At 43.4% G+C, this 72,089-nt stretch overlaps 2 protein-coding genes, 1 long non-coding RNA gene and 2 pseudogenes across 5 annotated transcripts; 2 read left to right on the forward strand and 3 right to left on the reverse strand.

The window, feature by feature from the left end:
• Window positions 1-19,990: 19,990 nt before the first annotated feature.
• LOC131264445 (DNA repair protein RAD50-like) lies at window positions 19,991-22,760 on the forward strand (annotated as a pseudogene).
• Window positions 22,761-23,573: 813 nt separating this feature from the next.
• Window positions 23,574-26,287, reverse strand: LOC131264446 (DNA repair protein RAD50-like; annotated as a pseudogene).
• A 6,774-nt stretch (window positions 26,288-33,061) lies between these two features.
• On the reverse strand, window positions 33,062-33,881 carry LOC131265881 (uncharacterized). Its single transcript, XR_009178306.1, has 3 exons — window positions 33,661-33,881; window positions 33,414-33,528; window positions 33,062-33,347 (listed from the first exon to the last, which is right to left on the reverse strand). It is a non-coding gene; the product is annotated as an uncharacterized LOC131265881 (long non-coding RNA).
• A 3,283-nt stretch (window positions 33,882-37,164) lies between these two features.
• LOC131263514 (F-box/LRR-repeat protein 14) lies at window positions 37,165-41,330 on the forward strand. Its single transcript, XM_058265723.1, has one exon. It carries the CDS (start codon window positions 38,517-38,519, stop codon window positions 39,999-40,001), a length of 1,485 nt encoding a protein of 494 aa, XP_058121706.1. The 5' UTR covers window positions 37,165-38,516; the 3' UTR covers window positions 40,002-41,330.
• A 14,657-nt stretch (window positions 41,331-55,987) lies between these two features.
• On the reverse strand, window positions 55,988-58,159 carry LOC131262801 (YY1-associated factor 2). Of its 3 annotated transcripts, XR_009178236.1 has the most exons (3): window positions 57,698-58,159; window positions 56,162-57,415; window positions 55,988-56,066 (listed from the first exon to the last, which is right to left on the reverse strand). XR_009178236.1 is itself a non-coding variant. In XM_058264877.1 (2 exons), the coding sequence occupies exons 1-2, from the start codon at window positions 57,834-57,836 to the stop codon at window positions 57,084-57,086; spliced, it is 471 nt and encodes a 156-aa protein (XP_058120860.1). In that variant the 5' UTR covers window positions 57,837-58,159; the 3' UTR covers window positions 56,006-57,083. The 3 variants fall into 3 exon arrangements, 2 of the variants coding, with proteins under 2 accessions (XP_058120860.1, XP_058120861.1); XM_058264877.1 differs by having other exon boundaries at window positions 56,006-57,415; XM_058264878.1 differs by having other exon boundaries at window positions 56,009-57,400.
• Between the last annotated feature and the right edge of the window lie 13,930 nt (window positions 58,160-72,089).

Consider the following 72,089-nt stretch of genomic DNA (forward strand, 5'->3'; position numbering starts at 1 on the left):
CGCATACAGTCGGCAGCAAAATTGAACATACATATAAAGGAGAATTAGTTTGTCTATCATCACTCAAGAAAATATTGACAAAATACAGTATGTCTCATACAAAAATGCAAAAATCGATACCCAAGACTCAAATATTTTTTTTTATAGAAAATCGAAAAAAAATATATATATATATATATATATATATATATATAGTTTTAGTTAGGGAATCGTTTTTAAGCCTTAAATGCTTTAAATACATTACTCAATAGGTCTACCATTTTGCTCGATCGCCTTCTCCAAACGCAGACGGAATCGAGAGCATACCTTCTCAATGTATGAGTCAGTTTTCGAGATCCATGCATTGGTAATTGAACCGGTCAGCGTTCCAACAATGGTGCTAGAACGTTCACAGGCTTTAACCTGAACATGTGCTCATGTTGTTTAATCCAAAGGATTCAAGTGCGGGCTGGTCGGAGGTCAAATGTAATTGTCCAAAATTCCATATTTTTCTTCAGCGACGGTTGAGCCCTTTCTGAGGTACGTCACGGGCTCCGTCCTGCTGAAACATTACGGCTTTTGTGCTCCAAAGTTGGCTTTCATTCATGGCAGAACGTGGTCCTTCAAAATGGTCATATTAACCTCGGTATTAAATTTAATTCAACTTTGATAAATGGTGGAGGCATTTTAAAGCTATTGGGAGCAACTGCTTCAAAATCTATGACTTCGAACGAATGTTTGGTTGAAAACACAATTTTCAGGTGCTTTGGAACATGCTCAATATTTTCAGCTATATAAACCTGTCTGTCTGTGTATTAGATACAGGATCGACGATGAACAGTTTTCATCAGAGAATACGATGATGGTATTCTTTTATTTAATGTTGACACCAAACGTTTCAAGAACTCCAGCCGTAGTTGTTTGATTCGGTCTAGTGCAAGGTGACGGTTTACTCTGACTCTGGACGAACATTTCAAGTCATGGGCCAATGGGCCTCTCTTAAATTTAATTTGTTTTTAACAAATTTATATCAAACTCCCTTTTTCGGTACACCTAGCGCAGTCAGCTCGCTGCGCTCGTTGCGGGTGCGTCGCCATTTCATACTCATTTCTCCAGTCCAACTTATTGATTTATGCTGTCCATCTTGCCTAGTTTCACTGATTCGTTCAAACCATAGCTTATAGCTTCTAGCGGAAATTCTGCGGTTCAAATAATCAAAGATAGCTAAGCATTCCCAATAGCAGAGATTGCTGGGGATAGGACAGCGATATGAAATCATGTATTGCAATGTCGCTGGTTTATCGTCTAGCTATGTTCTGTTACGCGACTCGGTAGCAAGGATGCAACCCGCGTTGGTCCTTCTACCTGAGACGCATATAACGGAGTGTGAAGCATTTTATCAGTTTAGTATACCAAGGTACAGGGCCGTGTCCTGTTTGTCCCACTCACGACACACAGGAGGGTTTGCAGTTTATGCTGGGAACTCGGTTGCCTTCAAGGTAATTCTAAACGAGTCACTGGAAGGCAACTGGTTTTTGGGGTTTACTGTGATTCGAGGCATGGCGGCTGCAACCTATGGTGTTCTGTATGCCTCACCTAGTTCAAGTGACTCACGATTTGTCGAAATTCTGGAGGACTGGTTAGACAGATTCCTAGATTTTGGCAAACGTAATGTCTTAGTTGGGGACTTCAACATTGATTGGTTCAATGATGCTAAGTCCGAAAAATTGACGAAACTTATGGACTCGGTGTGCCTGAAGCAAAAGGTTAGTGCAGCGAATAATAGCAGGACATTAAATGACCATGTGTACTGCAATACAGACTACATTAGCGTGGCAACAGATACTTGTGCAAAAATATCTGATCATGAAACTTTGCTTTTAAACTTGAACGATGAACGTTTTAGGACAGTTCAAAAACAAGTTAAATGCTGGAATAGGTTCTCTAAAGAGGGTCTTTGTCACTTTGGGTCTACAGAGAGAAACTACAAATTTTCATAAAGCTGCTATGTATCTATTGAAAGATACATACCCCCGTCGCCGCATCGTCGTCATTTTTTCCACGTTTGCGCCTGAAAGTTATGCAATAGGTGGCACATCAACTCAGTTTGAATATTTGAATCGTTGAATTTCCGTTAGAAACTGTAATGATTTGAACTAATCGGTTAAACTTAGCAAGATGGACATCATAAACCAATGAGTTGGACTGGAGAAATGAGTTTGAAAATGCGGCGCGCCCGCAGCGAGCGAGCAGCGAGAGACGGCCCATGGGCCCCTCTCATACCGCACCCCTAGGTTGATTGCGTAGCCGAATTTTCATAAACTCATGCAAGTAATGCATGAGGGAGTTCATTTTGTACATCCTGTCCAGTATAACCATAATATTTAAATTAATGAGACATTCAATTCAAACGGTTCACACAACGGCATTTGTTTCACCCATTGCATACCTTTTAGGTACTGGGGGGGGTTCATTTGGGAATTTACCGTATGCGTTATGGCTAGTGTTGTGCGAATCAGATTCAGATTCATGAATCTTCATGAATCTTTGAAAAGAATCAATGAATCTGAATCTCCATGTTAAAGATTCATGAATCTCCAAGATTCCACGAGTCGCGAATCTCCACGATTCATGAATCTCAATGATTCTCGAATCTCCACGATTCATGGATCTCCACGATTCACGAATCTCCACGATTTACGATTCTCCACGATTGTATTACTACAGCTAACTTCCACTTTTGTTATTTTATTTAAAATGCTCTTGTAGCACATAACTTTTATTTTCTATGAACACTATTTATTCGCTTGTCTATAAAAATCTGTGTAAAACTTATGCTCTTGTAAAACGCCATTTATTGGCGTGATGTGGATCAAAGTTATATTTCACTTTCTTATAGAAATTGTTTAAATAGACGATCGTTAAGTTCTTTTGGAATTCGCATTTCGTGAAACCATTCGCAAAAAACATTTTGCTATTCAAACGAAAACCAATATTCAACGATCCAAACGGTCGATGTATTGTTTCAAAGCGACCGCGGGCCGTATGTTGAAACATATGTCCGTACGTCAATTGACATGGCTGCACTAGAGAGTGCTATGAATAGTTTAGTTTATGAAAGGATCGTGGAGACTAGATACTCTGGCATATGGTATACGTTGGCTCTAGAACGTTTAAAGCGGAAAAGAGACGGTATAAAAAATGTGTTCGGACTAATCTAGCTTCACGTTGGTGTGAGTACACTAAACTAAGAAACGAGTACAGTAGGTCTTTAAAAACTACTCGTGAGGTATACTTCAGTAGGGAAATTAGCAAGCATCAAGGCAATAGTAAGGAACTTTGGAAGCTTCGGAAGTGAAATTCGTTATCTGTTTCGAATCCGATGAGCCGGTGATCACCGGAAGGTTCAACAACTTTTTTGCGAATAGCGTCATTCCGACGATAGACGAACCAGTCGAGCTGAGGCAAGTTGATGCTCCCAGGCATAGATTTTCTTTTCAGCCAATAGACATGAGCAAGCTTAGGCAGATATGTTTTCACCTGACCAAAACGGCAGGAATAGGGAATGCACAAACTTTGCAGGATTGCTTTCATGTAGTAGGGCAGACGCTCCTGGATTTGATTAACCAATCGATGGAGAGGGGTATTTTTCCGGAGACATAGAAGGAGTCACCACCAATGACTCCTATTCCAAAGCTGACTGGAGCTATCAAAGCGGAAGAGTTCCGTCCCATCAACATGCTTCACACTGTCGAGAAGGTCCAGGAGGTTGTGATCAAAAAACAATTGGTATAATACCTGGATACCTGGAACGGCCTGCTCGCCCGAGAGCAGTCAGGGTATCAGGAAGGACATTCCTGTCAAACCGCACTGAACCTGGTGCTTGCAAAGTGGCAGGGGTTGATGGACAGTGGGCAACCGGTGCTTGCAGTTTTTTTGGATCTAAAACGGGCATTTGAAACAATATCAAGACCCTTGTTGCTCACACCGATTATCTAACAGGTAGAACCCAGAAGTCAATTTTCAAAAAATATGTTTCAGATCCTATTGAAAACACCATTGGGGTTCCACAAGGAAGTGTTCTTGGACCAATTTTGTTTATCATGTACATAAATGACATGAAGCAGGTCTTACGTTCCTGCGAGATAAATATTTTTGCTGATGCCACAGTAATATTTATATCGCGAAAGGACGTGAAACAGGCAGAGTCCCTTTGAAAATGCAGACTTGGTGGCTCAGGATGGCTGGTTGATACAAGAAACTCGCATTAAACGTTAGTAAAACACACTATGTATATGGTTATGTCGAGGAGGGAGTGGATCGGCCAGCTTTCGATTGTCATGAACACGGAACCAATTGACCGAGTCTCCCAGGTTAAATATCTGGGAGTCACTCCGGACGACGGGCTTACATTTAGTGCACACATTGATGGGGTCATCGCTAAGGTGGCAAAGAAGTGTGGGGTGTGATAGAATCACCTCACCTATACACATTATTGCATAAATAACAGGCGCTAACCAATTGGTTAGCATACGAAGGGTTTACCAAAAAGCTAGCTGGTAAACAAGAGGTAAACGCACTCAAAGTGCAGCGTAGGCCATGTACTAGCTCGCACCGGAAAGCCACCCTTTACCACTTTGACCAATTATAACACAAGTTGACATCATCTAGACGAGTCAGCTATTACGGCAACCGTCACAAACACTTTCCCAAAAACCGTGTAAAATCGTTCAAAAAGTTGGTATAAAAAAGAGCCGATAGTTGGACAAGAGAGCCAGTTCATCGGAGATAATGATAAATTTAACTTCGTGTCTATTTATTGATTTCTCCCGCAACGTCGATGTCCCCCTACCCGAGTGTAGGGATCGAGTATAGGGTAAAAGAAAGATAACGAATAGATCAAGTAAAATGAAAGAAGAGCGTAACGGAATGATAGTATGGTCAACGGCATGCATATCGGGCAGAATCGCAAACGAGTTTAAATTCAAATCAGGCGAAAAGCAGGATGACAGAAAATTCGAATAGGGGAATTAGGGAGAGAAGTGAGAAAGGAAGAGAGGGATTAGGAACACGCGAGCCCCACATGGGCTCGTCAGTCTTGTGGTATGTGTCGCAAAGAGAAGTAAGCGATGGAGGATCGCTTAAATAAAGATACCAAAAAAAACTGTAATAATTGTAGAGGGTGCAGCAATCGTTTTGGAAAGAAAACAGAAAACGTCGCCCAACAGTCACGACAATGGCGTATGTCGGTAAGCGAACTATTTTGTTTCAATTTCGTGAAATATAAAATTCCGGCTGCGGTTCAGGACTCTCTAGCGAAGCAGCGGCGGCGATTAAGCGACTCGCGCGCGCGTGCTCTAGTGCCATATTCAGCCTTCCTTATTCACTCAAGCGCATGAGCGCCAGTAAGGACCCGAAATCAATAGTGTTTAGTTTCGAAACAAAGATATTTAGGCTAAGAAAAGGCGCGTTTCGTTCAACTAAGCCACAGCGAGATTTTGAATGATTATTCCGTACTAATCGGCCTGATGATGTAAATGTAATACCCGAAAAGGGTATAGAGACACCCCTGTGAGGGTACTATTGGCCTTATAACGTAAATGTAATACTCGAAAGGGTATGGAGACACCCCTGCGAGGGTAATATGGGACTGATCATGTAAATGTAATACCCGTAAGGGTATGGAGACACCCCTGTGAGGGTACTGCTGGTTTTATAACGTAAATGTAATACTCGAAAGGGTATGGAGACACCCCTGTGAGGGTAAGATTGGCCTGATCTGGAAAATTTAATACCCGAAAGGGTATGAAGACACCCCTGTGAGGGTACGGTTGGCCTTATAACGTAACTGTAATACTCGAAAGGGTATGGAGACACCCCTGTGAGGGTACTATTGGCCTTGTAACGTAAATGTAATACTCGAAAGGGTATGGAGACACCCCTGCGAGGGTAAGATGGGACTGATCAGGTAAATGTAATACCGTAAAGGTATGGAGACACCTCTGTGAGGGTACCGCTGACCTCATGACGTGAACGAAATGCTCTAAAAAAAAAAAAAAAAAATCCAACGGCGATATAATTCGTTGGTGTGTAGCGGTATCACTACTGTTAGAAGGAACAGAATGGAAGAGAGTAATCGGGCACCTGCCAGCGTGTTGATAGATACTTAGCGTTGACAAAAGAATAAATTTTGTTTCGGATACGCCACAAGCAGAGTTGAACAGGGAGAAAAGCGCAGGAAAGAACGGGAATGGAATAACACGGCATGAAAACTGCGCACCCGCCGGATGGACCTACGAACGTCGAAACGGCAGCACACTATGGCTACCGAAAATTTGCGATGGCCTATGGATTACTGCACAATTGTTGGCATTGATACTCTCAAACAACAGCCTCGCTGTTGTCCCCTACTCTACTCCATGACAATGGAATGGAAAAACGTAGCATGGTAGAAGTGAACACCTGCTCTTGGGCTACTAGCAACTCTGCACCGATTACGGCAGCGTCGATGGTATTGTTTAAAAAGACCCACCAAACTGAAGCGTACAGTGCCGAAATCGGTAAGGCCCCTAAAAACGGTTAACGAGGGTAGGGAAAGCAAGGGGTGACTAGTTGTGGCACGAAATAACCGATACCGCGGTCGCTGCCTGTCGCCAGTAGCAAAGCGAAGTCGATCGAGTGAGGATGTCCAAATCACTACGAACCCTTTGTAAAAGAAAAAGTGTAAAAATGAGCCGGGAGTGGACTGTTGAGAATACGGACGAACCACAGAGTGCCGGAAGAAAAGTGGAAAATGGGGAACTGCATGCTCGAAAGGGAGATTTCCTTGCCGGAGCTTGGCCCTTAAAACCATTTTCGGAGGACTTACCGAGTAATCAGCGCATGGCCGAGTGGATACGGTTCCGTAACCAGTATGAACGCATAGCGGCCTGCAAAGGGGAAACAGACGCTGCATTGAAACTTCTAGGGTTGAAGGTGTTTGCCGGTAGCTATCTACTTAACGTCATTGAAGTGCAGGAAAACCGCGCACAACAAAGCGGGAAGGACGTTTACCAAGCCGTAATAGAAAGTGTGGGTGAATTTTTCGGTAGTGTGTGCGACGAGAAAAAGGAACGGTTGAGACTGAGAGAAATGAAGATGACGGAGAAGGAGTCTTTCGCGGACTGGTTCATGAGATTAGAGGCGCAAGCCAGATTGTGCGGACTTTCTGAAGAGCAGAAAGCGGAAGAACTTGTGCAAGCGATGATCAGACGCTCGGTTCCGGAAATAGCGGGAAGACTGTTCGAAATGGCGGATCTGCTTGGGAATGATATGGAAAAAATCGTAAGACAAGGAAAACATCTAGATTTTGTGCGTATGGAGACGGTAGACAATAAAAAGGAGGAAGTATCAGGAAATTATATAGCGGCGGTGTCGTATGCTCATAGACCAGCGAGCACTTCACGGACGGGAGGATGGCAACGTGGGAACCCATCCTACCGCCCCAACTATTGGACCAGGCAAGGGGGTGGCAACCAATACAAAGAGGGATCGTCACGACCATCAATGGACAATCGCCAAAGAAATCACCGAGAACCGTGTTGGAGGTGTAACGGCAAGTTTCATTCGCCGCAGAATTGTCACGCGAAGGATAAGAAGTGCCGAAATTGCCAAGTTATGGGACACCTTGAGCGTGCGTGCCGTACCAACTTACGCATCACGACAAAACGGCATGTGGAAGAGGGAGAAGAATTTCCCGTGCCCATAAAGGCGCAGAAGATCGCAGCATTAGCAGCCGACGGTACGGTGGAGGAAATGAAACGCGAGGACGTATCTGTGAGTGCCAACGCTCTGCGCGAACTCGACTACACCACGGTTTAGTTACATTTAAGTTGAAAATGCTTTGCGTAGCAGCTCGGTTCTGTTATATTCATTTTGCTCTTTTCCTAAAAGAAAAGCATTATTTTTTCCTTCTCCATTTTACCGATACATACATTCTTTAAACAAATGAAAAAAAAAAAATTGTAATAATTATAATAAAAACAAAAAAAAAAAAAATTTAAATTAAAATAAAATTAAAAAAAAAAAGAACTTAACCACCCATCTTGGTGCAGGATAAATATCGACTCTGGATATTTTTCATTTTTAAGTTCAGTTATGAGATCAGTTCAACGGTCTTGGTGATTTCCTCAATTAATCAAACATGCTTGAAAAACGACAAAGATAGTTATTATTGCTCCCATTTTAGGAATCATCACACACTTCAACCGATAAGGAGCCCCTCGGACCATACAGCGGTCTCAAACATGAGAAGGAGGGGGATCTTTTGTATGCGGTTCAAAGGAATTTACATAATGAAGGCAATATTGTTGGCTACGTGGCCGGTGTACCGGTCAACTTCCTGATTGATTCGGGGGCAGACATAGGCCACTAAAAGCGTACGGTGTACAAAGTGAAATACTAGTTTTAGGATCCTTCGTAGCCGAACTGTATATTTCCGAGGACCGTCCGCACCTGATGGAAAAATTCTACGTCGTCCCGAAGGCAAAAGCACTACTAAGCAGAAGCACGGCGATAAGATATAGTGTGCTTCAGCTAGGCACTGGCGTCACTGTACAAGCGTTTGAAGAAGACTTTTCGACGCGGCTGTTTCCAGGAGAGATCCTTGCGGTGCTTAAAGACTTCCCCAAGTTCAATGTGGCTCCGGTAATGTTAACATATGACAAAGAGTTACCTCCGTCACGGAACGTCTTCACGAGCATCCCACCATCATTCAGAGATGAGACAGAAAAACGACTTAATGATCTATTATCCGCCGGGATTATAGAACGCGTAACCGGTGAAATGGATCGGTCGTTTTGTTCATCACTCTTGGTTGTCCCGAAAGGGAAAACAGACATTCGGCTCGTCGTAGACCTGAGAGGCCCTAATAAGAGCATTATAAGAACACCGTTTAAGATGCCTACACTGGAAGCTATCCTAGCAAAGCTCAACGGAACATCATGGTATTCGACTATCGACCTGACTAGCGCGTTCTTTCACGTGGAGCTACACGAAGATTGCCGACACTTAACTAATTTCTTCGCCGGGAATGGAACTTTCAGATTCAAAAGACTGCCATTTGGACTCTGCAACTCACCAGACATATTCCAAGAGATTCTGCAAACAATAATCTTAGAGGGCTGCTCAGGTACTCTAAACTACTTAGACGACATACTGGTTTATGGAAGTACAAAGGATGACCACGATAACAACCTCAGAGTAGTACTCAAGCGGCTGCGCGAGCACAACGTGCATCTCAATAATACGAAGTGCACATTCGGGGCAAAGTCAGTAAAATTTCTCGGGTTCTACCTCTCCGAGGACGGTTGGAGGGTTGAAGATGACAAACGGAAAGCGATCGAGAGCGCCCGTAGACCGGAGACGCTGTCAGAAGTAAAAAGTTTCCTGGGTCTGATGAACTTTACGGAGCGGTTTATTCCCAACAGAGCCGAGAAGACAGTAAGACTAAGAACACTAGCAAATTCAGAGTGCTTCTACTGGACGGAGGAGGAGGAAGATGAATTTGATTATTTGAAAAACGAGGCACTGAAGGCTATCACGAGACTAGGCTACTTCGATTATAAGGACGAAACGGAATTGTACGCAGACGCGTCCCCGATAGGACTTGGAGCAGTTCTAGTTCAATTCGACAGCAGCGGAAGACCACGCATAATAGCATGTGCATCTAAGGCACTCACGCCAACCGAGCAACGGTACCCACACACTCAAAAAGAAGCGCTGGCAATCGTGTGGAGTGTGGAGAGGTTCTCGTTTTATTTAATTAACAATGCTTTTACTATCAGGACTGATTCCGAAGCTAATGAATTTATTTTCGGAGGAACGCATCGAATGAACAGAAGAGCTACGACCCGAGCAGAAGCTTGGGCACTGCGCCTGCTCCCATATCAGTTTAACGTAAAACGAGTTCCCGGCCACCTTAATATCGCTGATGCGCTGTCAAGACTGATACAAAATTCTCAGATAGATGACCCGTTCGACGAAGAAAACGAGAAACACTTGTTGTACTCGCTAGACGCAGGAGACATGAGTATCTCCTGGGCGGAAATAGAGTCTGCCTCTGAACTGGACGAGGAAGTTAGCAGCGTTAGAGCAGCAATTAGAGATGGGAAATGGACCAAGGACATTCGCCGATACGAAGCGGAATCAAAAAACCTGCGAACTCTGGGGCCTCTTGTATTCAAGGAGGATCGGGTAGTTCTACCCAATACCCTCCGTAGAACAGCGCTGGAGGCTGCGCATCGTGGACACATCGGTTGCGGGGCAACCAAGCGCATCCTGCGTGAATTTTTCTGGTGGCCCAACATGGCTAAGGAAGCAGTTGATTTCGTGGGTTCATGCGAGACATGTATTGCTATTTCTAGAAGAAACCCACCAATACCACTGTCCAGCCGCGAACTACCAGAAGGGCCTTGGGAAATCCTACAGATTGATTTCCTCGCGTTACAAGGCTGCGGAACAGGCGATTTTCTGCTGAGTGTGGATACGTATTCACGATATCTCCAGATCGTCGAAATGCGACAAACAGATGCTAAAAGTACTAATTCGGCCCTTTGCAAAATTTTTTCAGTTTGGGGGCTACCTCTCATCTTACAAAGTGACAACGGACCACCGTTCCAAAGCACAGAATTTGTGGAACATTGGGAGGCAAAAGGAGTGAAGGTAAGAAAATCCATTCCCCTGAGTCCGCAGTCGAACGGTGCTATAGAACGCCAGAACCAGGGCGTCATAAAGGCTGTAGCAGCAGCAAAACGTGAGGGAAGAGGCTGGAGAGAAGCTATGGATGAGTACGTCCACGTCCACAACACGCGTAAGCATCATTCTCGGCTAGGTGTTACACCCTTTGAGCTACTCGTGGGATGGCGTTATCGTGGAACGTTTCCGAGCTTGTGGAACGACAACACAGCTCTAGACCGCACCGCCGTACGCGAGGACGACACAGCAGCAAAACTACAATCAAAAAAGTTCGCCGATAAACATCGTGGAGCGAAAGAAAGCGACATTACAGTCGGAGATAGAGTGGTGGTAGCTATCCCTCGGAAAAGCAAGACCGACCCAGGATTTTCTAGGGACGAGTATAAAAGTTCTTGCACACATTGCCAATGTTGGCGCCAACTTTCACTGCCAATATGCAGATTCTATGGTATCGCCATCTGTCGGAAAAGTTTGCAACCAAATCTTGCTCAACCAAAAAATTTTGGTTGCAACCTCGCCAATGTTTGACAATTCAATATTACCTAGTACAGAAATGGTAAACAAACTAGTATACCAAGCGTAAACAACCATTCGCATTCAAACACAACTGGTGTTGTTTATTTTTAATGTAAAAACGAGTATAGAATGAAATTTAAAACAATGTTGTCGTCGCCAACTTGTCGACAACTTCACACATGAGCAATGCCAAGGTAAGCTATTCTGACAGAAAAACAGAGGTTGTCAAGTATTGCTTTGGTATTACCTTGGCAGGCATTGCTCAGGTGTGCAAGAGTTTTAAGGTTCTAACAAGAGAGGGTGCGAAGGTTGTGATCGTAAATGAGGCGGGCAATAGGCTAACTAGGAGCATAAACGACGTAAAACGTAAAGTTTGCCGAGAATACATCGCAGTATCGGAAGACGAGGCGGAACATACAGAGGTAGAATCAAGATCAGATCGTGCTACACATGATAAACCCCAAAGAAACGTACGCGTCCCAGAAAGGTTCAAGGATTCAATATTGTACTAACTAAAACAGATCAGAACTTTAAATAACATATGTGATGGACGTTAGAGACACCTCATTGTCTCAGTAAGGAGAGTAGAAAAGGGGAAAGATGTAGGGATCGAGTATAGGGTAAAAGAAAGATAACGAATAGATCAAGTAAAATGAAAGAAGAGCGTAACGGAATGATAGTATGGTCAACGGCATGCATATCGGGCAGAATCGCAAACGAGTTTAAATTCAAATCAGGCGAAAAGCAGGATGACAGAAAATTCGAATAGGGGAATTAGGGAGAGAAGTGAGAAAGGAAGAGAGGGATTAGGAACACGCGAGCCCCACATGGGCTCGTCAGTCTTGTGGTATGTGTCGCAAAGAGAAGTAAGCGATCGAGGATCGCTTAAATAAAGATACCAAAAAAAACTGTAATAATTGTAGAGGGTGCAGCAATCGTTTTGGAAAGAAAACAGAAAACGTCGCCCAACAGTCACGACACCGAGCTAAGGCCCGACGCTTCCCAACGTTCCGTACCGTGTATTTGGGAAAACACCTTAAGTGTTTCCATGCTGTCCGGTCAGCAGGGTCCGCCCGCGACTCATGTGCGCGAAAAAGTCCTAAACGTCCGCGACGCAGCAAGTCCACCACCTCCACCATCTACCACAGGGGTGATGAGTAGACTGGGGAACAACCTAAACTTTTTTGGGAAAGTTCACATCTACAAATCAGTTATCTCACCGCATTTTGATTTTTGTCCATCAATATTATTCCTCGGCAATCGGACACAGCTCAAAAGGTTGCAAAAAGTGCAAAATAGGGTAATGAGGTTAGTGTTGTGTTGAAGTCGGTACAGGCCGTCTGCTATTATGCTGGATGTTCTGCAATGGATGCCGGTAGAGCAGCGGATAGTGTACCAGACCATGATACTGATATTTAAACCCCTGAGGGGCTTGTTGTCGGGGTATCTTGGAGAAAGAGTAGTTAAGGGTTCTGACGGTCACCGGTACAACACTGATGATCCTAGAACGTCGAATTTATCGACAGTATTTGCTAGAAATTCCTTGTTTTGTGAAGGTATACAATGGTACAACAGCATGCATAGAGAGATTGCCGAGGCTGCAAACGTTCGCGAGTTCAAGCGCCTGTGTGCCGTGCACGTTAAGGTTGTAAAGTAGAACCCAGTAGAATATGTAATGTCTCTTAGTTGTATATTGTGAAAATTTAATGTCTGTAAGCATCGCACTTGTCATCACGATCTCACAGATGATGATGATGAGATTTTTGTTTTGTAAATTTAAATGTAAATAAAAAAATGGAACAACATTTCTTTCAGACACGTGCGCGTAAAAGTGGAAATTTGAAATTGATCTTTCTGTAGGAACTGCACCAGTCGCTCTTGTGCAATCACGTGACAGGCGCCTCGAATTCATCCATTGATGATGTTTTCGACGCGACCAATTGTCTCACGGATAAGGTTTGCTTAATTTGCCAATCCTAGAAAGTGGTAACTCCCCTCCATATGTTGGACAAGGAAGATACCGGCTACACGAATAGGAGAGAGCATTTTTTGGCCGCGCACTCCGGAGAGTGGTTCTACGATTTCTGGCTTTTGGAAGTTGACTGGTCTTTTTCGTAAAGGGTCACATTGATGCCACTACTTCGTGATTTGCTCTGAAGTTTGTAACAAATATCTTAAGATAACTCCGCCAACCTAAAACCTGTGTTGGGGTAAGAGGTGGGACTCATCATCATCATCATCATATGTCAACGGCAAATAAAAAGCCGTTGCGGTCGTCTAATTTCAAATCAAAACACATGGTGATTTACAGTTTTTTTGACCTTGGTCGTAGAACTCCGGTCGTCGAACCGGTTGAACCGGGAATCCGAATCCTCCGAATTCATCTAGGGATCGAATCTTCAAATTTTCCGAATCCGGTGATATTAACCCTTTCACGACCAAGGGAAATATTTTTCCCATCTATTAACCGTCACCCGTTCAACCGCCTACCCGGGTAGTTTTTGGAGTTTTGTTTTATTCTAACTTTTGATTGGATTGACGTATCGGCATGAAATTTTTAGAATGCCTAGAAAAACTCATTTTCTATCGTTTTGCTAAAGAAAAAAATGTTTCCAAGGAATTTAAATAATTTTCATTTGCTTTTTTCGGTTGATACCCCTCAAACGTTCAACCGGACTACCCGGGTAGTCCATACATTTTTTATGGGAGATTCCGTTTTCCTGTACTTAAGATTTAATAACTTTTTATTGAAATGTCGGATCGATTTGAAATTTTCAGTGAAGATACTTGAGAGTGTTTCCAAAAATATTGTATAAATTTTATAATTTTAAAAATTCATTAAGTATGTTAATTTGAGGTTCCAAAAAAATTCACCATTCGCATTTACAACCATTTATCTGTGTAGTTCATATATTTTACATAGAAGTTTGCTTTTTCTGTATTTTAGTACTGATATATTTGCTCGTAGATACTTAACTACTTGAATTTTTTTGGAAAATTGCATAAAATATTGTAAAAATTAATAAACTCTCAGTCGTTTCATGCTATCGTCACGCTTATACTGGGAACAGAGTTTTGTTCGTTATTTACTTCTTTTTTCGTCAGAAATGGTGTTCCTAGTAATTCTTCTATAAGTCTGTTCGGTTTTATCTATTCTAAGGATTGAGTTTTTCCATAACGCTCACTTTGACCTAGCTTTTGTTGTACTTTGAATCACACACATAGTCGACTAGAAGCGGATTAATAAACGTGTTTGTGGCGCACATTTTCTAAACAAAATGATGTGTAGCTGTACTTGTATTTAATATCAGATTAAGATTTTAGGCTAAACCTCAAACGGTGGTCGCAGTGGTGAGCGTGAGCCAGCGCCGGGCAGCTGTGAGCGAGCCCGGGTCGTCTCGCTCATGCTCATTTCTCACTCAACCAACGTTCTGCTCGACTGGTTTGAACTGCATGACTATTTAAACTCCCGCTGTGGAGCTTTCTCCCGTCCACCCGTCATACCCTCTCTCTCCCTTCCGTCGCGCCACTCTGGCACATATACACACCAGCCAAACCGGCTCTGACAGCCGCGTGCGCAGCGTTCTCGTGCATGTTACTATTTCAATTTTTATTGAAAAGTCTGCGCAGTATGTTTCTGTGTTTTGCCATCGATCATTTTTAGATACAATATACGGTGTTTCAACAACTTTACACGTGGTATGCTATCCAAATTATTGCAGATATATTGTATCGTAGTGGCGGTATACGTTTCATTGCTTACCTATTTTTCAGCACAGCAACTCAATATTTACAGCTACATATTGCCAATTTCATACTTCCCATGTAGGGTGCACTGCCGAACATAAATTAAGAAGGTAGGTGACTATTTGTTTGATTTGCCGCCGAAGATTTAATATTTCACATGCATTATATCCAATATTGGTGATATATCCATATTTGTCTATGTTGTCATAGAACAGGGATGTCAAACATGCGGCCCGCGGGCCACATGCGGCCCGCAAGAACATTGGGTGCGGCCCGCGACGCCTTTGAAACATTACATCGAAAGTTTGGATCCTTGAGTATTGGCTTATAGCAAATACCAAAATATTTAATGTAAATTTTTTCACGAACTGCGAATTGCAAGAGAACTGAACGAATGTCAATTTAAACAATTTCAATAAGGGCTAAACCTCAAACGGTGGTCGCAGTGGTGAGCGTGAGCCAGCGCCGGACAGCTGTGAGCGAGCCCGGGTCGTCTCGCTCATGCTCATTTCTCACTCAACCAACGTTCTGCTCGACTGGTTTGAACTGCATGACTATTTAAACTCCCGCTGTGGAGCTTTCTCCCGTCCACCCGTCATACCCTCTCTCTCCCTTTTTTGGGGTAAAAGAATTCTCTTGAGAACTGATCGCTCTTCTTTTCAGAAGTGTTTTACCCCTTCTTTTGCAGCAGATTTCCTATGCAATTTTGGATGTAAAACACTTCTAAAAAGAAGGGTAAAACAATTCTCTTGATACTTGCGGGACACCGCAAAAGAGAACTGTTTTGACAACGTGACTGTGCAACGTGTTTATAACACCTATTTCTGGCTATACGCGTAAAAAACGTATACCCATTCGTAGTACATTATATGAGCTGGGTCCAGGATATCTTTTCTTTCCCAAAATAATTATTTTCATGCAGGAAAATATTTTTGATTGTTTTATTATTTTGATACAACGATAATATTATATACAGTCTGACAAGAAAGTATCCGTACAGTCACCAATTTTAACTTCAAGCCTAGTTATCTCAGCGACTACGTGACCTAGGACAATCATTTAAACGACATCTCGTAGATAAACTTCTATTCTATCCAATGAGGTCTTAACATTTCGAAAAAGTTACTTGTAGGTCACATTGTTCTAAAGAAACCCAAAAAAAGGCTCAAAATCGATGACAAAAAACTATCCGTACACCCACCTTTCTTGAAGAAAAACACCGGTTTGGTGAGGTTCTAGTAGGCAAAATATCAACCTAGTCATTATTTAGACTTATCAAGTGTCTAAAAGTATGGCGGCTACAATGTTATATCATCATTTAACGTTAAATGGCCGGTGAAATAGGCAAACAGCTGCAACCGATAGAGAACAATCTTTTTCATGTGATGTAAAGGGAACCTAACTTGGCAAGTTGATGAACCCTGTGAAAAATCTCATGCTAAGTCTTAGGAACTTATAATTTGTCGAATTAACCAGGGTACAACTAGACTAAACCCTGCAAACAGACATCTTTCGTGGTTACTCAATCGCTATGGGAGGGTGATTGCTCGAAAAGCTATGAAGTCCTCCATACTTAAAGTTGTCAAACATGACGAACGAAGTGTCTAGATCACCAATAATATGATTTGGATTACAACTCTTAAGAAGGTTTTTTGGAAATAACAATTACATTGCATAATTGTACGTTGCAAACTTTTCGTTTCTTAGGAAAGAATAAAGAAGACTGGGGATTTGCAAATCCCTGTAATTTGATGCCATTGGCGTGTCGGCACAGTGTTCATACACTATTTGCAGACGTTATACAGACAAAATTAAGCAATTTTGGCCAAAAAAACTAACAACAATAGAGACTGGACGTCAAACTCAATCATCAATACGAGCAACGTTGTTCCAACTATAAAACACAGTAGTTGAGAGTATGTGTTATGGTATTCGGAGGCCATTCATCGAACTGGAAACATTGAACTAATTATAAATCATCTGTGGGACATGGTCTACTTCGCCCATTTTATTCCTTGGACCCTAGACCCTAGGTAAAAGTTTAGATGTCTACAATATTCTCTGTGAGTAAAATAACGATGCCAAAAATGGGTCATGTATTGTCCAAGAATGACCACTTTATGAGATCGTACAAGTGTTGACGATACTCAAAAAGTGTCCGTAATCGATCTCTATACAACATTTGTCGAAAGATGCCTAGAATTACCATCAACGGAACATTATCCTGATCTTAGTAGACATCTTTAGAACTATTATTGAATCGGGTCAAATTTCCAGCATCTTTCGAAAAAAAAACTTGTAGTAATGAGGCCTTGGAACTTGCAGGCTATTATAGAGGCAAGTGGCATTGATTGCAACATATTGGCACATCATGTACGGATGGCACACCATCAATACTCATCATGTACGGATACTTTTTTGTCATCGATTTTGAGCCTTTTTTTGGGTTTCTTTAGAACAAAGTGACCTACAAGTAACTTTTTCGAAATGTTAAGACCTCATTGGATAGAATAGAAGTTTATCTACGAGATGTCGTTTAAATGATTGGCCTAGGTCACGTAGTCGCTGAGATAACTAGGCTTAAAGTTGAAATTGATGACTGTACGGATACTTTCTTGTCAGACTGTACATATCGTCCGGTTCGGAAGGCAATCAGGGGAAATGTTCAGAAATCGTCCGACGCCTCCTCTGGTTCGTGCTGGCAAACAGCGACCACGGATCGTAGCAGGCTCCTTCGATGTACGATGTGCAGCACCACTCCGTCATGCCCATTGAAAACACGTAGAATGCATTCATGTTTATTTCAAGCCGCTTCTTCCTCCTTGTCGAGACACTGAAATGTGTGAAAAGTGCGGACAAATCATCATCAGTAAGAACTCTCTGCTGTGGGTTCTTACACACGTACTTACTGTCTGGTGCGAGTTAACCCGGCCCCGGTTAACCACCCCGAGTCGGTCGATCCAAGCGCTGCTATCGGACACGGGCCACCGATGCTATGTTACACCCGGTAACAACCGATGATCGCCGTGATGTCCAACCGACACCGACCAACTATTAACACTGAGTTGCAGTTTCGCCCGCTAAGGGTCATCGTCTCATCCTGTTTCCTTTCCTGCCCTTTTTTGAAAGATTATTAAAACCATAAAACACATAAAAAAGTCATTTTTCAGGTGGGCCAAAACTGGTACACAGGTGGGCCATAAAAGAAGCAAAGCGGGCCAAAATAGCGACAAAAAGTGTGTTCGGATATTGATAATATTTCAGTAAAAACATCAAATAAACTCAAAAATATGAATTTTAATGCATGCTTAGATAGCTACTCTACATTTTCATACCCAGTTTACTGTAATATGTTCGGTACAATTAATGCAAAGATTTATTTTGTGGAGACCCTTCCCTTCTTCTTCTTCTTGGCGTAACGACCTCTTGGTCATGCCTGCCCGTTAAGGGCTTACGAGACTTGTTTCCCTGTTGTAGCACGTGGATAGTCAGTCCTCTCGTACAGGGGAGGGTCCGGTCTCGGTTGGGATTCGAACCCACGCCGTCGAGGTGGTGAGCCCCGGCGCTCATGGGCCGAGACCCTTCCCTAAGTGGGCCAAAATGGGTACTTATATCCATACCTATATCCATATTTGCCTATATTGTCATAGAACATTGCTGCGTTTGCCGTGCTGTGAATGGAACGCTATGTCATGACGTATTTTTTAAAGAACGGTGTGAAATGTGTGTGTAATGCTCAAATACAATGTATTATCTTAAATTTCGTTGAATCGCAATTTTTGATTACGTAGCAAATGTTTACGAAAGCCCCTGAGATCTCCACCGAAGAAAAAGGAGAAGATCAGCCTTGTGGTCTGTGAAATTTAAGAACAACTTGCATGAATCTGCGGAGCGAACTACCGCTTGCTACACATTAAAAGCCAAGCCTTTCGTAAGCTGCGTTCGCTATTTACGGTGATTACCCGATCCCAAAGGGTGTATGTGGCTCAACAAATGGGTACCTCAAAAAGTAACGTCCAATGTGTCAAGGCAAGATTGAATTTAAAATCGTAAAAATCGAAAGAGATGGCAAATCAGGCCGCATGCGTTAAATATCGGGCCCGGAAGCTGTACGACAAGCTGCTGTGCCGCCAATCCTCATTCATCAGCTCGACGATGAGTCGACCAAGACCAGACCAATTGAGATGTTTAGGGCGCTAACGAAAGCACACTTGAGAAAACATTTTAAAGCTGCGGAAAACATCGACAGTTTTCAAAAAAACTGTAAAACCGTTCAAAAGTGTCGAAAACCGTTCACGACAAGTCTGTGCTGAGCCATATCGAAGGCGACAGATCAAAAGTGCGATCATTAGCATACGATTAAATTTTTAAAATTTTTGGTTTTCGCAAATAGTCCAGAACAGAACCCAAAAACAATTTATGAAACAAAAATTCAGTTTCTAGAACAGGTTTTATTTTTTACCTAATTTTGAAATCGTGCTTATACTTTCGGGGACACCCTTTTTTTGCCAGTTCAGATTTTTCAAATTGTGAAGCACTATTTTGTTGCCAACATGTGGTAAAAAAGGAGCTTTTTTCGATAAAAATTTGGTTAAATGATTGCGATAAAAATACACAACTGTACGACCATGCCATGCTGTCGTATGCAGGAGAACGTTATCCTACAATACCATCACGCGCAGTTTGTAATGTTAAGTGCTGGAAAGTATTTGGCGATGCGCAGAAACATATTCTCAACGCATCAGAAAAATGTTTCAATCCCTTCCTTTCGAACTCTTTGAATGAAAGAAACTGTGTGGCACGTTCACGTTTTACTTTGTTTTATTTCGCCAAAGTAACCATCGACTACCAAAAACTCGTTCAGCGCTGGAAAAATTTCCCCTACCATCCTGCATCCATAGTATCCTTAGCAAAAGGATAGCAACAGTAGCTAGTTATACAGTTACAGCTTCCTTCACTAGTCCAGAAGCAGGTCGATTGAGATTTTTAAATAGCTCGTAGAATTCTTTTCAACATGTCCACGGTAAGCAAACTAGAAATACGCGGAATACGCAGCTTCGGAGTCGAGAGCGGCGATGTGCAGGTAGGTACGCCATCAAGCTTTAATCAGGGTTACCAATTTTCACAAGTGTGCGCTTGTTTATTGCCGGCAGAAAATCAACTTTCGTTCTCCGTTGACGCTAATCGTGGGACAGAACGGTTGTGGTAAGACGACGGTCATAGAATCCTGAAGTTCGGGCTGACCGGCGAGGTACCGCCGGGGACCAATCGTGGAATCGGGTTCGTGCACGATCCCAAAATCTTCAACACGGTCGAAAGTCTGGGCCAGGTGAAGCTGATGGTGAAGGACGTTACCGGCAACAGCGTGACGGCTATCCGGTCCGTGAAGATTACCCACAAGGGGACCAACCCAAAGTTTGAATCACTCGATTCCACCATAACGATGGAAAATGCTCAGACAAATACCAAAACAGAGATGACTCGCTCGAGGGTGGCCGATCTGAACAACGATATGTGCGATGCGATGGGCGTGTCGAAGGCTATCCTGAACAACGTCATCTTTTGCCATCAGCAAGATACCAACTGGCCACTAGAAGAGCCCAAGGAGCTGAAGAAACGTTTCGATGCCATCTTCGGTACGACTGAGTACAATGTGGCGATTGATAAGTTGACGAAAATGTCCAAGGTATACACCGAAAGGCAGAAAGAGAAACAGTGGCGAACAGAAGCTGACCAAACTGCGACAGACGGTTACTGATTTGGACAGCGACATTGAACCGATTCAGAAAAAGTTGGAACAGTTGGCCTTAGTTGAACGAGAGTATTCTTCGCTTATGGCTAAAAAGATTGAATTGTCATCCAAGTTAGTCTTTGTTGATGTTTCCCAATTCATAAAAATTATGTTGTATAATACATTCTTTTTTTCTTTATAGAATCAAAGGCAAACATGAGCAACAACGCCAGTTGAAATCGAAGATCAGCCAACTTTTCGAAGGGTCGTTGGAGGAACTTCAAGCTGAAATAATACTTTTCCAACAGACTTTCGCATCCAAGCGCTCCGACTTGGATATGGAAGAGTCCGCTCTGCAAAAATTGCGATCGCAAGAAAAGTCCTTGAAGCGCAAACTACAGTTAATGGGTGGAAAAAAAACGGCTGTTAGAGAAACAGAATCACGAGCGTGAACTGCAGGCAGACCGCGGGAAAAAATTGCGACGTTGAAGGAAAAGTTGAAGCTACAGTTGAACGATGATTACGGCGGTGCCAACTTGGATGCGGCCCTTCGTCCCGTTCGCGATGCACTGCAAAAGGAGGAAACTAACGTGCAAACGATGAGCAAAACATTCGACGAAGAGGATGTCAAGGCACAGAAAGCCATCGAGGAGCTGCGTGAAACGAAAGCATCCCTCGAGAACGAATGCCAATCGAAACGACGCCAGATGGAGCGTCGTTCGGTTGATGAGCTACAAACCACAATTTTGCTGAAAACCACGAAAACGGAGAAGCTTAAGCTTCAGGAATCGGGCCAGACGTTGGAGCAGAAGCGTACCAAGATACGTGAGCTGGAAGAACAAACAACCGCGCTAGAAGGTGAACTTCGGGCAGCGGAACAACGTCTGCAACGAGTGAAGGAACAGCTCACAAAAGAACAGGAACAGAAGCAGCGCACGAAAGAATCGAACGGGCAGAAGCTGCAAAAAGCTCGCAAAACACTGGAGGCGCTTAACTGGGAAGAAACTGAAATCATCCGGCTTGGTTGTGAGCTGGAGGAACTCGCCGTTTTGAATCTAACCACCAAGCTGAACCGAATGAAGGCCAACATTGACAAGGTGAAGGCTGAGCGATAACGAGTCGTAGCGTCGATTGAACCGAAAACAAAAACATCGAGAAGCTTAAGCAGGACACAGCGAATCCGCGGCTGCGAGAGCGTGACCTGCAGGACAATCGCGACTTGAAGCGGTTGATGCGCGAAACTTCGGTCATGGAAAGTGAGCTGGAGACGCTAATGAAGGGTATGGGCGAAATGGAGGTCGGAAATGTGCAGAAAGAACGTAACCGACTGTTGGACCTTCGCGATGGACTGCAGGCTAGGCGCAGCGAGCTAAATGGCCGGATCGGAGAACTGGTGCATCAATTGAACGATCTTCGGAAGGAGCTCACTAAAAGCGAGTTCCAGAACGCCTTGCGCAACTACAAGAAAACACTCTACGAATCGGTGGTGCTGAAAAAGATCAGTAGCGACATCAAGATGTACCGTGACGCTCACGAAACGGCCCTTCGCAAGTACCATACGGAAATGATGAAGACGATCAATCAGTCAATCTATTCACTTTGGCGAGACATCTACCGGGGCAACGATATCGACTACGTCCGGATCAACACGGAGGACGATGAGTCGGCGGAGCGGACAGGGCGGCGTCGCGTCTACTCTTACAGGGTGGTGCAGGCGAAGAATGACGTCGAAATAGACATGCGAGGTCGTTGCAGTGCCGGGCAAAAGGTCCTCGCCTCGCTCATCATTCGGTTGGCGCTTGCGGAAGCTTTTTGCAGCAAATGCGGCGTCATGGCGCTGGACGAGCCGACGACGAATCTGGACCGGGATAATATCGAATCGCTTTGCGAATCCCTGCGGGACATCGTGACGGAGCGCCAGTACGGGAACTTTATGCTCATTGTCATCACGCACGACGAAGAATTTGTGACGAAGTTGAAGAAGTTCGATACCTATTATCGCATTTCACGCAATGCCGAAGGTAAATCGGTCATCAACGAAGAACAGTTGTAATACCTGGATCTTCATTCTTACATTCTTTTCTATATTTACGGCATTCAAGACCCTGTATTACAGGTAATCCTCGCAGGTTATTTGTAATCGCAGGTCTGTATTGTTAATGTTAAATTTATGTTATTTCATTTGTTCTTTTATTATTCTTATCATTCCGTTTTCTAATCGCATCTAACGCTACGCTTTGAGTTACCAATAAATACTCTAAATCTACGAAAGAGGAATGTTTTTATGAAAATATAAATACACGCTTATCAAATCCGAACCCCTTACCGTTTTATTGAAATGTAATAATCTCGGGGTACTTCTTTTTTCGTACCTGGCCACCATAAACTTCCTAAGTTTTAATTTCTATTTATTTCATTTATAGATTCGATATTTATTTCGATACAAAATCAACAGCATGTTGTATTAAATCATTTAGTGAACTGAAGTTTGTCTGTTCGATGGCGTTAATGCTTCAAAGAGATTAAATTCCAATTATTGTTACACCATTCCATTAGTTGTTACACCAGTTATTCTTTGAATTTTGCTTTGCGAACAATAATATATAATATGATAGGCGTGTATTTATATTTTTATAAAAACATTCCTCTTTCGCAGATTTAGAGTATTTATTGGTAACTCAAAGCGTAGCGTTAGATGCGATTAGAAAACGGAATGATAAGAATAATAAAAGAACAAATGAAATAACATAAATTTAACATTAACAATACAGACCTGCGATTACAAATAACCTGCGAGGATTACCTGTAATACAGGGTCTTGAATGCCGTAAATATAGAAAAGAATGTAAGAATGAAGATCCAGGTATTACAACTGTTCATCCTTGATGACCGATTTACCTTCGGCATTGCGTGAAATACGATAATAGGTATCGAACTTCTTCAACTTCGTCACAAATTCTTCGTCGTGCGTGATGACAATGAGCATAAAGTTCCCGTACTGGCGCTCCGTCACGATGTCCCGCAGGGATTCGCAAAGCGATTCGATATTATCCCGGTCCAGATTCGTCGTCGGCTCGTCCAGCGCCATGACGCCGCATTTGCTGCAAAAAGCTTCCGCAAGCGCCAACCGAATGATGAGCGAGGCGAGGACCTTTTGCCCGGCACTGCAACGACCTCGCATGTCTATTTCGACGTCATTCTTCGCCTGCACCACCCTGTAAGAGTAGACGCGACGCCGCCCTGTCCGCTCCGCCGACTCATCGTCCTCCGTGTTGATCCGGACGTAGTCGATATCGTTGCCCCGGTAGATGTCTCGCCAAAGTGAATAGATTGACTGATTGATCGTCTTCATCATTTCCGTATGGTACTTGCGAAGGGCCGTTTCGTGAGCGTCACGGTACATCTTGATGTCGCTACTGATCTTTTTCAGCACCACCGATTCGTAGAGTGTTTTCTTGTAGTTGCGCAAGGCGTTCTGGAACTCGCTTTTAGTGAGCTCCTTCCGAAGATCGTTCAATTGATGCACCAGTTCTCCGATCCGGCCATTTAGCTCGCTGCGCCTAGCCTGCAGTCCATCGCGAAGGTCCAACAGTCGGTTACGTTCTTTCTGCACATTTCCGACCTCCATTTCGCCCATACCCTTCATTAGCGTCTCCAGCTCACTTTCCATGACCGAAGTTTCGCGCATCAACCGCTTCAAGTCGCGATTGTCCTGCAGGTCACGCTCTCGCAGCCGCGGATTCGCTGTGTCCTGCTTAAGCTTCTCGATGTTTTTGTTTTCGGTTCAATCGACGCTACGACTCGTTCTCGCTCAGCCTTCACCTTGTCAATGTTGGCCTTCATTCGGTTCAGCTTGGTGGTTAGATTCAAAACGGCGAGTTCCTCCAGCTCACAACCAAGCCGGATGATTTCAGTTTCTTCCCAGTTAAGCGCCTCCAGTGTTTTGCGAGCTTTTTGCAGCTTCTGCCCGTTCGATTCTTTCGTGCGCTGCTTCTGTTCCTGTTCTTTTGTGAGCTGTTCCTTCACTCGTTGCAGACGTTGTTCCGCTGCCCGAAGTTCACCTTCTAGCGCGGTTGTTTGTTCTTCCAGCTCGCGTATCTTGGTACGCTTCTGCTCCAACGTCTGGCCCGATTCCTGAAGCTTAAGCTTCTCCGTTTTCGTGGTTTTCAGCAAAATTGTGGTTTGTAGCTCATCAACCGAACGACGCTCCATCTGGCGTCGTTTCGATTGGCATTCGTTCTCGAGGGATGCTTTCGTTTCACGCAGCTCCTCGATGGCTTTCTGTGCCTTGACATCCTCTTCGTCGAATGTTTTGCTCATCGTTTGCACGTTAGTTTCCTCCTTTTGCAGTGCATCGCGAACGGGACGAAGGGCCGCATCCAAGTTGGCACCGCCGTAATCATCGTTCAACTGTAGCTCGTGATTCTGTTTCTCTAACAGCCGTTTTTTTTCCACCCATTAACTGTAGTTTGCGCTTCAAGGACTTTTCTTGCGATCGCAATTTTTGCAGAGCGGACTCTTCCATATCCAAGTCGGAGCGCTTGGATGCGAAAGTCTGTTGGAAAAGTATTATTTCAGCTTGAAGTTCCTCCAACGACCCTTCGAAAAGTTGGCTGATCTTCGATTTCAACTGGCGTTGTTGCTCATGTTTGCCTTTGATTCTATAAAGAAAAAAAGAATGTATTATACAACATAATTTTTATGAATTGGGAAACATCAACAAAGACTAACTTGGATGACAATTCAATCTTTTTAGCCATAAGCGAAGAATACTCTCGTTCAACTAAGGCCAACTGTTCCAACTTTTTCTGAATCGGTTCAATGTCGCTGTCCAAATCAGTAACCGTCTGTCGCAGTTTGGTCAGCTTCTGTTCGCCACTGTTTCTCTTTCTGCCTTTCGGTGTATACCTTGGACATTTTCGTCAACTTATCAATCGCCACATTGTACTCAGTCGTACCGAAGATGGCATCGAAACGTTTCTTCAGCTCCTTGGGCTCTTCTAGTGGCCAGTTGGTATCTTGCTGATGGCAAAAGATGACGTTGTTCAGGATAGCCTTCGACACGCCCATCGCATCGCACATATCGTTGTTCAGATCGGCCACCCTCGAGCGAGTCATCTCTGTTTTGGTATTTGTCTGAGCATTTTCCATCGTTATGGTGGAATCGAGTGATTCAAACTTTGGGTTGGTCCCCTTGTGGGTAATCTTCACGGACCGGATAGCCGTCACGCTGTTGCCGGTAACGTCCTTCACCATCAGCTTCACCTGGCCCAGACTTTCGACCGTGTTGAAGATTTTGGGATCGTGCACGAACCCGATTCCACGATTGGTCCCCGGCGGTACCTCGCCGGTCAGCCCGAACTTCAGGATTCTATGACCGTCGTCTTACCACAACCGTTCTGTCCCACGATTAGCGTCAACGGAGAACGAAAGTTGATTTTCTGCCGGCAATAAACAAGCGCACACTTGTGAAAATTGGTAACCCTGATTAAAGCTTGATGGCGTACCTACCTGCACATCGCCGCTCTCGACTCCGAAGCTGCGTATTCCGCGTATTTCTAGTTTGCTTACCGTGGACATGTTGAAAAGAATTCTACGAGCTATTTAAAAATCTCAATCGACCTGCTTCTGGACTAGTGAAGGAAGCTGTAACTGTATAACTAGCTACTGTTGCTATCCTTTTGCTAAGGATACTATGGATGCAGGATGGTAGGGGAAATTTTTCCAGCGCTGAACGAGTTTTTGGTAGTCGATGGTTACTTTGGCGAAATAAAACAAAGTAAAACGTGAACGTGCCACACAGTTTCTTTCATTCAAAGAGTTCGAAAGGAAGGGATTGAAACATTTTTCTGATGCGTTGAGAATATGTTTCTGCGCATCGCCAAATACTTTCCAGCACTTAACATTACAAACTGCGCGTGATGGTATTGTAGGATAACGTTCTCCTGCATACGACAGCATGGCATGGTCGTACAGTTGTGTATTTTTATCGCAATCATTTAACCAAATTTTTATCGAAAAAAGCTCCTTTTTTACCACATGTTGGCAACAAAATAGTGCTTCACAATTTGAAAAATCTGAACTGGCAAAAAAAGGGTGTCCCCGAAAGTATAAGCACGATTTCAAAATTAGGTAAAAAATAAAACCTGTTCTAGAAACTGAATTTTTGTTTCATAAATTGTTTTTGGGTTCTGTTCTGGACTATTTGCGAAAACCAAAAATTTTAAAAATTTAATCGTATGCTAATGATCGCACTTTTGATCTGTCGCCTTCGATATGGCTCAGCACAGACTTGTCGTGAACGGTTTTCGACACTTTTGAACGGTTTTACAGTTTTTTTGAAAACTGTCGATGTTTTCCGCAGCTTTAAAATGTTTTCTCAAGTGTGCTTTCGTTAGCGCCCTAAACATCTCAATTGGTCTGGTCTTGGTCGACTCATCGTCGAGCTGATGAATGAGGATTGGCGGCACAGCAGCTTGTCGTACAGCTTCCGGGCCCGATATTTAACGCATGCGGCCTGATTTGCCCTCTCTTTCGATTTCTTTTGGTTTTTGTACGATTTTAAATTCAATCTTGCCTTGGCACATTGGACGTTACTTTTTGAGGTACCCATTTGTTGAGCCACATACACTCTTTGGGATCGGGTAATCACCGTAAATAGCGAACGCAGCTTACGAAAGGCTTGGCTTTCAATGTGTAGCAAGCGGTAGTTCGCTCCGCAGATTCATGCAAGTTGTTTTTAAATTTCACAGACCACAAGGCTGATCTTCTCCTTTTTCTTCGGTGGAGATCTCAGGGGCTTTCGTAAACATTTGCTACGTAATCAAAAATTGCGATTCAACGAAATTTAAGATAATACATTGTATTTGAGCATTACACACACATTTCTCACCGTTCTTTAAAAAATACGTCATGACATAGCGTTCCATTCACAGCACGGCAAACGCAGCAATGTTCTATGACAGTGATGTCAAACTCGTTTCACCTTGCGGGCCGCATTTCCTCCCAAAATTGGTTCGCGGGCCGCATTTTCTCCCAAAATAGGCTCGCGGGCCAAACCATATAATTGATTGGAGTGATGAAAATATGTTCTTATCAATGTGGTTTTATCTTAACAGTCAATCATGTTTTACATTTTCACATTTTTTTCATATTATATTACTTCTTATAAAATTTACAAATTTTGAGTAAAAGAGAGGGTTTGTTGCTCAATCGTTTTCCAAATTTTAACGAATTCAAATCAAGTTTATTGAAATATATGTTGCAGTTCAACACTATTGTGTATTTTGTTAATGATTTTAGAAAAGTAAAGATATATAATTACAATAGCTAACTTATTGCTCCGCATTTGTTATTTTGTTTGGAATGGTCTTGTAGTTCATCTCGTTTGTTTTCTATAAACACTATTTATCCACTTGTCTAGAAAAATCTGTGTAAAACCTTTGCTGCAAAGTTGCATATCACTTTCTTATTGAAATTGTTTAAATTGACATTCGTTCAGTTCTCTTGCAATTCGCAGTTCGTGAAAAAATTTACATTAAATATTTTGGTATTTGCTATAAGCCAATACTCAAGGATCCAAACTTTCGATGTAATGTTTCAAAGGCGTCGCGGGCCGCACCCAATGTTCTTGCGGGCCGCATGTGGCCCGCGGGCCGCATGTTTGACATCCCTGTTCTATGACAATATAGACAAATATGGATATATCACCAATATTGGATATAATGCATGTGAAATATTAAATCTTCGGCGGCAAATCAAACAAATAGTCACCTACCTTCTTAATTTATGTTCGGCAGTGCACCCTACATGGGAAGTATGAAATTGGCAATATGTAGCTGTAAATATTGAGTTGCTGTGCTGAAAAATAGACGGAAGGGAGAGAGAGGGTATGACGGGTGGACGGGAGAAAGCTCCACAGCGGGAGTTTAAATAGTCATGCAGTTCAAACCAGTCGAGCAGAACGTTGGTTGAGTGAGAAATGAGCATGAGCGAGACGACCCAGGCTCGCTCACAGCTGCCCGGCGCTGGCTCACGCTCACCACTGCGACCACCGTTTGAGGTTTAGCCCTTTTCAGTCTTCAAAACATCTAGCGCCAGAACAGGCGTGTTGAAAAGTGTAAAGTGTTTTTCCAAAGTTCATGGTGCCCAATGAGAAACTTAAAGGAGAAAAGCGCATCCATCAACAAGTCCGCGACGGCGTCAGCTCATGGACGATCTGGTCCGTAAAACGGATCAGAAGTTTGATCGTTTGGAAAGATCTTGGAATCGGTAAGTAAACAGTGTGATAGAGCAACATCATGACCGTTAATACAGCGATTCGTTAATTCATTTCCTTTAGGGCTCTTTCCACGATGCGAGTATGGTAGTGAGTATGGTAGTGAGTATGATGAGTGACGGGTGCTCCGACACTCATCATACTCACCAGGCACCCATTTTCATACTCACTACCATACTCACCATTCCCGGCATCGCCGGGAGTATGGCCGATACCCAGGACGACTGTCACCATATCCCATACCATACTCACCTGGCTTCGTCCACACGGAAGCATACTCACCCATATACGCTGCGCGTTTTTGACATCTGTCAAAAACTCACTACTAGAAATCCGGCCCATACTCGCTGTGTGGAAACGGCCCTTTGTTTGTTTCGTTCAACAGAAATAACAAAGGAGGAAGAAGCCGCCCTTAGTGTTCCGGGAGAGAAGAGTGTAGAAGAAGAATCCAAATTTAATAAAGAATAGACATTTCCGCGTCGACGGATTGCGCAGAACACAACACTGTTTTCTCATTTGATATCCGAAACGCATTATATAAATGTGTGCATGCCAATATGGTGAAATGACACGCACACCTTCATAACCCCCTGTTTGACACTAACACCACCACAAAATAACCGATTGAATGTTGCACCCCACCCCCTTTTTTGGTGCAACACTTTGTCTTGTTATCCATCAAAAAAATTAACTAACAACATGGTAACAATATGTTAACAAGATAAAATCCGCCAGTTGGGATGTTACACAAAAACATGCAACTTAATCGCTTGGTCACTGTTAATGACGCCGGTCATATTTTAGTACCTTTTATTACATGCTAAAAATGTGACGAACAACTGTAATGAAAACACAAAGAAATTCCATGCGCATATGTTTATTTGATGCTGCGCGAAAATATAACAAAGATAATCATACGGTGCGATCGGTTGTCGCCACACCAGTGTGGCAAAACAAGAATCAGCTGGTCCTATTTACAAGGTCCACCCGCGTGCGTTATACACATGTGTGTACCAAGCGACGCGTGCGTGTACCGTCACGCAAACACCAAAGCGATGAAAGAAAACCCTAGTTAAACCCGAGGGTGAACAAGAATCTCGGTGGACTACTGGAACAATTCGAGGTTAACATCCCACACGCTTCGGACTGGCAGAATCAAATGGTATGTAAAAACTTTAATAACAAAGACAAATATATACATCTCCCAACTGGCGAATTTTGTCTCGTTATCATATCGTTACCATCTCGTTTGTTAATTTTCGATCTCCATAACGAGACAAAGTGTTGCACCAAAAAAGGGGGTGGGGTGCAACATTCAATCGGTTATTTTGTGGTGGTGTTAGTGCCAAACAGAGGTTACGAATGTGTGCGTGCTATTTCACCATAATGGCACGCACACAACTATACAATCCATTTCGGATGTCAAATGAGACGGAGAAGACGGTGTTGTATTCTGCTCGAGCCGCCAACGCGGAAATTTTTATTTTTCGTAGAATTCCTCCACTTCTTCAACATTCTGCTCTCCCAAGGGCGGTTTCTTCCTCCGGTGTTATTTCTGTTGAACGAAACAAACTAAGGAATAGAATTAGTGAATCGCTGTTATAAATGGTTATGATTTTGCACTACCACTTTGTTTACTTACCGATTCTAAGATCCGGCCAACGCATTCGTGGACGATCGAACTCCCCATCCGTTTCCCGAACCAGATCGCACATGAGCTGACACTGTTCCCGACTTGTTGATGGATCCTATTAGTTTCCGTTTAGACGCCATGAACATTTAAAATTCAACACACTCTTGAAGGAACAACACTTTACACTTTTTCACTCGACTGTTCTAGCGCTGGATGTTTCGAAGACTGAAAACTTCATCGCGTCGCGATTGACAGTTGGTGCGTGATGGCATTCATACAGACGACCTTTTTTATTCTCTACATGATTGACCGACATAAAGTGCACCAACACACATTCGGGTTGCTGTGCAGTGTGGGAATGCTACACGATCGGCTCCGCTATTGTAATGTGTCAGACTGAAAGGGAAGATGTGAAAGGGCAGATGTGACTTCTCCCCTAGCACACCGATTCATCATTAGAACGAGAAGGAAGACAAAGTGTGCAAGAGAAAGCTGACAGTTCTGGACTCGCGGGGGTAGGAATCTGTGGAAACGGGGCAATGTTGCATGTTGCCGTCAGTTGGGCTTTCACCCTCAGGCAACATATCAACTCCCAAAACCGAAGCAACGGCGGAACACCCTGCTACCAGGCGAGCAGAACACATCAGGAGGTTACAAGAGGACCGCAGAGGGGAGCGAGGCAGCAGAACGAGAAAGGCAGAACAGAACAGAAGAAAAAGGAACGAACGGAAAAAGGAACAAACGTTGTGGAAACGGCTTTTTTTTGCAAAGTTTCAAAACAAAGTTTAAAGCGGCATCGTATGAGCTTTCTACAGTCACTTTAACTATTTCATGAACTGCGGTGCTGCATCGGAATGAACGGAGCTGCTTTAATAGGAAAAGTAGCCGAATACTTCACAGAAAAGCACATCAAATTCAAATAGATTGGGATCAAATCAGAAACGAATCAAATCGATTCCCAATCGAATCGAATCTGAAGTGAATCCCAATTGAATCAAATCCTTGGAATCCGGTAAGGGATTCGAATCTGTGAAATCCGTCTAGTGATCGAGTCTTCAAATCTTCCAAATCCCGATTCTGCCAACTAGTGTTGGGAAAATCGATTTCCGGTTGGGATTCCAAACTTTCGATTCAAATCCATTTGGAGATCCGCCCAACCAACCATTTTGACAGCGTCCGTCATACCGTCCGCCTTCCGAACGGTGATGACGGAAGGAAGCTCTTTCTATGGATGCTTCCATAGCGGTTCGGCATGTCATGGCGGACATATATCAAAAAAATATGTGTGTAAGTGACTTCGAAAAAAAAATGCGCATTACCACATCTGTCGTTGTGTTGTGAGTTTCAGATTTTCTATCCTTTGCATTGTGTGTACAGAAGTGGGATACAGAAGTGTTTATGTACAACTTCTCTTTCACAAAGTAGAATCTTTTTATATGTTTGACGAGGCTGCTGCTGACGAGAAGTTGAACCTTGGACCTGAAAGATAAAGAAAAGTAAGTACTACCATGAGACTAACAGTGCTGTTATAATGTGAGGTGTTAATCGTGCTATATATATTTTCAGGATTGTGCCAGATACATATTGTGCGAAAGCGTCGGGCAGTGAAACAAGTGAACAGGCTATTCTTATTCATGTGTCGTGTTCAGTTGTAGCCTCAACAATCGTGCAGCGCGGCATCCACATCAGCTGCAGCGGATACATGTGCCCGGCGAATGGATTCCATTGCTCTTATGGACTCAGCAAGTGCCGTGCAAAATTCACCGCGGGTGTCCACATCAGCTGCAGCGGGTGCGCCTTTTCGGATGGATCCCATTGCTCTTCGTCGAAAACTGTTTACGTCTGCCTCGTGCTGTTAGGACATCGTGCCATCGTTGACAAATGTAAGTAAATGTATTTATTTTGTAGATAGTTTTCAGATATATTTATATATATCTGATATAATTATATATTTATGATACTGAGTAATAACCAAATATGTGATATCTGGACTGAAAGCCACAATAAATTTACCACAGGAAATGCTCGTTGCACTAGTAAGCTTACCGAAAGAAATGTCTGAACAACTCAGAATGAAATCCGAAAAGAACATATAATTAATCTAATAGAGAACAGGGTGCGTATTTCTCTTTTATTTACAACACATACTTAATATATTAAAGTATAAATATATTTACAACTAGAATTGTTAAATTTAAGTATGAAGTAAAGGAATGACTGATGCATTCCTTCAATTTTCTAAATTATTTCAATTATGTATTTAACTTAACAGCGCGAAAAAGACGATCAAAAGTCCAACAATCACGTACAGTATTGACCAAACTGAAAGATTTAAAAATAGTGCTGCAGTGCTTTCACTGCAGCTCCTTTACGATTGAGAAGAGGTGAAAGAAGCCTCCCGGCTCAAAACCTCTATAAATTATTAAATCATCAATCATCCTTTACGATTTTGTTGTTTAACCGTTTCACAACCTGACTCGTGCATGGTTCCTTCAGCTCTCGTACGTGAAGCTTTGCCAGATTGTCTCCGATCAGCAGGATTAGCTTTTGTTCAATCGGGTCAAGCTCTATCGCGGTCAACACGGTTGCTTCGGTTGTGTTACTTCGCCCAGGTTCATCAACAAGGGATCAGGACGGACAATGATACTAACCGTATCGCTTGCCGATAGTCTTTGCCCATCGTAGACCGTCAGCTTGAAAACGTACCTTCCCGTGACAATGTCCGTTAACTGAAAGCAAGCAACGAGGAATAATATATTAATACGCATTACAACAAAAGCCAACAAGGATCGTACCATATGCACTGGCTGTTGGTCCCTTCCATCGATGACGGCGCCGGTTGGCAAACTTACCGGTTCCCGTATCCAGAAATTGCTACCATTCAGCACGAGTACTTATCATATAGATTATCTTAAATAAAATGAGACGTTCTATGTAAGCATACAGAAAACTATCGAAACAGATAAACAGGCACATTATCCGCGTCACTATACAAATGTATTCACGTTCGTATCGCATATCGCACTACTAATTTATACTTACTAGAAGATTCACAAATGTTGCTCAGTCGGTTCATCCTTTTGGCATGCCACTTACACAGACTTCGTCGATGCCGGTTGGAAAAAGTTCTGCAAGATATTATTGAACAATTTGGACACTTAATATTTTTCCAGCTCACAAAAATAGACTGGTCTGTTTTGTTTGATAGAAAAAAAATGTTGTTAACCAACACAATCTCACAATCATTCGTTTGACATTCTCACCGTCCGGCATACCGATCGTCATAGTTCCTGAACGAGGGCAGTGTGAAAAGGAAAGGTTGTGATTCAGTCGCGTTGAACTCACTCTCGCACACCATGTTGTTCCGGACGCTGTCAAAATGGTTGGCTGGGCGGATCTCCGAATCCCAATCTGTCATACACCTTTTACCACTGTTTAGCGCGATGGCCAAGGCCTTTAGTGACACCGTCCAAAACATTAATACGGAACAAGGTGTATAAATATGGAAGGTGAATTTATGTCGCTTTGGAAGGGGTGCCATATTTGAGAAGAGTTATGTCAAAAGCCCAATCCTTTTCCGATACCCCCCCTCAAAACCCATATGAATACCCCAGAAGTGTTATGTCAAGTCATGAAATGTCATTTTACACTGGACGACTTCACCTTCTAATTTATACACCTTGAATACGGAACGGAAAATTCAAATCACGAAATGAAGCATCCACCTCTACAATCGACTCTTTGAACAAAAGCGCTCACAAAAGACTCGCAAAAATGACTGCCGCTAAAAGGTACGGCGAACGGTCTAAAGCTGGATTTAAACGTTACATATTAATCTGTGCAGATCTTTGACGTCTACAGATTTCCTTTGTTCTCTCGTACCCATCGTCTGTCAAACATCCCTCGAGATATCCCGAATATCTCGGGGATGTTGGAAATAGCTAAGGAAAGGCTGTAGACGTCAAACATCTGTGCAGATTAATATGTAACGTCTACGACTTGCTTAACTCGGGGTCCACACTACTGCGCGACGTCCCGTCACGAATCGCGACGTCGCCTGACAGGGGGCCGAACTCCATACAAAAAATCTGTCGCACAAATCGCGCTAGTGTAGAAACAGCGAAAAACGCGACATCGTGCTAGCTCTTGTCAAATGTCAATTCGAAACGTAAACAAACCGACAGCTGGACAAAACGTAAACAAACCGAATCACAAACGCGAGCAAAACGAGCAATATTCTTCACGAAACATCGGATTTTTCGTTGCACTACTTATTTTTAGGCTTCACAAATGTAATCCAGTTATCAAACTACGTTTTAATTGATATTTTTACCAAAGTTTTTTCGGGTGCCGAAACGTAAACAAACTGCTCTTCAACAAGTAGGAGATGACGGAGAAATATATACTTCCTACGGCGGGCCAAAATATCGTCGTTGTTTGTTTAAGTTTGTTTTCTCAGTGAATTTCAATTGTGGAAGCGCCAAACTCACTCAGGGTGCATAAAATACGTAGCTAAACAAATATCATGCATTACTACCTAAAAATTCAATAAAAAATTTTAGCCGAGTTTGCGCCCCAATGTGATACATATTTCCACATACTCTCGTACCTCTGTCGCGCTTGGCTTGCGCGATTGTTCTGCCGAAACTGGGCTACTTTTGAAACGGGACGTCGCGCTGTAGTGTGGACCTCGAGTAATAGGTGCGGCCAACACGCAAAGTGTGCTCCCATTATCTTACTCGGGGTCCACACTACAGCGCGACGTCCCGTCACGAAACGCGACATCGCCTGACAGGCGGCCGAACTCCATACAAAAAAAAATGTCGCACAAATCACGCTAGTGTAGAAACAGCGAAAAACGCGACGTCGCGCTAGCTCTTGTCAAATGTCAATTCGAAACGTAAACAAACCGACAGCTGGACAAAACGTAAACAAACCGAATCACAAACGCGAACAAAACGAGCAATATTCTTCACGAAACATGGGTTGTTAAGTTTGTTTGTTGTTTTGGGTACTCAACTCGATGACACGTGATAGGGTAGTTAGCCACACTTCACTTATAAACAGATTATCCATCTTTTACTTTTTGTGGAAACTGAAATAAGATCTTGTTTGCTTTGAAGGAAGCTTTTTGAGTTAACTGAAATAACAAAAACCAAAACAGCAGAGACTGACGCGTGCATAGAATGTCAGAAACTTTGCGCTTGCATTGACTGGCGACAGCATTGGTACCACAAAACGTGGCTACACGAACCGCAAAGATTTTGACGTAAACTTATACGGTTTTTGAGTTTGCGCTTGGAGTTTGCGGCTCGTGTAGCGGGGCTTTGCATTGCTTTAATGTATTGAATCATATGAGTAAAGAACAAAGCACGCTGCTATAAACCAGCTTCGAACGATTTTTCAAAACCGAGGCCTGCCTGTATTTGACATTATTCTTCTAATTATATTCAAACAACACGAACACTCCAGCGCTTTTTGAAAATTTTACAGAATAAGGCATTTAGTTAGTTTCAAGATCAAATATGACAGCGTTATTATTCAAATTGTATCCGTCGTGGGTCACTGAAACAGTGAAGCAAATCCTTTAGCTGTTTTTTCGCACTTCTCCGCCAGGATCGCTTTATCGCGACATGAACATGTTTGATGCTATGAAAACAATTTTACAAAAACCACCTCGGGCTATGATGGCTAATGTAATGTATTTGAAGCTAGATTGCAGCGACAGGTAAAGAAACAGGTCATTTACTTTCATTTTGAAGGAAATTACAATAAATCTAACGTATTTGAGACATTCAAGTCCTAAAGCCGCTGAACCATGACCCCATGAGAGCTGTTTTAATCACAGGTTCAGGTTTGCTTGACCACCACTAGCTCACCCTTTTCGCCGCTCGTTTTTGGCGCGACAAGGTGAATTCTCTCCCAAAATACGGGCGAAATATGCTCTTTCCCGGACGTGTTCGCTTCGATTCGGGTCTGTTCTACGAACCGGTAAACCGAACCGGGCCGGCAATGTGTCTGTACACGGATGCGCATGTGTTGATGCGCAGAATGCAAATGTGTTCGTGATCCGGTTCGTTCTCCACGAGAGAAAATTGTCTTCTCTTCGCTCGACGAAAGCTGGTTGAAAAACTAGAAATACGGTCAAAATGTAAAATGTTACTTGAGACAAAATTACGTGTCTTGAAAAGACCTTTCGTTTGAGGGGTCATTTGTGGGAATCGGTTGAGGAACTAAAAAGTTATGAGAGAATTGGCTTTTGTAACCTAAATTGGAAATCAACCTGATTTACCTTTTCGCCCCCTTGGGCGAAAACGTTCCCACCTGCGGTTTTTAGTAAAATCAAGAAACTATGGTAAAATCTACCTACAACAAAGTTGCGCGTCTTGAAAATACCTTTCATTTAAGGGGTCAATTGTGAAAATCGGTTGAAAGAATCAATAGTTATTAACAAATTTGTTATTTGCAAGTCAAGTCCTTGACTTTTGTCAAGTCTTCCAAATCCCGATTCTGCCAACTAAACGTCAGTCTGCCGTCGACCCGCGAGCGAACAAGACGCCTCTGGTGGTAGCGACTCGTCGTACATTCGTGGCAATCGTGTTCCCTTCGACGTTGTTTGTGCGAACCGTAACGTGTGTGTCAACAACGGGCAACAACAATTTTGAACCTTATCTTGAAACTTAAAGCGACTACGACGAAGACGACAACGGCGGTACAAAAGTACCTGACTCCTCGTCAGTGCATTGTGCGGATTCGATAGTGTGCACAAGGTACGATAAAGAGCGTCCATATTTGCAATTGTTTAACGTCGAGCCGTTCGTGCAACGTTTGCCAGTGGCAAAACTAGATGATGTCGATGGTTGGCTGTCGTGCGGAACCCGGTTTGGATTTGCTGTGCGAAGACAAACGCGAGAAGGTGGTATCGTGCACCGTAATTTCAGGCGGTGTTACTGATTGTCTATAAAACTTGTATGCGAATCGGAGTGCTGCAGTGCTGTGTGAATGGACAGGAATCGAATCGAAACAGAGCAGTTACTAACGTTCTAAGCAGTCGGCGCATATCCTGTGGCGACAGTTTGTCGATGAACCATTACAGTGGGGTGCATGTTTAGAGTGGTACCTGTTCTCTACGAAAGCTTATTGTAGGATCTACAGCTGCTCAACCGAGCCATAAATCGTACAGGATATTATACCAAGCAAGGATGCGACGACAAATTACCAATAGCAATCCACTGTGCTGGTGCTAAACAACGTGATTGGAGCGAACGAACTAGACTGCATCGGTAACCGGGAAGACCCGTTGTGCGGTGTGCGATTGCGTACCGTGCTATTGTTATTATTGCAAGCCACCCTTTAATGACTGAAAACAACTGCTTCGACTACACTGGCCCAATCCGGTGTCCGCGATTGGAGGCTCAAATAATCGACTGGCTTCCCCCAACGCTCGCCTGTGTGCCGTGAATTATTAGGATTATTTTATGTTGTGTTTGTGGTTTTTTTTCGCCTTTACGTCCATGCGTTACATTGAGTTCCCAACCGATTGGTCTGTAACAAACACCACCACCACCAGCTCCATCACCCGTTAAGCTGCCATTGTTCGGTCATTATCGTGTTGCACTTGCATCATAGTCCAAGCCTATTAAAAACCAACAACAGAATACGTTCACTCCCATCAGAAACAGGCATTTAAAATTGTTTTTCTGTACGGCCGATAGAAGGGTAGGAAAAGGGCTACAAGAACACGCACACACAGTAGTGTAACTGGCTGCGAAAACAGTGAGAATTGTTTCCATAGACAATATATGCAGCCATCGCCCATTGTGCATTGGAAATAAGAGTATTGCAACAAATTGTGACTCATAACGACGAAGGACACAGTGCAGGTCCAAAGTGCGCCAATGGAGGAGGCAAGTTTCATGCTGACGGAAATACCGGGCGGTTTCATATCGCATCGACCGCACACAATCGGCGGAGGTCCCCACCACCGTTTTGCACCCTACCCGGTGGTGCTGCACCAGCCGCACCTGCAACAGACCTCCGCAACGCCAGCGATTTACTCCATTCCAGCACACCATCTGTCGCACCATGTTCACCCGCATCACGCGCACGCCGGTCACCACGGAGCGCACCATGCGCACGCGGTACGCTCGGCTAACCGGCCCAAAAGTCCGGCCACACCGCCAACTCAGCCCGTCGAGGAGGGAACCACCATTGGCCACCTGTATCCGGAAATATTGGCGATAATCTTCGCCAAGCTCAGCGTGAGGGATCGTGGACGTGCGGCGCAGGTTTGCACTGTGTGGCGTGACGCAGCGTATGCCAAGAGCTGCTGGCGAGGGGTCGAAGCTAGTCTGCACCTGCGACGACCATCACCAACCCTCTTCGGCTCGTTGGTTAAGCGAGGCATCAAACACGTGCAGGTTCTATCGGTACGGCGTGCTCTGAAGGACATCGTTACTGGCGTGCCGAACCTGGAGTCGCTGAATCTGAGCGGATGCTACAACATTACGGATGTGGCCATTGGGCACGCGTTTGCCGTCGATCTGCCCAACCTTCGAGAGCTGAATCTTTCCCTCTGCAAGCAGGTGACGGATTCTAGCCTGGGCCGAATAACGCAGCACCTGAAGAACATTGAGGTGCTGGAACTCGGCGGCTGCAGTAACATCACTAATACGGGCCTGCTGCTTATCTCCTGGGGACTGAAGAAGCTGCGCCGTCTGAATCTGCGTTCCTGCTGGCACATCTCGGACCACGGCATTGGGCATCTGGCCGGGCTTAGCAAGGAAACGGCCGATGGTACGCCGGCCCTCGAACACCTCGGCCTACAGGACTGTCAACGACTGTCTGACGAGGCCCTACGACACATTGCCCAGGGGCTCACGTCGTTGCGGTCCATCAATCTGAGCTTCTGTGTATCCGTCACTGACAGTGGTCTGAAGCACTTGGCGCGCATGTCGCGCCTCGAGGAGCTGAATCTGCGCGCCTGTGATAATATCTCCGACATTGGTATGGCATACCTGACCGATGGCTGCAGCTCGATCTCAACGTTGGACGTTAGCTTCTGTGATAAGGTGGCTGACCAGGCCATGGTGCACATTTCCCAAGGGCTCTTTCAACTTCGATCCCTCAGTCTGAGCGCTTGCCAGATCACGGACGAGGGTCTCTCGCGCATCGCTAAGTCGCTGCACGATCTGGAAACGCTCAACATTGGCCAGTGCAGCCGCATCACCGACCGCGGGCTTGAGACGGTTGCCGAGGAGCTGCAGAACTTACGTGCCATCGATCTCTACGGCTGCACGAGGCTAACGTCGGGCGCGCTGGAAAGGATCAACAAACTACCGAGACTGTCCAAAGTGAACCTTGGCTTGTGGCATGTCCGGTGATGCGCTGTAGCGCACTAAATGCTTCAACCAGGAGCCCCAAAGGCCCGTGGCTATCGCGAATAGGGGAGTAGTTAGCGACCAAAGGGAGGACAACGATAGAGCAAATCAAAGGATGACATAAATTCGCGTCAGTACCATTCGGAGAAATACTAGCAATCATATTAGTAAAGCATTTAAAACGCAGCCTTAGGTTAATTAAAATGTTACGATCGTGCGTTCGTTTTTCGTTCCCTTTATTCTGTATGATTGTTTTATGTGACCTAATGTTGTTTTGTTGGAGTTATTTTTGTCATTTTATCAAAACAAACCAACCGTTGAAGCCAGCCGCTAGCTCTCTACTTTGTGTACAAGAATATGCGGTACACTTCAGAGGAGAGACAGCACGTCATGTGTGTTGCGATAAGGGCCATAAGTTTGAAGGAATATTTGTTACGTTGAAGGCTTTAAATGTAAAATAAAACCCCTAGTACAGATAAAACACACGAGCAGTACCAAAGGACTACTGTGTTCGTACAGTAGGAACAATAGGAAGGACCGTTGGTGGTATGCAGTCAAATGTTCCTCCTGTCGCGGCTACCCCTTCCACCTGCCCGTAGCTTGACGCTAACTCAAATAATGAAATGGTTCTGCTATAACCATGTAACAGCAACGCAGCCAAGAAGTATTTACTAAACGCCATCTTACGGTGAGGCAATGTGGAAAAAACTCTTATAGGCTATTGTCGTGGGTGGCTCGGTGGTGATGTAGAGATGTAGTAAACTACCAAACGCCATACGCAAAATACGACTAACAGGTTAGTTTAACATGTTAACCATCGCAGCTATGTATGACCGGCTAAAGAAAGCTCACCTTCAATCGGCATCGTGATAAGGAGCTTAATGTAAGTCAGCTAAAGAGATATCGTAAATTGCACTAAACCAGTCAACAGACGTTGCTGGTTTTAGTTTGTGTATTAAGGAAAAAAGTTATTAAGCAACAGTATAGAACGGAAAGTAGTGTGTAAGAATTGGCTATAGCGAAAGAGAAAAATAAACGAGATGAAATTGTAAATACACACAGGTTGTAGCAACGCGGAGTTTCTAAACAGCATAAGAAAAATTAGGGCAAGAGCAACAGCAGTAGCAACATACAATGCAGTAAGACGGGAAAATTAATCCGACATCCAGCGATTTCTTCTCCAAAGCGTTATCTCATAGTTTGTAGATAAAGTATGTTTTATGATTACGTAATACCGAAAAGACTCATTTGCGATGTGTTTTTGATCAGATTTGCATCGAAAAGACAAGGAAATACTGGAATTATTAAAACCAAATACTGAAATCAAACAGATTTTTAGTTTGTCTTGACTTTTATTGCAAAAATGAAAACAAATACCCTAGGTTCTTGAAGAAAGGTAAGTTTTTGGGGATTGTACATATATATACGAGGAGATGAGGCAATATGTACCTTACAATGGGAAATCGAATCTTGCAGTCGTGATAGATCTACCATAGTTGAAAAGTTCGGTTTTGTATCTTTTCAATGAACAAAACAGATAAGAACAACACAACAATTGTCAAAATTTATCAAGTTTTAACCCACAAATGTTAAATACTACTTTGATTTAAAGCCATTGTTGTCATCGCTTCTAAAATTGTAAAAAACTAAAGTGAAAGAATTGTACTTTCGCTTTTCACAGTATTTTCAAAATATATACAATATATTGTGTTGAATTGATTTTGTTGAGACCATGCTATATTGAAAATTAGGTTGTTAGTCCCCAACGTAAATTTTTCTACTCTACATCAAATGTACAGTACGGTACAATATTTACAATATTACGGTACATTGCAGCGTAGAAAAGAGTGATTTTGACAAGAATTTGGGGAATCCCAACAGAGACCGGAACCTCCCCTGTACGAGAGGACTGACTATCCACGTTACAACAGGGAAACAAGTCTCGTAAGCCCTTAACGGGCAGGCATGACCAACAGGTCGTTACGCCAAGAAGAAGACTTATAAAACATTGAAAATAACTATTTTTAACTAAAGCTTTGTCTTAAAATTCTTGTCAAGATCACTTTTGACAGTGTTTTATAAGTATTCAGCAGTATGATAATAGAAGAGATGTTACAGAATGAATCTGCTAAAATTTGAACTGTGTTTTATAATTGAAATATAGGAAAATATTTGGTTTACATTTTAAATTGCATTTTATTTACATTATATGAAGCCCTTTTAAACATACCATAAAACAAAATTGCAAATTCAACAGCTTTAAAAATGTAGGTGTTTTCCACCACACCGGTGCATATAATCTTACTTTCACCTATAAATCAATAAGTTGGGTATAGTTCAAACGTGGTGTGTGTGAACGGGGATGATTGTTTCCAAAAATGTATTACTGAAGAACGAGTTTATATTTTATACTTCACATGAAGGTCGCGGGGGGTCCGCGACAGCCGAGCGGTAGCGCCGGTTAGAAAATCGGCCCATGAGCGCCGGGGCTCAACACCTCGACGGCGTGGGTGCGAATCCCAAGCGAGACCGGACCCTCCCCGGTACGAGAGGACTGACTATCCACGTACAACAGGGAAACAAGTCTCGTAAGCCCTTAACGGGCAGGCATGACCAAGAGAATAAGAGGTCGTTACGCCAAGAAGAAGAAGAAGATGAAGAAAACCCTACGATGAATTGTGTTTAACAAATTGCTATGCTTATAACTATTTTAAAATTTGTATCCAATGTTTAGCTCAGATTTCATTCCTACTTGCTGTGAGAATAAAAAAAAATTGCTGTGCAAACAGCAACGATTGAAAACATTTCCTACTGTTGTTATAGTCCTTTATTAGTAATATATTACCATAGACACGGAATCTAAAATCCTTCTGTTGGGAATATATCATACATTTAAAAACAAGGTTCAAATAAGTCCCTAGCATGCAAATATCTCAAACGGAAAATATGAAATGATTCATGATGAAAAAAGTATTTTCGCAGCATTCCTATCTTCTTCTGAAGTTTTTATACTTCAAATTGTATTCACTTCATTGAACTAGAATAGACCTATAGCATTTTGTTTGCAAATCAAAAGTGTTGTAACCAAATCAACCCAACACTTGTTAACTTTCTTATAGTTAAGAGACACAATTGTGTATATTTTGTACCATTCATAGATTATTTCAACTTCAGCAAAGCAATCCAATAGAAAATGTTGGATGTTGAAACTCCTTCATTTAAGGTCCGCATGTACGTAAGAATCGAATTTTTCTTATTGCTTGGCACATCGGTTAACGTTGGTTTATCTTCTTTACTCAACACAATCTATGAAAACAACACAATGGCTTGAGCGTGAGTTGTTGTACTTGATATATTTTTAAATACTAAAGGAAGTGTTTTGAACCCACGGCAGCGTGCTGTATGTTGCACACCAAACACGGCCTCGTTAATCCACAAAAAAAAATTCCTCAACCTCGTTAACGTCCGAAAAATTGAAAACAATCGCGTTCTAGTGGATGCTTCAAACATGTGTTTTTTTGTGCTTTTGGTGCTCGTGGCTTTTCAGCAAACTTACTGCAGGTTCAAATTCTTGTTGCTCGAACAAAAAAAATGACATAGAGAACGCCGCTGTAAGACATCGCGTCACATAACTTTATTTTTGGCAACAAAACAGCAAGTGCAAGTTCTCCCTACCCGGAATCGGCCGACTCTGTGTAGGCGCCTCTTTTTGCTGGAATGTTTGATTATCATTTGTTGCAATTTATTTATTTCCTTTGGGTTTGTTTTCGATCTGCTGACATATATTTGGATGTGTAAACATATCTTGGACACATGCAACTTAGTGTCGCTTTTTAGGACAGCAAAAAAAAGGCCTCAATGCGTTGTTATTACAACGACAAAAATGTTGATGAGGAACAACCTTTCAAGGGTTTACTGTACATTTTTTTACACTACTAACGTAGGCAAACATACATTCTGTCCTGGATGGAAGTGGTCGACGACGGTGGCTTGCGCCTTGTCAATGTTGAAAAGTCCAAAAATATACAAAATTGTGTTAATCCTGATGCATCGGTTTGAAAATTGTTTCCAACAAGTCTTCTCAGGCACATCTTGCCACATGAAAAATATTTACCTGCTTATTCCTTTTTAAAATTTTCTTCGCATGTCAGTCCAGTTCAGTTTCTTTTGGATATTCCATACAGCGGGTTGCCGCTGGCCGGTATCGTATGTTATACCGTGTATTTCTTTGGATGTTTCTTCAAAGTATCTTTCCCATTTGGAAATTCGGCAATGGCGAGTTTTACTTTCAGCTCGCTGCGGGGTATAGACGAGGTTGCTGGGATCAAATAACCTACACAGCCTCATATCCATCCGCTGTCTCCTTCACCCGGCAGCCTCCCTCGACGACAATATTTCTCTTTTGCTCGCACTGCATGGCCAACCGCGGCCGGAGCCAAACTGGATTCTGGTTCGTGTTTCCGTTGCCTGTCATTCTGTTTGCTGCTTTTTTGCCTCTATTCTTGTGGAATGAATGAACGAAAAGGAACACCACGACGATCGGTTTTCTTGGCGTTTTTTCTCCAGCTCCTGCATTCTTTGGTGCTGCACACTTGGCTTGAATTTGAAAAAATGTACCTTCCCGGAGGTAGTGACGACCGGACGGACCCCGGTTTGGTTGGGCTCAAATTCACGGCCAATCCATTGTGCGTCCCTTTGCAGAGGCGGCTCCGTAGGTCCTAAAAGGTCTAGTCGGTGAAACAGGAGACCAACGCGAAGGATTTTTATTATTTAGATCTCGTTTTTCGGCCTTTCGTCTTGCTCTCCGCGGCCAGAACTAGCAGCCCGAGGCACAAAACCAGACTGGATCTCGCTCTCTACCGTATGTGTATATGTGTTTGACTACCTGTAGTCCTGTGGCAAAAGGAATAGGTCGGCAAAGACTCGCTCCGACTCGGGCATTGGCTGATGGGAAGCACTTTGAAAAGGTTTCGAATTCCCTCGTGCGTTTTGTTTCCTTTCGTGCCCCGTCATTCTCATGGTCCAAAATTCGAACCCAAAACTCTAAAATAAAGCCATACACGATAAGGGCAGCATCTTCTGCTTTCCATTACAAGAAAACAAAACCTGTTGGGGTTATAAAAATAATTTCGATAACCATGAACAAAAATTTAAAAATAACAGTTTTGCAATACCAATTGAAATTATTACTATTTGATCATGACAGGATATTAAAATGTTGCGAGCATAATCCATGATATTTTCCTTGTTGTAAAAAAATCATAGTTTGACCATGATTGCCATAAAATAAAGACTTTTTAACTAGTGCACCGTTTTTATTTTTTAAATTAAACAGAGTCTATTTCCAACTTCGTAACTCCTGTTTCTGTACATGTTCTATAAGTAGTTTTATGTTATCGTGAAATTGATGACTTGAAAATAAATTATAAAACAACCAAAACATACCTTTATTACATTTTCGGTCGCACTCTACAGATCACTAGCCTATAAGGCTGCCCATAAAACTTACTAGCGATACGGTATACTTTGAAAACGAGCATACGAACATATGACACATCAAATAAGAAAGTGCTATTGAAAGAAAGCTTTCCTCTGCGTAAAATACCTACAAGCAATATAAATGTTGTATAACTATGTAGTGAAGTTCTTTATAGTTCTTTCTTCCATCTCTTTCATCTGAGATCTGTTAATGTGTTTCTTTTTTTAATGGTACTATTAACACATGCAACATTTTCCAAGAAAAATCCTGAAAACCCTGAAAAATACAGTAAGAAATATGAAGTACAATTGACTCGAATACGCCGATACCAACGGAGAGGCTGAAATGAAACGCCTTTGGGAACTAGAGTGCACAAAGAACGGCTAAAAGAAGAACTCGTCATCCGAAAGAGTCCGAAAACAATCAAAATGCAACGTGATGCCGACGCCGAAGCGGATGCCGCATGAAAAACAAGAAGAATGTCTGGAAAATCGAAGAAAGAAGAAAAATAAAATCGAAATGCACACCGATGCACAAACACTAACACTTGCTGCAGCGTGTTTCCTTTCGGTTGGTGGCCGCATGCACAAGTGGAATGAAAGGATGACGATAAAAGTCCTACAAAAAGGAACGCCGAAATTCAGTATCGAAAAACCAACTTGAAAAAAAGCAAGCGGATGGGAAGAAAACAAAAAAGTGAACAGAAAGGAACAACAGAGAAAAAAAGCGATGGAAATTTCTTGATTTACCAGGAAAAGGTGATGTACCGAGAAGGATATTTGGTAAAGGTCCCGAAAGGCTCTCGTAGAGAACTTTGCATTGGCTTGATCTGTAGAATTTATGCGGTGTACATGATTTTTTAAGCTGGTGTGGATAAAAAAATGTGTATGTATAATGTTCAAACACAGAACTACAAAAATAGTAATTTTATTATTTTAATTTACAGAAATATATTACTTAGGTTGGAATTATCTTTGGTAGCATCTTATTGGTTTCATGATTAGACTAAATATCACGTTTATCACGCCTTTCATCGATACCTATTGCCCAGAAATCAATCGTAAGCATGCGATCATGTCCTCTTTATTTTAGAAAATATAGGAATTACTTAGTCCTTTCATCGATGTTTTATTTACTAATGAGCTTGTGGTTCTTCAATTTTTCTTCAAAACCTCTGATTTACGTTCCATGAAGTTCGCCCAAATTTTCCGACAGCACTGAAATATGCATTTACTAAAATTCTGGCGTGAATTCAAGTACAAAACTAACAAATGTATTTTTATTTGGTAGGATAACTATTCCCGATTTTCCCATTGAATTTGCATAATTAACATGTTTTCATCAGTATAGCGAAAATAAAAACCAGGTTTTTTCAATGGAAATTGTATTATACTTGTACACGAAGACTTTTTTACGGCGTTCAACACATGGTCTAAAACCAACTACCACAAAAATGAAATGGAAATTTGTCATGATCGAACAACTAATGACCAATCTGCTTATAGGTTTGTTGTGTTCGTAATATGTTTGTACCAACTTGGCATTTCCAATTTTAAATGATGAGTATCTTTAATATTTCGAAGGGATCGCTTTGTGGCTTCAAAAGGATAAGCCCCAGTGGCTACAATAAGTGGTCTGTTGGTAACAATTGCCGATTAGACAGAATGAGAAAGCATGATGATTCTGCTACCGGGGAGCTATATAGCGAATCATAAGTTCAATGGGGGATAGAAAAATGGGCCCACGAGCGCTCGGGGCTCACCACCTTGACGGCGTGGGTTCGAATCCCATCCGAGACCAGACCCTCCCCTGTACGAGAGAACTGACTTTCCACGTACACATAGGGTAAAAAGTCTCGTAAGCCCTTAACGGGGCAGGCATGACCAAGAAGTCGTTTCGCCAAGAAGAAGAGAAGAAGTTGTATCATTTTAACCAATAGTATTTGAGAAACTAATTGTTTACACTCCCACTTTGTTTTCCCTCCCAATTGAGATGTAGTTTAAAAGTTTAGTACATATCTAAAACCAATAAATCTCTGTTAATTTACGTTTTCCTGAAAGCTTGAAGAAACATTCCTATAATTGTTTTCATTTCTTAGAAATGATATAGGTTTCTCGTAGGAAAAATCGACTGAAACTGATTCTTACACCATAGGGATGGACCGTCTCAGGAAAACCGTCTCTTCCGGCCATCTTGATTAGACCAGGCCGCTATCCGCGACAAAGGTGTGATCAAAAGTCATCAAATACTGGTGGATGGAGTGAGTCCGAAGAAAAGTAAAAATGAGAAAGAACTTACAAACATCATACAATGCAAAGAAATATGCATGTGCAAGCGTCTTTCTGGTGCGTTGCGATGGATGAACGGACACCAGAATCCAATCCTGCGTGTTCTAAGGTTACTTTCCGACTGCGTGAGCTGGTCCATCGGTTTTGTCCGTGTGCGTCGATCGGTTGTAGTAAAGCGGTAGTATGGGAGGAAAAACTCAGAGTTTGAAAAGTGAAGACGATAAGTAGTAGTGGCCAGGATATTCTCAGTGGCATGAAATAGCCCACGAAAAACGCAACACCAGGCGAACGAAGGGGTTGAAAACACACCGGCATCGGCCATCCCAGGCAAGAAGTCCGGTATCGAAAAGAGATCCGGTAGCCCTGGCCCGTTAGTGGCTGGAAAGGCGGAAGAAAGCAGCACCCGGAGGACTAAGCTGGGTGTATGGCTAGAAAGCTATGCGAGCGGATCAAAGCGGGCTTTGGCTGGCAGGTTAGATGGACTACTGCGCTGGCTGCTAGTGGCCGGTTTGGATGGTTTGTACGGTTGGATCGGTTCTACCACCGGTCTGTAGGTAGACGATAGGGTGGAAGGAAACGGATGCAAGACTGAACGAAAGTGCGCTCGACAAGCTGGCCAGCAGCGTGCCGAGGGGCTCCATCCATGGGGGATCCGTTCGAAGCAACGTGCTCCGCAATGCAGCAGCCCTTTGCTGGAAGGTTTCAAATTTGAATACAACAAACCACCGTGCACCACACACTACCGCTGGCTGAGCACATACAACGCTCACACACATGGATACTCGCTGCGGCCGTGTACACAGAGCACCTACGCACACACATCCATGCACGTGCGCGGTTGGGCAGAAAGCAAGAGCACACAACACAGAATTTCATAAATGACAAGTTTTGCTTTAGAAATTTTAGCTGCCGCAGCCTGCTGGCGCAAGAGTAGGAGCAAAAGAACGACAATGGGCAGCGAGACGGAGCGAGAGCGCGCGAGACCGGGACGGGTGGATGTTAGCGGACATCGAGTGCAATAGAGATGGCGGTACGGAGCGCGCGGAGCCGTGTCGCGGAGCTACTCAGAAAGTATGGCGTTTCGAACGCCCGCTGTGTGCGTTGGTCGCAGACGGTACTTGTTGGAGCGAACGGTGCGCAGAAAGTAGCAAGAATCGACGCTGTATGCCGGTATGGAGGGAAAAATTCGATACTTTACCAGACGCGCCCGGCCCAGCATGCACCGGATTGAGGATTGCCGACCGGGCTAGGAGCGGAAATAAAGTACTTGCTTGGCCGGCGGCCCCTGCAGGAAGTGAGATGAGCGCCGTATCTCGAGCCTGCTACGGCAACCAGATACTTTCTGCGCCGAGTACGGCACCATAATGTGTGGCAATCATTGCGCATCGTGCAGCGTGGAAGAGAATTCGCTTCTTTCTGGTTCGTGCGAGGTACAGTCACTGCGCTCACCGTGGCTAGCACGCGATCTTACGGGATTCGTCCGGTGGGCCAGCATCGATGAGCGGTGCGAGTGTACATTACTTGTACTGCATCTATGGTGCTGCTTTGAAAATAACGTCAATTTTTAAAGGAATCTACATTAAAGTTCTGGATGAGAAGAGAGCACGAAACGCGCTTCGTAGCGAAGCGAACCCGACGAAGCCCGAGCCATCATCCCGTTGACGTGAGTTTGTATCAGAGGTTGGTAGCGGAGATGGAGGAGGAAGCGGTGTGTTGGCGAGGACGAGAAGCGAAGGAGGTGGACAACGTAAAGAGGCGACGGTGGCAGTGGTGTATGTGTGTGTGTGTGACTGCGACAACGAATGCTCCGCTCTTTTCCACGCAACCTTTCTGCTATCCTGCTTCCACTGCTTCTTCTCGGAACAAATGTTCGTACGAACAAACGAATGGAACGAATGGAAGGAAGTGTTGTTAGGCGGGTTTGGCATGTGAAGGTGGGTAGGTGGAGTGGTCTAGGCGGCAAAAGCGATTCTTCCTTTTCCCGGAGTGTCCAGTGCAGATCATGTGTATGAGAATGTGTGTATATGTGTGTATGTGTGTTGGGTTGTGGGGGATGATGATAAAGTGGAAACAGGATAGCAAAAGCCTCCGGTGCGGGTTGATAAGAAAGTAAAAAGGGCAAGATAAACACGAGCGAAAGCGGGATAGCTCGCACCAGAGGAAGTGAGAGGGGGAGAGCAAAGTTTTGCTGGAAATTTTGGCGTTTCAAGCCTTGGTGGATGAATGTTTCCCTTTAAAGTTGCTGTTGTCGCTTACTAAATCCGGTTGTCCGGACACGGGGTCCTATCCCTACTGGCAAGGAATGCTGCATCCTGGATGTAAATGCGTGTACCGGTTTTCTCTCCGGATGCTCCTGCCCATGCACTCGAAATACCTTTACACCGTACAGGCTAGGCTTCGATCATCTAGAGGTAGCTTTGATATGGGTCATATCGTTACAAGCATTAGAGGCTGCTAAAGTTTTATCAAATTTACACAACAGTACAAAACATTTTTTGCAAAAATAAAACCAATTCGATAATTGTCGATCCCTTTTTCTTCGTGTTCATTATTGCTGATTGAGACAAGTGTTACTGCTCTACTCTATTTTGGCTGCCTGCACAACTGGATGGCTAACCCCCTAAAGGGACATCCGTTTTCAATGGTAAAATATAAATTTGGGACAGAGTACTTAAAAACGCTGCAACACAATTGCGGTAGTCTTTTTCAAGTGATAAAGACATTTTGACAAATTACATTTTTACTCACTTATTGGATAGAAATTATTAAATGGCATAAAAACTTAGTAAAACTTTTTCACTAAAGTATACAGTATGAAAGGAAATTTCAGATTATAGCCTACTCATAGTTAAAAGTAATGTGATATACGAATTGGTCATATTACTCATACAATAGCTAAAGCTAAACTAAAAAAGTGTTAGTCTTACAATCATTTGAAATTTAGAAAATAATATTGCAATATAAGAAATTAACAAATTACCAACATAAAATTTGGATGGGATTGTATCAAACACTCATAAGATAAGGGATGAGAACAATAAAAAAATAGATTTATTCACTAATATATTTTTTCTGAATTAAATTGGTCAAGTAACATTTCATTAGATACAGCTTGACTGTTAGAACAACAAACACATCATATATAGGGGTGTGCACACGTCGTCTGCGCGTTCTTCGGGCGCGGCTAACGCGCAGACGAAGTGTGCGGATTAGCCTCGGCAAAATCCGAAAAAAACTCCTGCAGCGAGAGTGAGCAGCTATATAGTGCTGCCCTTTGCAACCGTGCAGGAAGCAAGGTAAATGTGGGATGTTTACGTCTACAGGGGTGTGCACACGTCGTCTGCGCGTTCTTCGGGCAAGGCTAACGCGCAGAAGAAGTGTCCGGATTAGCTTCGGCAAAATCCGAAAAAAAGTCCTGCAGCGAGAGTGAGCAGCAATATACTGCTTTCCTTTGCAACCGTACAGGAAGCAAGGTAAATTAGGGATGTTTACGCATACTACCTTATAAGTAACGTACATCCCTAGATGCGCATCTTTGACTTTTCTTTAATTGTTTTACCATGAAGGAAATTTAATCATTTTGGTTGCTGTTTTCTCATGAAGAACTACAATGTCGGACACAAGTTGTACACGACATCCATTGCTCATTTTTGAGCATCTGAATTTCCCTTTGCACGGCTTATCGTGCATATCTCATCAAATTGCGTCAAAGCCGCTTAGCTAAAGGTAAAGGTCCTACACCCTAACTCGGGGTCCACACTACAGCGCGACGTCGCCTGACAGGAGCTGAACTCCATACAAAAAAACCTTGCGCGATGTCGCGCGAATCGCGCTAAACGCTTTTCAGACTGCACCGTCGCGTAACGCGACATCGCCTGACAGGCGCTGAACTCCATGCAAAAAAAAACCTAGCGCGATTCGCGCGACATCGCGCAAGGTTTTTTTATATGGAGTTCAGCTCCTGTCAGGCGACGTCGCGCTGTAGTGTGGACCCCGAGCTAGATTTTTTTTGCATGGAGTTCAGCGCCTGTCAGGCGACGTCGCGTTACGCGACGGTGCAGTCTGGAAAGCGTGTAACCCGTGAAGCAGCTTCGACTGTTGGTAGAAGGAACCTGCTTGATCCGGCAACCTCTGACCGATGTTCTCAGTGACGGACAACTGCAGTTCCATTATGACTCGCGCAGCCGAGTGGTTCCGTTCTATGATCAATGCTGTCTTCTGAGTATTATAAGCGACACTGCGTTGGGGATCAAGAAATGTAAATTTTATGTCATGTAAATCTTTTGTCCAAAACTATTGCAGACCTAAGAACAGACGTTTTGTGGATAGGACATTTTAAAGAGCCAACGAAAACAGGCGCTCTTGTAAACTCATAGCAGCAAAATAATAGCCGCGGTGCTATAACACAACGGTTCTAATACACCACGTGCCAACTGCACTTCGAATTAAGACCCCTTGGTGTACAAAAGGTCGACTACGGTATCTTTCTAAGGAACTTTCTAAGGAAGGGACATACTTCTTCTTGTTCTTGGCGTAACGACCTCTTGGTCATGCCTGCCCGTTAAGGGCTTACGAGAATTGTTTCCCTATTGTACGTGGATAGTCAGTCCTCTCGTACAGGGGACGGTCCGGCCTCGGTTGGGATTCGCACCCACGCCGTCGAGGTGGAGAGCCCCGGCGCTCATGGGCCGATTTTCTAACCGGCGCTACCGCTCGGCTGTCGCGGACCCCCCGTGTACGTACACAAATCAAAGCAGTGGTAGTGAAAAAAAGGGTTCGGGACCTTTCGGGTCAGTTTCGGCAACCTTCGTGTTTCCCATTGCCTACCAGTAGAGTGACAGGATAAGAAAATGTTCGGGTTTTCTGAACTCTCACTTCCGCTGCAGGTAGGATTTTCTGTTACTGTTGGAGGACCCAGAAAGGAATTAGTATTGCAATTGTTTCTTTTAATTTGTCACCAAATACTAGAGCCCCAAGATGGGCGCTAAGGTTGCTGGTTGCTGTTCTAATCTGATGGTGTATGCAAACTTTTGAATGGCCTCTCGTACTCCCGTGGGTCTCAAGTTGCAAGTCTGCCCTATTTTGATATGACCTTCAGAGGATTTTTTGTATGAGTACGAAATGGCTCACACCAAACTAGACTAACGCTAGAGCAAAATGCCTCAATTTTGTATCAGCCGCAAGGTCATACGGAACAATATAACTGGTAAAAATAACGCTATCTTGCAATTTAACACTTTGACGGCCGCACAATTCACGGTGTCACAACGCTTTCCGACCGGCGCGTTTGCACTAGTTCCTCCGTATCTGGCCGCCCTGTTTGATAATTCTTTTTCAATCTTTATTAGAATTTACGAACGAACAGCAACGCGCCCTGTGGAATTTGTTTACTTTCCATTTGATATTTGTTTACATTCAGTAGTCTGTGGTGCTTGTCTGGTGACAGCGTTGACAGCACACCAAAATGATGTGATCGGATGCAAACTGAAACGGATCCATTACATCTATAGATGTAGCCGGCCGTCAGAGTGTTAATATAACCAAAACAAACATTCGTAATAAACGTTTAAATTCCGTTCTTCAACGAAAAAACAATAGAACCAGGGAATAAAACACATTTATATTGATCAACAGTTACCGACCATACGATTCCTATATCGGAAAACCTGTTTGATTGGAATTTTAATGAATACTTTTATCTGTGTATCTATATCAACTTCAAAATTTATTCATTACCCACTAGCATCTAAGTAATATACATGAAAAGCTGTGGCGATCCAGCCTGTAGTTCGAGTAATGTAGGTCAGCCGTACCGGGCTTATACAAAAGTCCTCTGAAAGTGATATGAAAACAGGGCATTTGAGAAGATTGGTTGCACGATTGTCTGAAGGTCTCAACCTCTCGGTTACCACGTGATGTATTGTCCTCCAACCATAATGTCATGAGCCCAATGATTTTTATTTTATTGCAATGAACTCATGACAGCGCTTATAATTTTCGATAACGCCTTCAAATGCCCTTTTCATAAAATGTTTGTTGTTTCATAAAATGTTCTGTTGGCTGTACAAGAGATAACAGCTACCAACATAATTAAAATTCCTCCATGGCCAACTAACTAGAGAAAACCCAAAGCTGCGCATCTAGGGATGTAAGGCGTTTTTAAGATTAAGATGTGCGTAAACATTCTAAAATCCGGAGTGCAACTCAGATTTTACGTTGCTTCCCGTACGGTTGCAAAGGAAAGTAGTATAGAGCTGCTCACTTTCGCTGCAGGAGTTTCTTTCGGGGAGGAGTTTCGCTAACCCGCGCACTTCGTCTGCTTGTTCTTCGGGCCCGAAGAACGCGCACACGTCGTCAGCACCCCCGGTATGTCCCAAATGTTGTTTGCTATTTACGCCGAGCAGTTTGCCTACCACTGTCTCGCGCAGTTTCATATTTGCTGGCACGCTGGCAGAACGGAAAGCAGTGCAACTTGGGCATAGCGCTTAACGTGTTATAAATATCTAGATTTCCAAATTAAAAGTATTCCTCTGTTTGCTTCGTTTTCTCCATCTTCCATTGCCATCCCCTCTGGTCAAGATCAATCAAAAGACTGTTCGTTCAATCGTTCTAATTTCAATTTCTAGTTTTCCATACTTTTCAATACGCAGATCAATCTCGGTTCAGTAGTAGGCCATAGCTCCTCCAATTTTCGTTGTGGTAACTATTTTGCGAATGATTTCACAATACGTTAGAATTCGACGTTTCGTTGCATCGCATTCATGTCATCACTCATTATTAATTTCGGTCAATTCGTTCATTTATTGTTATTCTAACTAACTCGGCACATTCCCTACAGGGATGTCGTGCCACATAAAAAAAAGGTTGTTTCAGCAGACAATTTTATATCAGACATCAGTATTTGGTCTAATACTGGCAGATTGATTTAGGGATCGCCTCGGTGCATATTATTCTGCGGTAAATTATTCCACTCTTTTGAGAAAAAGGCAATTTTCCATTTCATAGATAAGGTTAACATTCTGGATTAAAGCTATTGATGTTAAGCGTATGCTTAGAAAACAATGAATAGAAACTCAAAGGATTCAATTGAAGCGTTACTTGAAATCAATAAACTTTTTTTTAACTTCAAAACTACACCGACCATTCTTCCGCAATGTGTTCCAATGTTTATAAGTTGTATGTTCTAAGCTGATATTCCTTGCCAGAAGTTTATAATATATATTTCTAAAATATGGATCATGACTAAAAAAGGTGGTATAACAAGGCAGTGATAGAGTCGCAGTCTTAATGTTTTCGCGAATGGGTTTGTTTTTTTCCATTTTGATATGTTTTCTCCATCCTTCATATCGAAAAACTGGAATTCATTTTTCTATTAAAATTTTACACCGTGGCTATAGTTTTTTTTATTATTCTTTTCATCGCTTAACATCGCATACAATTTAGAGCTGAGAAAGGTATGGAAAAGCAAAGAAAGTTAAGCGATATGCACTCCTTTAGTGAAAAACTTTAATTTTCGTAGTTCATCAAAGATCATCTCTTCTATTAACAAAAACTACCAAAACCACACAAACACTCTGGAATTGCTTCTCAAATCAATGGTTTTAAGAAAAAAATTTCAATGCGCCGTATGAATTTGTTGGACAAAATGGTCCGAACTGTGGGACAGAACGCGCTATGTATATAATTATTGAATTAGATTTATTAATCGGTATTTGATATATGAGGGGTTTCCAAACTACGGCCCGCGGGCCGCAGGCGGGAGAGACCCTCTCCCCCTTGGGGAAATGTGGCATAACGCTACGGTTATTCCACCCAATGCGGCCCGCGTTAAGAAAAGTTTGGAGACCCCTGTATTAGACTATCTATATTCTGAAACAATGCGGACCATTTAAAAAAAAGGTAATTTTTTTCCAACACCAAAAGAAAATTGATATCCCTTCAGACCAACACATCTCTAATTTATTATAAGAATTTTGATATTAGAATACTGTTCTACAAGTCACTTTTCATCTTTTCATTGTAGCACGTGGGTTTGTTTGGTTTTGAAAAGAATTTATTATCATTTTTAGATCCCGTACCTTTTTAATCCTGCTTATGTTTTATTTCTAAAAAAAACTTTAATTTACAATTTTCTCATTCTTTCAAATATATTTAATATTGATTTTGAATATCAGAACAGGCAGTGGTAAATCAAATGCAGTAAAGTAAAGAAAAATGTACTGTCTGAGCTAGTCATAGCTTTACGCTTCCAGTTATGGATATAAAATATGGCATTTATAGTTTTACTCAGTTGCATGTGATCTTATAAAAAAATCTTGTATTAATGGTGATTAATTCAAATTTCATCAATTTCATTATCACTATAAAGTCCTTCACAACAAATATTACATATGCACTTGCTATTAAGCATTCCATCGTTTGAGCTGTGATCAAATTATTGGAAATTCCTTGCAATGGTATAATTTTCTCTGAAAATCAAAACAAATTGATTAGTTCATTCAAAAACATTCTGTAAGAATTAAATCATCCGTTTATTCATTTACAATCCATCAGTTGTCACTCGTTCTCTGCTTTCTAATGGAAACATGGCAGTTTTGAAGCTTCCTGTTTACCTATATACGATCGAAGGAGAATCGAACGAAATCCTTCCAACAATCTGAAGATTTCTAAACAGAAGCTAAACCAATCGTAACTTTACAAAAAGTTTCTCTTTCTGCACAACACATGTGCAGGGTTGTAAAATCACACTATTTGATTAAATGGTACTAAGCTACGGAAAGATGCAAACGTTCGTTATCTGCTAACACAATGCCAATTACCTACCGAATAATTTGGGTTTTTTTCATTTGTGTAGCAAGGCCTTCATAAACAACATTACACGTTTCCTAGTGCCTTTGAAACCTCAAAATAAATGTATGTATCAACAAGCTACTCTCTTCTTCTGCAGAGTACCTGTGAGGATATGTTTAGTTAAAACAAACTTCTCTTTTGTCGTCCGGGATTACCTTTCTTGCATGTAATGTACAGGACACGAAGAAAACTAATAAAGAAATAAATAAAAATAGGAACGGATTCAAAATATTGCTTATAAAGAACCGTTTCCACTAGCCAAGAAGAATGCTTCGAGAATCTCAAATATTTGTTGTGGTAAAACCAGTGGCTTTGAATTGAACGAATCATCAAACGTCTAACATATAATCTATAGTTTATCGCAAAGCAGTTGAGCTGGAACTGCGCCTTGTTATGTTTTATGAGTTTTATAATATTCTTTCTCCATTTGTGATCTACACTATAGCTGCCAGTGGTGTGGAAATTTGCTTAACTTCTAGAATCGTTGCTTTCGCTAAAACTTTCACTGGAATCGTGCCGACTGACGGGGGGCTTTGGTTTATATTCGGTAATGACGACAGTGACCGAGTTGACGGTAACCTCACGAGTCTGGCCGCTGGAACGATCGATGTTTTTAAGCCGGGCGGGATGTTTCGAGCGTTTGTTCTTGCTCTTTGATGCTTTCGTGCTCCCCGGCGACTTGACGTTTGTGCCGGCCGTCTGCCCGGACGCACCAGGGAATGCTTGTGTAGCTGCTTGCTGTGCAGCAAGCGCCGAATTAAGCCGCGGCTTACGTGTGGAAGTACCTGGAACGGAGTAGACTGAAATTAATTATAATGCATCCTTCTCTAAATACGCGGCTCCTAAGGTTAACACAAATGGTTGAAGGAATGGGTTTTATTTAGTTTTGCGCTATTGTATCTTTCCGCGCAGAATCGTCCACAGCCCATGCAGAAAATTTCTCTATTACATTTGCTGGCTTTGTGGATGTCCTTAATTTTAAGGATGCAAGGTTCTAGATATGTCCGATTTGAAAATCATTAGCAAATGCCCACCGCAACAATCATTTGTGAATAATACTTTTCCTTTCGATGCAAGAGTACCTTTTCGCACGTCACACATCAAGCACTTGAAGGCTTCAGCTGTGTTTCGGTACGTACAAACGCTGCAGTCCCAGAAATTTTCTTCCACTACTTTCGATTGACGTTTTGCGCGGCGTACTGGAGATTTGCTTTTATCCATTGCTCTTATGCACCGTTTCAGTACATCACCCCGGTTGTACGGTAATCAGTTGCTTTGCTGGAGTCGTTGCCTTCAAGCTATGTTAATTGTTTGTGCTTCTTGTTCAGTCGAAAGGAACCTCATACCGGACCTATTTTCCACAGTCTGATAAAAGGTGTTGGCAGTTGCGTAGCTATTGTCAGCTTTTAAGATGCTCTCAAACACTTTTTGTTTCTGTACGTCGACATGTTGCTGCCTCAGATTGAGAAACAAACACGATCAACGGCTGCAGTTTTTCTTGTGGTTAAAACAACAATTTTTGTTTTTCTCACTATTTTACACAATCGAAATTAGAAATCGGTATGGTGATGGGAGAATCGCAAGATTCGAAGACTCGATCTCTAAGCGGATTCTAAAAGATTGGACGCCATTGGACGGATTCGGATTAGATTGGAACATCGATTATTTGAGGTGTTCATCCCACTGAATGACACTGATTCCAACCAAGACCTGATTTAGGACTATTGAAAATCTGTTTGGACAGTTTTCAATGCCTGCGATGAACATCGTTTCCTTACGTTAATAGATTTTCATGATCAACAGAACTGGTTAAAATAGTGAACCTCACATCGGAAATATGTGAAAAAAAATTATTACCGAAAAAGCGAGTTATCAGTTGCGATTTGATGGGGATTTAGATTTCGATATTCGATTCTCAGACCGGCATCTACTGGTTTACATCAAGGTGGGTTCTAAGGGAGGTGAGCTCAAAGGCCTGGTCGTGGCAGCCATTTTGAAACTAATTATTGACAATCGTTCCTGGTATTGTTTACCAGCAAAACGATTACGACGCGTTAGCAAGCTGGTTCCAACTTATAACTTTACTGAGGACACAGTTCCATCTACGATATATTGCAAAGTCATCTAGTAAATGAGGTTGGACGAGATGGGTAAAGCGGTTTGGTCGTCTAAAGGCACATATGTTAACACTTTGTTGCTATAATGCTACACGAAACGTGTTTGTCAAAACGACAGTATCTTCTTCATATCGCATTTTTTCAAACTCCATGAGTTATTTTTGCAAAAAAAACACAGGTGAACAGGATAAATACGGCATGTTTACGCTTTTGGAAAGAACTTTGGAAACAACTACTGGAAAATTGTAAACATAAACAAAACCCGGAACGATTGTCAAATTTTTCCTTTATTTTTCTAAAAAAATCAAGGCGATTTGTTCGGGATGAACCCACCTGGATAGCGATCACTTCCCGGTTGACAGAAATTGACATTGTTGCTGGTACTATGTAGTTCCAGCAAGAGTCCCAGCAATCTGCCATGGAAAAACTTGCTGGTACTACATGACAGCTGCAAAAAATTTGAATTTTTGTCAACCGGGTTTGGTTTACATCGCCTCCTGACAGTTTGATGGATTGGGATTCGAGTACGTAGTAGGGATTCGATTGACCCACCACTAGAACGAAGCTGACTGCGAAGGGCATCAACAAGCTTCAAAAACCTTGGTCACATCTAGTGTTGGGTCGTGTGGTACTGTGTTACCCAACACACACAGCACAGTAAAGTGCGGCAACACACACGACACAGAAAAAAATTGTATACCAAATCAACCATAATATAGGAATAAAGTGTATAAACCATTCTTTGGAATTTTGAACATTGACGCCTATCGCGAACGAAGAAGGTTCGCCCGCTAGGCAACTCGAAATATCGTCCTCAAAACGTTCGACACGCGAACAAACGTCCTACTTTTTTGTATGGGGATGAAACAAATGGAGAACGTTTTTCGAGCAATCGCCCTGCTCGTCCTACTCACCATACAAAACTGCTCGATGTTTGTGTCACGGAGGACGTTTTTAAGGACGATTTGCTCGAAAATGCCTAGCGGGTCTAACGGTCGATAAGGCAACCACCCAGCGAACGGCGGTACACTGAATATCGAGCAGTTTTTTGCTTTTTTCTTTCGGACCCCCCGATATCCGCTTAGCGGGGGGTCGGATTACACGCACACAACGTTGAGTCAGAGGTGACACGCACACCAAGCGCGCCAGACAAAAAGAGAGCAAAAACATAGTTGCTCTCGTATTCCGCTCTCTACTATGGCCCCACTCTTTCTCCCAGCTCGTCTTCAATTCTCACCAATGCGTCTTTTTCTACTATTTAGTCGTCATGTTGTCTCGATAGGATAAGTCAGTGCTATAATTGCTCTGGGCTATTTGTCAGTTGCCGATGCCCGAGGTTTAACATCCAATATTAACCTACGAGGAATAGACATCGGTTTCCATGACGTTCAATTCTCTCTCCCATCACGGCGCACCCCGGCTTGCAAAAAATCGAGAGAGAAAGTGCTCTTTCTGTGCCAACTTACGAAAGTACTACTTTTTCGGGCTAGAGTGAGCTTTTACAGCGTGCTCTCAGGAAATACTCTCTCGCTTGCTTACGCTCTTTCTACCGGTTCGCGCTTTGCGCGGTCGTTTCTTTCGTTATTTTGGGTAGCCAGTAGACAAAAAAAAACAAAAGGATGCATTTTGTTTTGAATTCTTATCCGTTTATTCAATCGGATAGCCAAAACTTATTTGGAAATGCACATTTAACCGCGTTGTTACCAGCTTTCGGGCTTAAAACACCAACACTTCTGTTTTTTCTTCTACCACTTCCGCTGGAGTAAATTTCAGTACTGATCTTCAATCCAACGTCCTGGGCCTTCGTAAGCCAACCTGGAGATGACCATTTGTCCTTCTTTCTGAAAACACCAACACAAAATCACAAGTTTTTACTGTTGAAAACGAGCGGACGAACTGTAAGTTCACCGACTGCACAAGTTAGACAATTAGACTGCGCGGCAAAGCCTGCTTTGGCAGTTTTTTACTCGCGCCGCTCGGCCAAAAGTACGCTGTTCATCTGTATTTCTCCCGCACAATTCAACTCATCATTCGATTCTCTCTCGTGCAGGTAAACTTTTGCTCACCTCACCGCGCTTCCCCACCTTTCAGCCAACCGCAACGTACTCCTCGCCTACGAAAGTACACTCTCTTTGCTTGCCGGGACGACTTTGCTCCGCTCAGGTTTAAGCACCGATGGTTTCGCTCATAGCTGTTCGACGTTAATGATATGAATGGTGTATGTGTTCGATGCATGCATGGGGTATTGTTTTGATTGCGGAATGAAATTGCGTGAAGCTAATGGAATGAAATTGCATACATGAAACTAAGTAATTTCTTTATTTGTCGTTTAACTTCCTCTTCTACTTTGTTTTCCGACTTTTTCGCTATAGAATTGAATAAATGAAAGAACAACATTAAATCAACGATTAAAAATAATGAATGGCTATGGGCTGAAATACGGTAGTAATGCGTCTTCACATTAACGCAACCACCGCAATAATGCCGTTAATCGCTCTATGCACGTGTCAGTATGAGTAAAGGACCGTACAGCGATTGCTACTAATTTCAAACTTGATATTTGAAATCAAATTTAAATCTGGAGACCTCTACATTGCTCAGCAATCAGCTGTGTCAATAACATAGAAAACTCAGAGCACATGACAAACAAACATAGGTCCAACAAGAGTAAAAGAGATAGCACATTTGAGGCATGCTCTTTTTGCACACAGCAGAAAGCATTGAAAGAGATTCCTCAACACGCATACAATGCATATGCCTTCAGCTTCACGCACACCATCAACCGGTTTTTACTCCGCATTAGCCGCAATGTATGACTCAATGAGAAAGAAAGCGTCAGGGCATAGTTTCAATAGCAGCTATCTTGTTCTTGTCCACGATAGAGGATCCCTAAGATGGAGTTCTTCCTACCCCTCGCCTGTAAAATGAACTGATTCGAGCAAAACCGTTCGCTGGGTAGTTTTCGCTCCATCATTGTTTGTGACAGTTGGTTGAAAAAGCGTTTACAAACATTTCTAGCAAACTTATGGGAGATATCCGCCAAAATCTTCGCGAAATAGGTGTAACGAACGGACGATGTGTTTCGCTTGTTCGTCTCGACCGAACGAAGGAAGATAGGAAAAAGGAAAACCATACGGTTTTTGAAGGTCAGGACGAAACGGAACATTCGTACCGGATGCATATTTTTTATAGTTTATGATGCCAGAAAGGAGCAAAGATTAGCTTAAACTTACACGCCAAAAGAATTTGGGTCAAGTACGAACGAGATCGTACTTGCGACGCTTGTTAGTTTAGGATGAAGCGAAACACGCGAGAATAGAAGAAAACGGGGATTACCGCTGTTGCGCGCCCATGAGCCCACCCAAGAAAGGCAAAGAACAGATTTACATGTAAACTTTCGGTAACGACCGCGATCGTGGTCCTAAATAAACATAAAAAGGAAAGGACACGACGCGTCGGTACCGAGAGTCTAAGGCAATGCGTGGGATGAATAAACATTACGCAACGACCGACGCATGTGCGCATGCGTTGCGTAATCGTAGCGCAAGGAACGCACCCCATTAGGACCCGCGCAACGACGCGAACGCAACGAAAGCGAGGATAGAATAAGACCGTAAAATTCAGGACTCGCGAGATAACGAACTAAGCTCAAAATTCTCGCATGTTAGAACGAGATCCTCCATCTCGCTTACGATCATTAGAGGATAAGAAGCGTTTTAGTATATAAGCGCTTGAAACTTTTAATAAAGCAGTTATTTTTCAACCGACACTTTAAGACGAAGGAATTTTATTTCGACGAAACTAGGCTCCTTACTCCCAACCTCCTTACGCTAGATCACTTCTCCGTTAGCGGCATGTCGCGCTGCGGACCGGTATCTTCGTAAGTTTCCCAAAGACTTAGAAAATTTTCGAAGGCTTCTCTCCGACGTCGGCCAGTCACGGCTCGGACGGAACTTCAAAATTTGACAAGTCCCCTTTCCCAATCGAACTTAGAAAAATTTCGAAGGTTTCTCTCCGACGTCGGCCAGTCACGGCTCGGACGGAACTTTGAAAATTAGACAAGTTCTATTCCTTTCCCGAACTTAGAGAAAACTCGAAGGCTTCTCTCCGACGTCGGCCAGTCACGGCTCGGACGGAACTTCGAAACTTCGACAAGTTCGATCCCTTCCATCGTCCAGAGGGTTAAGGAAAATCCGTTGGAATTCCTCTCCGTCAGCGGCGTGTCGCGCTGCGGACCGGGTTCCCGATTTGCCTTAACTTGAAGGTTTCGTCATCAAGCGTGGTTTTCTCCGGCGTCGGCCAGTCACGGCCCGGACGGAACCCGTTGATTCCGAAACCATCGGACAACCAAGTGTCTCGTTGGGGAATACTCGCGTGACAGACGACGACGCACTCGGTCGGGTTCACCTTCGCGCCCGGTCGGATAACCGCCTCGTTACAATAGGTAATTGGTAATTCTAGATCACAGTATCCATGGTCTCGTGGATAGAAACTGCTCTTCTGTGTGAAGTCATGGGATATGGATCCTTTTGCTCACCGTGATTGACGAAATTAAGTGTGTTGGTCCGCCTTACAAGGAGACTTCCTCTAGAACATATTTCTAACGCCTCTATTCCTTGTTCTGTTGATGAAACATACATTTGCAGTTTTACCTCACATTCCTGGCTGCTCGAGGGAGGTAAACACAATTTCAACCAACTGTCAAAAATTTTCCCTCGGTTTTTCTCTAGTTACATGGTATGCTGCGACCTATTTTCCATTGGCTTTGGTTAGAACGCTTTTTAGCACGATTGCTATAAATCGCCAAGTGGGAATATCCTAGCCCGAATTTCCAGATGGCTTAGAATGTTTTAGTCGATGGTAATCTTCAATCAGAAATAGGTATCAGAAAAAGAATACACATTTTGGCATCTACCAACGGTCGACCAGAATTCTACGTCACTTACATGTAGGATCTTCTTTTGATATTGTATACCCGGTTGACAAAAATTCAAATTTTTTGCAGCTGTCATGTCAAGTTTTTCCATGGCAGTTTGCTGGGACTCTTGCTGGAACTACATAGTACCAGCAACAATGTCAATTTCTGTCAACCGGGTAGTGTTAATTCAATATTATTGTCCCTCTTAACTGAATGTTCTCGATAGAATTCTAATGTGCTAAGAATTCTAATGTCGGAACGGATAAAAACCAACGAGGTTACTCTAGTCAGAGTTTGAGTTAACACTAAATTTATTTCTAAATTGTAGCTGCTTTTATACCCGAATTTCTTTCTGGTATGGAGTGATGTTTCCATAGATTGTGATAGGGACGGATATTCCCACGCATTGAACGTGCATTGTTCTTATTGGAATAGGAATAGGACTCATTATCCTAGTCCTCTTGGTGTGACAATTGACAATTGACTTAACTGTTTTCCTTCGTTCGCTTCATGCGCGGAACCGCAATCGTGCCACGCATGCCTAAACGTCTCGTTTCCGGTGCATCGTGTCCCTTTCGTTTTATGTGTTTATTTGGGCACACGATCGCACCTGATGCCGAAAGGTTTACATTTTGTCCCGAAAGCTTCTGATTTCGGTTTGTTTGATGAGCCGCAATCTACATGCGACTCGAGCACAACGTTGGTGCAGCAACATTTATTGTTACAAAACATTCTAGACTTTAAGTGGGTATGCATCATATTACAATCTTTCACAATCCTTAGCGATGGCATAAGGTTAAAAACAGAAAATTGAAAAATTTTCCTGGAGTTTTCCGAAACAATGCTTAATATTTTGTGACATTCAATTTCAATTTACTTAAACTGTCAACAATTTTAAAGCATGATAATATACCTTTCCAAAACTGTGCTTGAAATTCGATTCCGGTCATTATTATAGGAGTTACAGACCTTCAAAGTTGATGGATTTTTTTCAATTTTTCACGCAATATTTTCACAAATCTTGACTTTGACGGGCTGTTTCTCAGAACCTGGAAAAACAGAGGATCTAGTTTTTGGGTCATTTCTTTGTTTCATCTTGTAGTTTGAGAAAACATACCTCATTTTTCTGAAATCCAAAAATGAATTTTTGATTTTTATCCCGGCTTCGCTCCATCGTGCATATTCAGCATCATGTGTGGTAAGAAATATATGAAATTCTCATTCAATGAAATATAGGTCGATAATCGTATCGTAAAAATCTGAAGCAGGATAGTGGTTGAACATCACGTAAAAGGGGAAAGACAAGCAAAGTCAATGGCAAAGAATGAAGTTTGGTTTGGTTTGCTTTGAATGTATTAGGTCGCTTTTTCTTGTTCTACAGCTCACAAACCCATCTTTTTATACCCAAAATTCCTATTAATAATGTACCCTACACTAGCATTTTGTCCTGTTAGTACCCTTACCTGTAAAAGTTGAAGTTAATCTTCAAGAGTTGGTGAATCACAATGCGTGTAGAATAATTGAAATGCAAAAAGCAGAAATCTTGCGGCACCTTTCATCTTCTTTGTGTGATTCACTAAGCTTCGTATTATTATGCTCGTTGGGCATTGACGGATCTAGTGGACACAGCATTTACAATCAACTGTTTCATGGTTCCGGAGAAAATACTGTATCAGACAGTGAATTACTAGTATCGGCATTAACTCCCATCCGTCTTTCGTTCATTAGTGACAATTCAGATATCATCTGGATCATGTATATATGGTGCAAAACCAACAGAAATGAACAGTGTAGAGCACTTATAAAATGGATTTAATCCAAATCCTGCGAATTTATCTTATGACTTATATACCAGTGCACTGCACTGTTGGATGAGATTTTTCGAATGCTTGCCTCACATTTCGTACAGAATTGAAGTTAAAAAACTTAAGGTTACTAAAAATTATAAAAACATGTCTTCTTCTTCTTCTTCAATGGCCCGCTCGCAGTTGAGCACGTCGTGCTGACATGGCCTGGTCACCAATCGTTCTCCAGGTAGCTCGGTCCATGGCTGCAGCCCTCCAACCCCGGTCGCATCCGATGTCTCGCAGGTTCTGCTCCACTTGGTCCATCCACCGAGCTCGCTGAGCTCCTCGTCGTCTCGTGCCGGGCGGGGCGCTGGTGAGCACCTTCTTGGTGGGGCATGAGTCCGGCATCCTCATGACATGCCCCAACCAACGAATCCTGCCGGCCTTCGCCACCGTCAGGATGTCCGGCTCGCCATACAGCTCAGCTAACTCGTGGTTCATTCTTCTCCTCCACACGCCCTGCTCGTACACACCGCCAAAGATAGACCGGAGCACGCGCCTCTCGAAGACTGCGAGGGCGTTGGCGTCCTCCGTGAGCAGAGTCCAGGATTCATGCCCATAGAGAACGACCGGTCTTATCAGCGTGCGGTATATGACACATTTCGTGTGGGGGAGAAGCCATCTGGACCGCAGGAGTTTGTGGAGTCCATAGTAGGCACGATTCCCCTGAACAATGCGCCTCCGGATTTCACAGCTCACGTTGTTGTCCGGAGTTACGACAGTGCCGAGGTAGCAAAACTCCTCTACTACCTCAAGTTCGTCGCCGTCCACTGATAACTGCTCCCCAGCCTGGTTCTGTCACTGTCAGAGCCTCCGACGAGCAGGTACTTTGTTTTCGTCGCATTGATCATTAGTCCAATCCTTGCGGCCTCGCGTTTCAGTCGGGTGTACGCCTCGCACACCGTCCTAGTGTTCCGCCCGATGATGTCGATGTCATCCGCGAAGCCGAGGAATTGGAGAGAGCGGGTGAAAATCGTGCCACGGATGTCGAAGCCCGCGCTTCTCATGACACCTTCCAGAGCGATGTTGAATAGAAGGCAGGAGAGTCCATCACCTTGCCTCAGACCCCGGTGAGATTCGAACGGATCCGACAGCATGTTCGAAATCCTCACCTTACACAGCACCCCCTCCATTGTGGCCTCTAGCAGTCGAACCAACTTCTCGGGGAAGCTGTACTGCCGCATGGTCTTCCATAGCTCCTTCCTATCTATGGTATCGTAGGCCGCCTTGAAGTCGATGAAGAGGTGGTGCGTCGGGATCTGGTGCTCCCGGCACTTCTGGAGGATCTGCCGTAGAGTGAAGATCTGGTCGGTGGTGGATTTGCCTCCAACAAACCCAGCTTGATAGCTTCCGACGAAATCTGTAGCAAGGGGCGCGAGTCTGCAGAAGAGTATCTGGGATAGGATTTTGTAGGCGGCATTGAGGACTGTGATGGCTCGAAAGTTGGCACAGTCCATTCTGTCACCCTTCTTGTACACTGGGTGGATGACACCCAGCTTCCAGTCCTCCGGTATCCTTTCCTGCTCCCAGATTTTCACAATTAGCTGGTGCATACTGACGGCAAGCTCTACCGAACCCATCTTGAATAGTTCTGCCACCAGCCCATCGCTGCCAGCTGCTTTGTTCTGTTTCAGCTGCTTGATGGCACTAGTGACTTCGTCCAAAGATGGTGGGAGCACATCGTCATCTACCTCCTGGCTAATGTGCTGCTCAATTCTGTCTGCGCCGCTGCTGGACTCCCCTAGTTCCGCTCCGTTCAGGTGTCCGTTGAAGTAGCACTTCCACCTTTCGATCACCTCTCGCTCGTCCGTAAGAATGTTGCCCTCCTCGTCACGACACATTGCGACGTTTGGCGTGTAGCCGCCTCGTGTCTTCTTCAACATCCTGTAGAACTGGCGAGTTTCCCCCGACTGAGTTAGCTGCTGCATCAGTTGTTCATCCGACTCCTCGAAGCGGCGCTTCTTGCTCTCGAAGAGCCGGGTTTGCTGTGTCCTCAGTCGTTTGTAGTGTTCCACGTTCTGACGGGTTTCGCGCTGCAGCATTCGGGCGCGCGCTGCGTTCTTCTCGGATAGTGCCCGCCTGCACTCGTCATCGAACCACTCTTTCCTCTGGTTACGTGGCTTATGGCCCAGTGTCTGCTCGGCTGTGCTGCTGATGACTCGCTCCACCATACGCCAGTGGTCATCGAGGGACATCGTGGCGGTCGCGTTGTTGTGCGGTAGCGCTTCCTCAAGCGCTGACGCGTATCCCTCGGCAACAGCAGGTGTTCGCAGCCGATCCGTGTTTAGGCGTGGGGTAGGCCGGTGACGCAGTGTATTGACAGCGCAGAGCTTCTGCCGTAGCTTCACCATAACCAGGAAGTGGTCCGAGTCGACGTTTGCGCCCCTGTACGTACGTACGTCGATGATGTCCGAGAAGTGCCTTCCGTCTATGAGAACGTGGTCTATTTGGGAATATGTCTGCTGTGGTGATCTCCAGGTGTAGCTGAAACGAGGTTTGTGCTGGAAGAAGGTGCTACGGATGTTCATGTGCCTCGAGGATGCGAAGTTGATGAGCCGGAGGCCGTTGTCGTTGGTTAGCTGGTGGACGCTAAAGCTACCAATCGTAGGTTTATAGGCCTCCTCTCGCCCGACCTGAGCATTTAGATCTCCGATGACGATCTTCACATCATGTTGTGGGCAGCGGTCGTACTTCCTCTCGAGCTGCGTATAAAACGCGTCTTTGTCGTCATCGCTGCTCCCAAGGTGCGGGCTGTGCACATTAATAATGCTCAGGTTAAAAAAGCGTCCGCGTATCCTCAACCTGCACATCCTGTCGTTGATCGGCCACCATCCGATCACACGCTTCCTCATAGCACCCATAACAAGGAACGCCGTACCGAGCTCGTGCTTGTCTCCACCACTCTGGTAGATCATGCAATCGCTACGGTAGGGGCGCTCCGAGACTCCTTTCCAGCGAACCTCCTGAAGTGCTACTATTTCAAAGCCGCGGGCTCTCACTTCTTCTGCGAGTATTCTGGTACTCCCGGGTGAGGTAAGAGACCTGCAGTTCCATGTACCGAGTTTCCAATCGTAGTCCTTTTTCCGTTGCGAGGGTCGGGCATGATTGGTCCAAATCGGTTTTTCTTCTTGGTAACTTTTCGTTGCAAATGTACAGGGGGTGGCTTGCAAGGCCTCTCCCCCCGCCTCCTATCTCGTCGGTGGAACAACGCATCCTAGCTGTTTTACGTCCCGTAGGATGCCAGGACAGGGTGTACAGCCGCCCCTAACATGGGGAACAGACGCTGGTTCGAGCCGCTCCTAACATGGAGAACAGACGCTCGGGGATGAACTACTAGCAAGTAGCAGTCCATTCCCCCTCTCAATTCAGCCTTGCCGCCCATCCGCCCAAGGGGGTGGGTTTCCCCGTGTACCCAAGCTTGGATATTTAGGCGACAAGTTACCGTTCTGTACGTCGCGGACGTATTGAGTAGGAGTTGGGGAGGAGAGCCTATAGTAGCCTTCAGGAGGCGTCGGATCCAACCCTTTACAGAACATGATAAAAACATGTACAATGACCGAAAAAAAAATGGATTGGAAAATATGTACAAGGAATTTGGTGTTAAAGTAGATGAACCAAGGAAAATGGGTGGAAATAGTACGACGGGAAATGTTTGTCGTCGGGCTTTTTCAAACATTGAACAATTGAGCGTTATTTTGCAAATAGAAACAGAACTTATAGAAAAGTTTCGAAATATTTGAATAGCCATCAACTGTTCACAGCCTTTAAATCCAAAAACTATTAAGCTGGATTTAAACGTTGCATATTAATCTGTGCAGATCTTTGACGTCTACAGATTTCCTTTGTTCTCTCGTACCCATCGTCTGTCAAACATCCCTCCAGATATCCCGAATATCTCGAGGGATGTTGGAAATAGCTAAGGAAAGGCTGTAGACGTCAAACATCTGTGCAGATTAATATGTAACGTCTACGGCTTGCTTTAGTCTATATTGCAAAGACACATACTAGTGATGAGCGGGTCGACCCGAACCTATCGGGTCGGAGCGATCCGTAACCGACCCGGAGCTCTCCGGGTCGAACTCTCGATTCCAACGACTCCGGGTCGACCGGTAGGTGCAGCTGCCCATATGCGAGTTCGACCCGTTGGTTCGGGTCGACCCGTAGGTGCAACGAGTTCGGGTCGACCCGTAGGTGCAACGACTCCGGGTCGACCAGTAGGTGCAGCTGTCCATATGCGAGTTCGACCCGTTGGTTCGGGTCGACCCGAACTCGTTGCACCTACGGGTCGGAATCGATTCTTCTAGGGACGGACTCGATTCCGGGTCGATCCGTGAAAAGAATCGTAAGACTCATCACTAACACATACATGTTCTACATACATAATTACAATTGGTATAAAACGCCTTCTACTGTCCATAAAGTTCTTGCGCATGTAGATTAAATTGTCGTGGAGTAATAATTGTAAGACACACGGTAAGTCACTGAATTAGTTCCTAACCGTGCGTTTACACGGACTTGCGACATTTCTGCGACCGGGTTTTCTGCGACCGATTTGTGCTCACCGGACCGATTTGTGCTCACCGGAAGTGTCAAAATAATCAAAAGTAGCCCAAGTCGGCCATCTTGCATGTCAAAAGTGTCGCAGAAACTCACGCCGGCACCGGGTCGCGGCGTTGGACAATCTGGCCAACGTGTTCGTCGCAACTTTCTGCGACATTACAAACCGATCGTTACTCGTATGTAAAAATGGTCATTGTCGTGGTTTGTTCGACGAGAAGGAGTTTTGATATAGTAAATAAATATACTGGCGTACTAATTCATGTTTTTAATGCGTTTTTGCGTGAGTGGTGTGAGTGACTGTTGACAGTGCAGTGCGTGTTTTTGAAGTGCTCTACGTTTTCGGATAGTTTTGCTCAGTCGAGGGCCGATTTAACATTTGTTTTCGCTGTGCAAATGTGTCCGAAGTGTCTGTTTAGTGTTTAGTAGAGTTTGTTTTTGTTCATGGTGCATCGTTCGGTGATAGCGATTGGTTTTGTTCTTGGCGGCGTCGCTTATCAGTGGCGTTAGCTGGAGCGGTATCCATATCGCCTGTTATCGCAACGGTGTGCTTGTAGTGGTCTAACCGGCCAAACGAGTAATTTGTGTTTCGTGTGGGTGAGACGGCAGCGTGTGGAGCGGGTGGACGTATACGGTGTTTGTTTATTTGCGTGCGTTTTTGCTCGGATTTTGTTTTACGGCCATGGAGTGTAAAAAATGCTCCGTGGTCGTTTCAACTAGCGATAACCTGATCGTCTGCAATGATTGCGGCGGTCATTTTCACCACCTGTGCACCGATCTGACTAAGTCGGTTGCAAAGGCGGTTAAAAAGTCGAAAAACGTTTTGTTTAAGTGCGATACTTGTATCGCTTGCACTAAGATACCGGGCATGCAGGATATAGTGGTGGGAGAAAGCCGACCGTCAAGCGGAGAGCAATCCAAAGCCCTACAAGCAGCAGATTTAAAAGTGTGTGCACTGATTGAGAGTGCTGTGAAGAAGGGACTGGAAGAAATGAAAAAAGAAGTGTGTGAGGCGGTAGAGCGCCAAGAAAGATCAACCCAAAGTAGGTAAAAAAGACGTGGCTAAAGTGGCAGAGCAAAAACTCTCCAAGTCTTTAGTTATTGTACCGAAGGTGGATCAATCTTGTGACAAGACAAGAGTTGATCTACTATGTTAGTTGATGTAAAAACAAGTAAACGTTAAAAGCGTAATTTTGGAAGCGCTTAATTATTAATACTATTAAGTAAATATTAATTATAAAAATATAATTGTACTATTAAGTAAGTAAAACTTTCTAGAATAAAAAATGCTATAGGGTGCATTTACATTATAATTATTATTTACATTCTTTCATTTTAACACAATAGTTAAATTAAAAAACGCATTAAAAACATGAATTAGTACGCCAGTATATTTATTTACTATATCAAAACTCCTTCTCGTCGAACAAACCACGGCAATGACCAGTTATACGTACGAATAACGGTCTTTTTGTAATGTCGCAGAAAGTTGCGACGAAAACGTTGGCCAGATCGTCCAACGCCGCGACCCGGTGCCGGCGTGAGTTTCTGCGACACTTTTGACATGCAAGATGGCCGACTTGGGCTACTTTTGATTATTTTGACACTTCCGGTGAGCACAAATCGGTCCGGTGAGCACAAATCGGTCGCAGAAAACCCGGTCGCAGAAATGTCGCAAGCCCGTGTAAATTCACGGTAAGTTAGTTTCGTTAAGTTAGATAGGGAGTACCCGAGCGGGGCACTCACGTTAGGATATTATTTAAGTCCGCATACGGTGGGTTTCCGGCCTCTTTGGCTCTTTGGCTCTTGGCCAATTAGGCTCGTTCACGTACAACGAATAAAACCACAGATTGTAACCAACATAACAAAATAATTGTAAATGCCCCAGGTCCGTGGGGATGCTTTGGAGAGGAAGCAGCAGAAGGTAGAAATAAAATATACAGAAGGAATAGAACAGAACACGTCCGTAAAATGTTAGCATTTTTTTGTAAATTTAGTTTGTTTTATATCAAACTTAAAAAATCGTTAAGTTAAT

This window comes from Anopheles coustani, chromosome 2 (assembly GCF_943734705.1).
Source record: "Anopheles coustani chromosome 2, idAnoCousDA_361_x.2, whole genome shotgun sequence".
Taxonomy (NCBI): Eukaryota; Metazoa; Arthropoda; class Insecta; order Diptera; family Culicidae; genus Anopheles; species Anopheles coustani.

Coding starts and splice junctions, on each gene's coding strand:
- LOC131263514 (XM_058265723.1), top strand. CDS start 38,517: ATGGAGGAGGCAAGTTTCATGCTGACGGAAATACCGGGCGGTTTCATA.
- LOC131262801 (XM_058264877.1), bottom strand. CDS start 57,836: ATGGATAAAAGCAAATCTCCAGTACGCCGCGCAAAACGTCAATCGAAA. Junction 57,416..57,697: donor GATGTGTGACGTGCGAAAAG/GTACTCTTGCAT, acceptor AATTAATTTCAG/TCTACTCCGTTCCAGGTACT.